The following is a 72,089-nucleotide window of genomic DNA, read 5'->3' as shown; positions in this document are numbered from 1 at the left end:
TTAATTTTTATAAAGAATTTTAACCTTTTGAATAAATATATGATCCAAATGTTAATTTTTTAAAATAAAGAATCAAAACGAGTAATCGGCCAAAATATAGTGTTCAACTAATCAATCTATCTATTCCTATTTTAACCTTTTGATAAAACTTGAGGTCCACAAGTTAATTTTTAAAAATAAAGGCTCCAACGGGTAATCAACTAAAATACAAGATTCAAAATGGTGTGAACCCTGACAGAAAACAAAAATTATATAAATATATAATTTAATTTTTATAAGAAGTTTGAACCTTTTAAATTAATACATTGTCCAAAGGTTCATTTAAAAAAAATAAAAGGTCAAAATGTGTAACGCCCTGGATAGCCAAGACCGCTACACTATGTACTTATAAAGGTGCAGGACTTGCTAATTAAGTCATTTAGTTAAAAACGTGTCACTAAGCCATAGATGTGCTAGGGTTAAAATGATTTTGGTCTCAAAAGTGCATTTCATATATTCAAACAGATTTACGTATGGGATCCCAAAAAGAACAGTGTTTAAAAGTTAGTTTACAAAATTTCCAAAATACAGACTACCATCAGCCACTCTAAGGCAAAACAGACATTTATAGCTCTTCTGTTCCTGTTATCCTCACAACTGTGGCGGCTGAGCAGCTGGTCATGTACATTCTGCTCATAGAGCTCTCCAAGTCAGGGCTGATCAAGTTTACCCTTGCCTTTACCTGCACCACGTAGCACCCGTGAGCCAAGGCCCAATAAGAAAACATAATATACATCACAACAATCATAACAAGAGAATAATCCTTTAAGCATGATCAAACACTTAACATTCCACATTAATCACATAGCATGTAATCAGAATCAAAGATGCAACCAATCATTAATAACAGTCAAGTCACATAATAACTAGGGCTGACAACTTAGGCCGCACCCTCTGTTTACCCCACTGACTCCGGCCCGCTTAAACCGAGCTCATTGCATAATAAGCTGTCATCGGCTACTAGTGGCCGAGCCGCGCCCTGTTCGCTAGTGTAACCTTTGGCACTCTTAAGCCGTTTGTTTACTGTTTACATGGCATAATACCATCCTTTCCAAAGCATACATATTAGGGAACCCTTAGTCCCGTTACAAATACACAACCGGGTGCAGTTTTCTTACCTTTAATTTCCGAGTATACTAACTACGAGCGATGCTCCTTGAGTGCGATCCGATCCCCGAGCCCTAGCTTAGCACCTAGTCACAACCAAGATAAAGAGTACCATAAACAATCTTAAAAGGTCTTCTAGACAAAGTTCTAGTCTCCGGAACATTGAACTCCACCAAACGTGGTAAAATATTCAATCCCGAGCACCTTAGGTTAAATTCCCAAGCCTAGAATCTCAAAATCCCAAAATCTCTTAAGAGTTGCGGCATTAGCCACCCATGCCGCGGCATGGCCCCAACCAGAGGCTCCCCCATGCTCAAAAACAGACACGGGCCGCGGCCCTACCCAGACCATGCCGCAGCCCGCCCTCCTTCCTCAGCACACACTAGCTTCAAAGGGCCGCGACTCACCAAGAACTATGTCGCAGCCTGACCCCCTTCGAACCCAGAAAAAACCTCCATTTTTGACTCCCAAACCTCACTCAAACTCCTCCAAAACTACTCCAATTCCACAACTCAATTACCCAAAAACTTCCCACAAGATTCCAGCAACACAACCCAGCTGAAACCTAAACTAGAAACCCATCAAAAACCTATTTCAATCACTGAAACTTTCTAACTCAAGAACACAAAACCCAGCCATGGAAACACTAACTCAGCCATTAAACCTTAAATTCGAGCTTACCTCAACTGCAGAACCAATCCTCCAAGAGCTTTCTGAGCTGACTTCCAAGGTTCTAGCCTCAATTTAATCTTCAAATACAAAACCCAAAAACCACTTAGAACACACTCAAAATCACAGAATTTTATTAACAGAAAGTGGAAATCAATCCTTACCTTAGTCCTTGATTGAACCCTTAGTTAATCCTTGAGATAATCTTCTAAATCCCAGCTTCAATTCTCAGAATTCCAGCCAAAACATCTAAAATTTCTATGTTTTTCCTTTGAGAGAGAGAGAAAAAGAGGAAAGAGAGGGTCGGTCTATTTTTATGTTCTACTGTTTTCTAAAGCTTCCTAGGTCTATCCTTAGGCAATTAAGCTGATCCCAAAGCTCGGGGTATACTGGAAACGTCCCCGAGGGAAAAATGGTAAAATTTCCCCAATATTCCCACCTAGACTTCCTAACCTCAAATATATCTTCAATTATTTATTTTCATAATTCGGTAATCCAAATGACCATAAAATACCTAAAATACCCCTTGACTTGCCCAAAGTCAAATATTAAGCCAATTGTAGCTTTTCCGCTATCTAGCTCCCTAGGATCGCCCCAAGTCGCCTGCTGCAGATTTACCCACATAATAATGTGGTTCTCACAAATATAACATTTATATAATCATACAAGCATGATTATCATGTAATCATGCATGAAATCAATAAATTCACACATAAACTAATTATGCCCTCCCGGCACACTAATCAAGGCCCTTAAGCCATATTAGTGATTTTGGGTCGTTAAAAAATGGGTAATTGGCGAAAAAGACAGTGTTCAAATAATCAATCGATAAATTCCAATTTTGAACCTTTTGACAAAACATGTGATCTAAAAGTTATTTTTAAAAATAAAGGCTTTAAATAGGTAATCAACCAAAATAAGTCTTACACAAAACTAAGATTTTCTTATACATAATTTATACTTTTTATTAAAAGAAACTATGCAAAGCGTATAATAATAATATTAAATAAAAGCACATGTACAACAAGCTTTTTGAAGTTTGCTTTCGGTACTTTAATTAGTACGAATTTTTCAAAAACTTACAGGAGGTTCGATATATAATGAACAGTGTGAACACCATCATGAAATAAAAAATTATGGTCAAGATGCCTTCATGTGTCCAAATGAAGAGCATGTTGTACGAGTATGGTGAAAATGAATCACTACCCCAAAATCTCCCAAAAATCACTACTAAAAATATAGGCTATTACTTCGTTTTTTTTACACATAGAATAAAAAATAACTGAAGTAAAAGTCTTTCAATGGGTTTTTAATTCGCTTTTGGGAATGGTAGTACATTAAAATAGGCTACTACTTCAGTTTCTTAAAATAATGAAGTTAAAATAGAAAATAGACAATGGCCATGTTTGGTTTCAATACTATATTGGGACATTCTACTTCAGTTTTTATGAAAAAACCGAAGTGAAAAGTGGAGCAAAGCAAACGCGGCCCTGAAGGGTATTACAACCCTTTTACTTCGGTTCTTAGATAAAGACCGAAGTAGAAAGTAATATCTAGCTCCCACCTCATTCATCTCTCTGAAGCAAAAATCTCAAACCCAGAAAACCTCCATTGTTTTCGTACTCCCACGAGGGTTTCACTAAATATACCCATTTTTTTTGTTTTTATTTGCCATTTGAAACAATTTTTCTTACTTAAAAACATAAATATTAGTCCCATTTTTATTTTTGAGGGAGAAAATAAAGACTTTGGGTGTGGGTATTTTTAGGGTTCGAAAATTGGTATTGTTATTGGACTTTGACTGGGTTTCTTCCATTAAAATGTGTTCTTCAACTTCAAAAGAGGTATGAATCACTAAATCTTTGTTTGTATGATCTTTTTTATTTTCTATATTATTTATAGATTTTTTTCTTATAGATATAATGTGTTTATTATATATAGGTTTTAGAGTTGCTAATATTAATTTAGAGGTTATTTTGAGCATGAAAGAAGGTTTGTTACCTTAAAACTTTGTTTGTGTTAATTTTTTTTATATTATTCCGAATTTAATACTTATTTTTTAGTATATTTGTGTTATCTTTTTTTTTTTTTTTTTATTTTATATAATGTTATTAATTATATATATTAGTAAATTTTAAAAATTGTTGTGACTTGCTCTTTAAATCTTTAAACATAGCTTCAATAGGTAATGTTGTTACCAATGTTAGAACTTGAAATGTTTGGATTATTAGTGACATTTGTTTTTTATTTTCTATAACTAGCTAGCTTGATATGTTGTTTGATGATTATGCAACTAGTTTAATTAATTATGTAACTGATTTTTATTTGTTTTTGTTTAAGATTTTTAGTAGGGTTGTTAATTTAGTTGCCAATTTGGTATTGATTTTGGGTGACTTCAAGAGTAATATTGGAGGTGATGAGTAATCTTTAAATTTTATTTATTACTATTGCAATATTTATTTATAAAATTAGAATTAAATCTTGCATGTTTACTTTAGTCAAGTAGGTTCTGGGAATTTTGTTGTTGGCGGTGATATAATGATGAAATTATGTGTGTTGATTTTGTGTTTGTTTGTATTGAATTTATAGATAATTATAAAATTGAGATATGCTACAAAAACAAAGGAAATTCTCCCAATTTTTTTTTTTATAGATTTTATTAATTGTTTTCCTTTTTCAATTTGCACACTATGTGGATATATTCTGTGTGTTATTTACAGGTTTAAAATTTTGGGAGATGTTAAAATGCAGTTGTTATGCTGCTGAAATTTTGTTAGACTTATGAAAAATTAATAATTAAACTTCAATTGTGTTGGATGTCCTAGAAAAAAGAACTAGGGGTAGAAGAGTAGAGGGATGTGAAATTTGGATAAGAGCGCGAGAAACAAAGAAGACTCTTATCGAAGATAATTTGGACAAAAAAATTGAAGAAAGAGATGTAAGTGTTTTAAAGTAAAGTAAGAAATTTTTTTTAAGTGTCCTTATAAGTTACTAATTTAATCTATCATTGATTTGTTTCGTATAATGAACTAGATGACAAAGTTACTAGTAGCCAAATTTTCGACAAGGGTCGGGAGGATATCTTGCCAATCCAACAAGAATAGTTAAGTCGATTGATGACTTAAATTTATTAGTAAGACTATTTTGTTTATACATACATTTAGTTTTATGTGAATGTATAAATGAATGTTTAAGCTATCTTACTTAATTACAATTATGTGAATGTATATATGAATGATTAAGTTATTCTACTTAACAATTATGTGAATGTATAAATATTTAATTTTATAAGAATTTTAATTCTAAGTGTATAAATTTTGTGATTTTTATTTCTATTATAAATTAAATAAAAATAAATAAATAAATTTAAATGCAATTAAAAATAGAAATTTGTAAACAAAAAAAGAAATTATATATATAATTCAAATTTAATTTCAATTTTATCAAAATTTGGTAGATTTTTTTTAAAAAAATAAATAGACATTCTACTTCGGTTTTTATGTATAAACTGAAGTAGAAAGCCATTGAAGTGGAAACACCTCAATATGGAGGCGCCACCTCAATATGAAGACTTTCCACTTCAGTTTTTCACCACTTTTTACTTTGTTCCAAACTACTTTGGTTGCGAATTTATGCGAAACCCGAAGTAGTTCCGTCTTAAAAACTGAAGTAGTAGCCCATTTTTCTTGTAGTGGATATTTTAAAATATAATTTTTTAATAATTATAAAATACTGTGCAAAACGAGGTTATATTTCTAGTTTATATATATATGAAAGAATCTTAAATATATTGAAGAGATATTACAACAATTTTGACATTTAATTATAGTCCTTAATAAATGTTTAAAAAATAGTTAAGATTTCTATATATAAAAAAAGGAGCAAAAATATAGTTTAAGTCAAAGAAATTAACAAAAAAATCGTGTAAAATATTATTGATTTTCCAAAATGTTGATTACTTTTATTTAGAAAATGAGTAATTGATTTTCTTTTAGAAAACTTTATAATTTTTGTAATTTACTAAAATTTTTATTTATCATATATATAATGGGCAGGACACTCAATCCCAGTCTCGTCCCTGGCTTTGTCCCCTGCACCATTTAAAACAGTGAAAAACCATTCCATCAGGGTTGGGTTGGATTATGTAGAGAAATTGACATAGCCACAACTAAGAGACGTAAAAGGCTATTTGGCATCGGAATTAAAGTTTCATTAAAGTCACACGAGCTACAAGAGCCGAGGGCCTCTAATCAACCCCATAATTACCAAATGGAATCTGAACAGTTTTGACAATAATTAACTTGTTCATTTTCTATTGGAGTTTTATGGCTTGGTCTACCTCTTCCATATATTAATAGTTAATACCCATAAATGATTACTTTAATATTAATCGTTTGATTAAGATTAATGATCCATATTTATAGTTATTAATTAATATTTTTAAATTTTTTTTTTGGAAGGGTTACTTTTTTTTTTTTATCAAGAAAAAATAAAACTTCATTGAACAAACAAGTATATACAAACAAGGGCAAACCGCCCAAACAACAACCAAGAAACAGCCAGCCAAATTCCAAACCTCACTCTACATACATTGAAGCTTCCTTAAGAAAAGCTTGAGATGAGGTAAAACCTTCCTACTATGAACAATGTATAATCTGTATTTGACTAAAGTAATTACTTCTTTTGCTATACAGTTAGCTGTCAAGGAGAACTCATCAAAAATGCATCTATTCCTATTCCTTCATATATGATATATCACTGCTGCTAGAACCACATTCAGAATAATGCTCAAACTGTCATTTTGCCCAACACTGAGCCTAACAGTCCAATCCGAACACTTGGTGGCCCAAGCTTGAAACCCAAGCCAAGAAAAAAATACAAGATAAGACACTCTTGGAAAAACAGCAGTAAAAAAACAAATGGTGATGACTCTCTAGTTGGTCTTCACAAACTGGACAGTAATGGCTATTTAGCAGAATGTTAGACTTAGCCAAGTTATCTCTAGTTAGGAGGTAAGAGTTGACCACCATCCATAACAAGAAACGGTGCTTAGGGAGGATTGTTCGACACCAGACTGCGTTCTTATAAGCCACAAGTTGCTGGTTTATTGAGCTGTTATACAGCTTGGACAGCTTGAATTTCCCAGAAATACCAGCAGCAATCACCTCTCTTTCACTGAACTTGTTCCTTAAATGGCAGAGTTTCCCCCAATACCAGCTGCTATCCTGTTTCAGAACATAGTTCCAAAAGTTAACCCCCTTCAGGTAAACATGCTGAACCCATTTGACCCAAAGTGTGTCCTGTTTTGCAGAGACAGCCCAAAGGATTACTTGATGAAAAACTTATATTCTAAATATAGCTAGTGTGTCTCATTGGTTGGAAACACCATTAATTATAGCAAATAAAAAATAACTAAATTAGAAATTAGTGTAGAAAAAAAATATTTATTTGTTGGTGACTTGCTATACTAAGTTACTATGTTACCACATCATCATCATCATAATTGTTAGTACTCATCTATGGGTAGTAACCATTGAGAAGTCTTCCATATATATATATATATAATAATAATAACTTAGTAAATTTTTTTAATATGCCAACAAAAGTTACTATCCCAAATATATGACAATTTTAATTTTTTAGATAAAAATACCCCTAACATTCAAACACTCATTTTCTCTCTCAATCTGAACTCTCTTTCTCTAACATCTCTCATTCTTTCACTCTATCTATCATTCTAATTTTGTAGATCTCGAAAAAATACCAAAATTAAAAAAAAAAAAAAAATCTGAAACCGACATTTGAGTGAAAAAATATGAACCGCCAAAGTTTTCGTCAAATTTCAGTGCAGAGCATAGAAATTGCATCGAAAAAGAATCGTTTTGGACAAAAATCAAGTTTTCATGATTGCATCGCAACAACATCGAAACACTATTGATTTTGTATCAAACCACCATCAATTTGGCATCAAAACACCATTGGTTTCGCATCGAAAAAACATCGTTTTAGCAAAAAAAAAAAAAGTTTTCATGATTGCATCACAAGAGCATTGAAACACCATCGATTTTGCATCGAAACACCATAAAAAAGCATCTAAATTTCATCAAAATGATGCATTTTCGATGCAAAATCGATGTTTTTGCGATGCAATCATGAAACTTGATTTTTGACAAAAATGATGCTTTTTTCGATGCAGTTTCGATGGTGTTTCGATGTAATCATGAAAACTTATTTTTTGGCAAAATCGATATTTTTTTGATGCAAAATCGATGGTGTTTCGATGCAATCTTGAAAACTTGATTTTTGGCCAAAACTGTACCTTTTCAATGCAATTTCAGTGTAAAATCAATGGTGTTTCGATATTTTTGTGATACAATCATAAAAACTTGTTTTTTGGCCAAAACATACTTTTTCGATGCAAAATCGATGGTGTTTCGATACAATAATGAAAACTTGATTTTTGGCCAAAACGATGCTTTCTCGATTGTGTTTCGATGCAATTTCGATGGTGTTTCGATGCAAAATTGATGGTGTTTCGATGCTCTTGCAATGCAATAATGAAAACTTATTTTTTTTTGGCCAAAACGATGTTTTTTTCGATGCAAAATCAATGATTTTTCGATGCTATTGTGATGCAATCATGAAAACTTGATTTTTGGCCAAAACAATGCCAATGCAATTTCGATGCTCTGCACTGAAATTTGAGGAAAACTTTGGAGATTCATATTTTTCACTCAAATATTTGTTTCACATGATTTTTTTTAAAATTTTAGTATTTTTTCGAGATCTACAAAATTAGAATGAGAGAGAGATTGATAGATGTTAGAGAAAGAGAATTCGAATTGAGAGAGAAAAATAATATTTGAATGTTATAGGTATTTTTGTTTAAAATAATTAAAATTGTACAGTCTTATATTTTAAATAATAACTTAGACGGTTATATTAAAAAATTTCACTTATCATGCATATAACATGAAATTTCCCTATATAAATCGTCTTCGCTCAACTGTCCTTCCAAGCTGCCATTAATGGAGATTCTAAATACTCTTGTACGCACCTGTTACTTTTCGTTTGGATATGCTTACTGAAATTAGCTTAGATTTTGCCTACCGTACGTGCTCATGATCTCATTTTATGATGAATTAATAAAACTCCCTCTCTGGGATAAACTTAATTAAGATATTAATTTAGACTCTATTTACAGAAAAACAAAGGTTTCCCCAGTGAATAGACTAATTAGACTACTCTAATTACATATACATACTACTACTTAATTATATTATACCAAAAGAGTCAATATGTAGGTTAATTAATAACAATGGGCATGCATTCAACTATTTTGAATTAAATAAATAATTGAGACTAATTAAGGACTAAAGAAAACGTTTAATTAAGCGATACAAGCTACGGGTATACTGTACATATATGCATAAGCGCTTATGACACATCAAACAGGTCCACCACTGACTGATAAAAATAATATATATAATATTAATGTGTACACTACTACATTAATTGTTCAAATTCTACTCAAAATATCTCAAACATATACATAAATATATAAATAGTAAGGTGTTGTGTAAGAGCTATTTTCTTAATTACAGCTAACAAGGCTAGCTGTGATGACTTTGTGAAAAGTAGATTCATCGCAAGGCAAGACAATGGCGTTGTTGTAGTCAAAGCCAAACTCTTCTGCAGCCTTCTCCAACAGTTGCTGAAAATTGGAGTCCTTCAAGTATGAAATTGGAATCACAAATCTCTTCCTTTCTTTCCCAACATAAACCACAAAATGTCCCTTTGGAGCCCTTTTACACAAGTAGCAGTACCGCTTATCTTGATTCTGATGACGATCATGACAATCTTGTTTTGGCATTTTGGCAAGTATCAAAAACTAGCTAAAACAAAGGCAGAGTTATCTTATAAAGTACTAAGTGAGAGTATACAAAATAAGGAAAGGTAGTGATATATATGTGTGTGGATGTGTGCGAAGAGATAAGCTCTCTTTGTCTTCTTATATACTCGAGGTTTCTAATAAGAAGGTATCAATTTTTGGTGGTGAGCAAAACGTGCTTATTATATTTATATGTGATTAATTATTTTATCATGTATTGTCATTGTATTATGGTGTAGAAAAGGTGGAAAAAGAGTAGTTTGTGATATGGTTTTTGTGGCGTTGAGATATGGTGCGCACATGACTCTGTCTCCTGAAGAAGAACTAATAAACCGAGTTAAGTTTTTCATTCCTTCACGCCTTTCTATTATACGTTGTGTGGCATAAAATAGACATTTGAATATTATGACCATGTGTGTTCGTTCATTTAATTATTGACGAAATCCTTTGATATTTATAGTTTTTACCATATTTATGGTGATATATTTTATATGAGTGGTTTATATACAAGATTAATTATTGTAATGCAATGTCATCACAAAACACCTAAAATATTTAATTTTCCTTTAATATCTTGTAAAAAAAAAAGAACGAACGAGTCTTTTTTTAAAAGTATGTTATGTTAAAAATAGAAAAAAATAATTTATGTTGAATTAGTTTTTAGAAAAATAATCTTCCCGACAATACTAAAACAAATTATCAACAGGGGTAGTTGAGTGTTTCAATAAGTATGTTTTTCAAGGGAAATGTTTTCATGTCTCTATTTGCGAGAAAAAAACACATATGTAAACTTTTTTACCAAAATAATATTTTAGAAGATTTATTATCATATATAAAAAATATTACTTTAAGAAATAAATTAATAAAGAATTTGGAATTTAAGTGTTTTTTTTTTCAATTGCTGAATGACATTCAAGTTGTTTGGTTGCAGGTTTAAAAGGAATCCAGTTGTTTGTTCACGTACGGCAACACTTTAGCCATTTGCAAATAAAAAATTTACAAAAGTTTGTAAGTTATGGTATTTAGATATTTTTATTAATTTACCAAAATATCAACAAATACTATAAAAGAAAAACTATTATTTATTGATATTTTTTAAGTCATAACATAAATTTTTAGTGGCAATAAAAAATTATTTGTGACAATAATTTTTTTGTGATTAATATTATTAACGATAGAATTTTTAATGATGACATAACTATAAAGATGTCTTTTTTAATCATAAATTTTTTCTTTTTAGTCACAAATTTTATTGTGATTATAAGTAAGATTTTTTGGCTTCATAAAACATTCTATTTGCATGGTTAAGTTATGTTGATCAGGATTAATGACCGTGGTCGAAAAAAGTAATTTATATGTATACATTTATTTTGTAAAGAATTTTAAAAACTTTAGTACCTTCTACACAGAAACATATCAAGGATATGTACATATTCCCAAAAAAAGAAAAAAAAAACACTGGTTGAAAACCAAGTGGTGGAAAATTTTATTTAGTAGTACATATACATAGAGATATAAGGGCCCCTATCCTAGCTATCAAGCGGTCAAATACTTGAAATTTTTCTTCAGTTATTACAAGGTAGTAATTAATTAAGCTCATCAGGTCTCTTCATTTATCTTAATTAAACACGTAAAATTAAAGAAACAACAACTAGCTATTCAATATCTGAATTAATTGCTACTCTAGTCAAAATTGATACAGTCACTACTTTCTGATCAGAAAAATAATTATATATATTGAGGTAGCTCTAGTAGTTCTTTGACGACAAGGCAGTGACCTTATGAAAAGTAGATTCATCACAAGGCAAGACAATGGCGTTGTTGTAGTCAAAGCCAAACTCTTCTGCAGCCTTGTCCAGCAGTTTCTGAAAGGTAGAGTTCTTCAAGTATGAAATGGGGATCACAAATCTCTTCATTTCTTTCCCAACATAAACCACGAAGTGTCCCTTTGGAGCTCTTTTATTACAGTAGTATCGCTCCTCCTCTTGCTTTCTTGGCATTTTGGCAAGTACTACACTACTACAAGTATATAAATGGAATTTGAAATGGATTAATAATACTGAAGTGAAGTGATGATGATGATGATAATATTATGAATGTGTAGTTGTGGCGGAGAAATATATATATATATATGAGCTATATTGAGATATGTATTATATGTCTTGTGGTTATCTAATGAGAAATATGGTACCAATGTGCTCTTTATATATGGTAAGTGAGCAAAACGTGCCAGTTATACGTTTCGTGCATGTTCTATGGTGGAAAAATACAGGACATAGATAGCTTGATGTTTTATTTATTTAATTAATTAATTTTTTGGTTGTATTGAGATGGTACTGCACATGAATCTGTCCCCGGAAAAAGATGAAGTAAAACCTAATTAAAAAGACTTTTCATTATAGACTAATTATATAGTGGAGATATAAAATAGGCATGAATTTCAACACGTACGTTTGTTCATCAAGTTAATAACGATTTACAATCACTAAATTAATCAAATGATATATTAGTGAGTAATTACATAGGAATAATATTAAGAACTCGCTTCTAAATATGTGGTGTCAATTTTTTTCATGACCACTCTAGTTTTGATTTAAAATACATTGATACGGATAAGACCGTTTATGTCAGTTTATTACCGCGGTGAAAAAGAAAAATCACATCAACTGGGGAATATAAGGGAAGTGATATTGTACGTGGTATCGATAATTTAGACTGCACGGGTACCATGTATATAATATGTGGCTAAAAATGATACCATTATTAACACAACTGTAAATCTTAGTTCACCATTATATATATTGATCGAATATATATTGACTACGTTCTGAACTATAAATGTATATACATGCACCAATATGTATATTTCTAACTAATAATTAAAATTATGTTCACTGGTATATCTACTCATCTTTTGTACTTAAGAACCCAAAAAAGAAATGACACTTTTCACCATTACGTACATGATTTTTTTTTTTTTTTTGGTAAATACCATTTTGGTACGATGCGCAAAAGTTATAGATTTGATTATCTGTATTTTATTAAATGGTAATTTGGACATTGAGTTTTACAAAATAGAACATAATAATACCATGAGTTCGATTTTGGTCAATTTTTTTTAAATATGACCAAAATACCTTCATATTTTAATTTAATATTTAAAAATATTTCATGAATTTTCTATATTTAAGATAAAGGAAATAATTAATAAATACAAAACGTAATATTTATATTAAAAAAAAAGAACAAAAATTTAAACAACATTAAAGTAGATAATTAAAACTTTAACAAAATAAAAATTAAAATCAATCTCTATCCTAAATAATAATAATAATAAATTTTCTTTTCTTCATCTTTCTCTGCTCATGTTCTTTATCACCATCAAAACCAGACCACCAATACAAAAAATGTTTTTTAAAGCGAGCCCTAAAAAAGTTTTTAGGACTCATGAGGCACGAGTCTTCTATTTGAGAGCCTTAAAAACTGAGATTTTTTAAGACTCGCAATGTTTTTAGGGCTCGCATTAAGTAAGTGTTTAGGGCTCTCTTCGCGAGTCGTAAAATAATGTTTTTAGGACTCGCAATACGTGTCCTAAAAGATCCCGTTGAGTGTCTATAAATTTAGTTTTAAGTGCTCTATTTGCATGCCCTTAAAAGTTAATTTATTTTAAGAAAATTGCAGCTACAATTCATTTTGATTTAAAAAATATATCCATTTGAGTGTCCAAAATGTATTAAAAGAAATTTGAAAAGAAAACACTAAAAAAACGCCCATAAAAAATATTTAAAAGAAATTTAAAATTCTCAACATGTATTGTAAGCTAGCTTATAACATGTTTCATTTTGCTCTAACCAGTTGTAAAATGACATTGCCCATTCTTCTCGAACTTCGTCAATTTCTTGAGTAATATATGGTTTGTCAGAGGTGAACTGAAAAAATAAAGAAAGAAAACTTTAATTATAATTATATTAGTGGTAATAAATTCAAAGCATATACAAAAATTATACTATATTAATATTATGTAGTTGTATATTCATTGTTACTTGTTTTGGCAATAAATGTTTGATATGAGGAGCATTGATAAATACATTCTTCATCATCCTCATAACGTAATATCTGCAGTTGATATTGTTTGGTTGTTTACGACACTATATAAAGATTGGTAATACATGTACAAATCTTAGTATTAAATATCTTAAACATCTTTATATATACATAAATTCATATACAAATAGAAACATACAATAGGTTGGAAATACATTACTCTTGCTGGGCGCTTGTTGATCTTTTTACGTGCTTTTATTTTTTTCGTGAAATACATCTCAAATGCATCATTGATGGTCTCCTTGATGGATGTCCTGTTATCTAATGGTGCGTTGAGAGGATCGAGAAAACACCCATAATGCCAATTGGGATATAATAAAAATAACATACAATGCTCCCTGTTGAAAGAACAAGTATTACATAGTTTTAACTTTGGATTCTATTTTTTTGTATCAATGAAAAATATATTAATTAAACTTACGCATGGTTATAAGGCAGAACTATCCAATCATTCTTTTTAGACATGCAGTATAACATCCTATCACATAAAGCTTAAGCATGACTATCTACACGAGTCACGGAAGTACAAACCTTATTAGGATTCATAAACAACAACGAACTTCTCTTTTCCTCGTCTAATAATAGTGTCTGGTACAAAATCCTACCAACAAATATTATTAATTAAAAAGAAAACTAAATAGTTGATGAAAGAAAATCCTTACAATAAATATTATTATCTTCATATAGAGCATACCTCATGTAGAAGACAATGCATGATTGTCCAATCATCTCCTTTCTACAAAATTCAAGTATTTCATCCCGAAGCAGAGCAAAGTATTCACAAGCTAGCATGGTCAAACACATCAAAGTTAATGGACACTTCAACGTCATAATCATGTTTAGGCCAATCATTGACGATTTCATAAACTTTGTCTCAACTTAGGCGACAACGAAGATGGTTGTTGCACCTCTTGTGACAATGACGCCTTAGGTGCTTGTTTTGGAACTAGTTATTGTGTTTGTGGTGCTAATGGTAGAGAAGTTTTTTTCCCAGCTTGCTTTCCTGTTTTTTTTAACGACCTCCTAATATGCCCTTAACAAATAATTAATAATGGAATAAGTAAATAAAAATTTAATAGTCCTAAAAAAATACATGTGTTGCTCCATTGAAGATTACTAGCGACTTGGGCCAACGTATCAAAGTCCCAATAACTTGTTTGACTGCATAAATCTCACTGGTAGGGATCGGATGAATAAGTAGAGCATCAGGTTGGTCAACAAACTCAAGTGCACCGCGGTAGTTTTCTCCATGGATGTCTGTGCTACTAGTAACTAGAATGTATCCCCTACCAAAGATGTTGGTGATAGACCCTAATGCAAATTTGCATTCAATCATTTTATCCTACACATATTTATAAATTTTTATGTATAAATATGTTATACAAGTTTATGAATTTAGATTTTAACAAGATAATGTTATACCTGATTTAAGCCAGAAGTGGGGATAAACACAGGTGCCTCCTTTGGTTGTGGGGGCGGTGATGCTAGAGGTTGATGCTGCGATTGCGGTGATACCTGATGAGATGGTGTCGCTTGATCTATGGGTGATCCATAGTTTGGCACTGACGCATGAAAAGATCCTCCAAAGCAACTATGTTGTCCTTTCATCTGTTCCATAAATTGTCGCATCATTTCCTCTTGTCATTTGATCATTTCCTGCTGTTGTTTCATTATTTCTTCTTGTTGATGGTATTTTTCTTCCATCATTACAAATCAAGCATCAACTGAGGAAGTCTCAAACTCTATTCCTTTCTTCTTACTGGATCGTGGGGTTTTCTAGGATTGGCCAGGCATTACACCGAGCCCAATACCCCTCAGTCGCCCTCTACTCTCAAGGGTGCCTAATGCCATAGTAAGCACAATCTTAGACCCATCATGTTCAAATTTTCCATAACTCATGAACTGACTATAGTGCTCCTACAAAGAAAATATAAAAATATAGTTATTCTCATTAAAACTAAGTAATCCGATCATATAAAAAGTAGTACACTTACTATGTTGCGAGCTACGATTGTTACCTCGGTACCAATCGACTCACCATTTTTGTTAGAATGTCCCACCAACCACAACTGTGACCTGTCGATTTCAAACACCTCGAGTCCAAAAAAATTTTGTTGCAGCTTTTCCACTGGCAACAAATACCCACCTCGTGACATATGGTGGTCATGTTTCTTTTTATTTTTATTTTTTATTTCGATGATGTATTTTTCTTTTTTTCTTCCAATCATCAGTCATACGGGAAACACAGAACTCATCCCATTATGTTTTAGTGATCAACTGTGAGTAACCTCTTGATGGTCGGATTTGCATCCAGCTTATCGTGGATGCATACTTTAGTAAGATAGGATTTGAATGATCTCCATTGTTTTGCCGCCCTTAACATAATTTTTCTTTTTACTTTATATTCTATGTCAAACGTAGCCAACAATTGAAGACAATACATATCATTAGTCAATATAAAAAATACAAACAACATATATTATAGTGATAATACCTTAATGATATCCCATAATTTTTCTTTGTCTGATTTTGGGACTTTATCCCAACTCGCGTGTGTGATTGAAGCACATCTCTTTATAGTTGATTCGATCATTGATCCTAATGTTGATCTTGTTGTACTGATCTCTTGTCCATGTTCGTTGAACTTTATTGGTACCTTAACACCTTCACTTCGCATCTTGGCTATGTCGGGCATGGTACATAGTCCTCTACTAGATCCCACCTCCTCTATACCATCATCATCATTCTCCTCTTGACCAACATCATCAAGTCCAGGAAGTAGACAATCATCATCAAGTCTAGGAAGTGGACAATCATCATCAAAACCTCCTGGATCAGGCATGGAAATATTTGACAAGGAAACGATTATTAACAATGTCAATAGGCAATCATCAACATAATAGGAAAATTAAACTTAGAATGAACACATCCAACCTTAAGAAGAAAAAAAAAATAAGTCAACATTTATCAACTTATATGATCAACCCATATACCGTCACCATCAAAACACAAAAAAATATCATCGTCATCTACACCATCATCAATAGGGTATTCGGTAAGCTGTGGTTCGGGAATTGTGACAGGTTGCTGAAGGAGTGGTAGGTTATGTACATCATTCTCTTTGTCTCTCCAATCTATCGGTTGAGTAGGAACCACAACTGACCATTGCTTGTCTGATGGATCATTCACATAATAAAAATAGTTTGGCTTGTGTTGCCATTATGAAATGATCATTTTTGTACCCAATTCGATTTAAATCAACTGATGTAAAACCTAAATCATCAACATTTACTCCCTTGTCACTTTTCACCCAATCACACAAGAAGACTGGCACTCTAGTTGTAATATAATCTAATTCTCAAATTTCATGGATTACTCCATAACATGTCATATCACACTCTACATGATTTTTGTCCCTTGAACTAGAGATTTGCACAGTTTTTGCTACAATACAAACTCCAATATTTTTTGTGCTTCTTACATTATCTCGTTCTAAAGTATTGAATTGAGTACCAATGATGATGTATGATGGGTACTTAAATACATTCAGAGAATGACCACGGGAAATCTACTTAACTATGTCTGACACATGACTTGATGTTTGAGTCACTTCAATTGCAACCTTTGTTAAAAACCAAAAATGAAATAAAAATTAATGACATGTCATGCAATCAAAATAAAAGATATAAAATTATTTACTCAAATCAATACCTTGTTCTCTAACTAAGTACTAAATGTACGATAGTGTTCATCTTGGATCCATTTTTGGTTCTTTGACTTAGATGGATTTTTTTTTTAATCCAAACGAAATGATCCCTTCATAAATGTATACAAAATTAGTATGAGTCAATACAAATATCACAACAATGTGTTATCATATCGTACTGTCAAAGATAATTTACTCGATGTAAGGTTGAATCTCATCAATGTTTTGCAATACAAGACAGTGTGCTTCGTGTCTTTCATCTTGACTTATTGAGGATACAACACCACCTTTTCCACCATAACCACCATTACTTTTATCTAATGTAGATTGATCACCCACGCTTGTCACACCATGCAAGTATTTTGAAAAAATTCAATGGCTTCTTTTGCAATATAGCATTCAACAATACATCATTTGGGTCTACTTCTATTTCTAACATAACTCTTAATAATCTTCACGTATCACTCAAAGGGATACATCCATCTTAGGTAAACAGGTCAGCATATTTTAATATCTCTAACCAAATGGAGTGTAAGATGCACCATTATGTCAAAAAAAGAAGGTGCGAAGAATCACTCCAAGTAACACAGGATTATAGCAATCTCCACTTGTAAATTGTCCAACGTTGATATATTAATCGTCTTACAACACAAATACTTGAAAAACAAACACATCTGTGTGATTATCTCTCGAACCTTTTTAGGTAGCACACCACGAATAACCATAACTAGAATGTGTTGGAATAGGACACAATAATCATAAGATTTCATGCCGACCAAATTCAAATTCTTCATATCCACCAACGTTCTTATGTTTGAAGAATACCCTTTTGGAACTTTAATATTGTATACACAACCACAGAGTTCTATTTTCTCATCCTTAGTTAGTGTGTAACAAGCTGCCGGTAAAAATGTTCTCTTAGGACCAACTTTTGGATGTAGCTTTTTTCGCAAGCCCATTGCAGCCAAGTCTTTCCGAGCTTTAATGCCATCCTTACTTTTATTAGGAATATTTAACAAAGTTCCTATTAGTTTATCACACACATTTTTCTCAATGTGCATAACATCTAAATTATGTCGCAAAATGAAAGTTTTCCTAATATTCAAGCTCAAACAAAATTGATTTTTTTTCTTCCAAGGACTTTTAGAGTAATCTAGACTAGTCATACTAAATTCATTCTTATCCTTGCCAACACTCTTTCCGTAACCTTTCCTCTTCTTAATTTGACAAACAATAGGCTTTCCTACCTTAAACTGAATTGCAGATACTTTATTAAGTACTTGATTCCCAGTCAAAGGAACTGGAGCCAAACCAAACTCTTGTTCACCATTGAATGCATTTTTTCAAGTTCTAAAATAATGTCTCCGGGGCAAGAATTTTCTATGTCCCATATAGTACCTTGCGGGAATGTTTCAGATATTGAGAAAAAGTCTTCTCGTCACAAATAGGACAAGCTTTGTATCCTTTTACACTGTAATAAGATTAATTTCCATAAGCAGGGAAGTCGTTGATTGTCCATAACAACACCGCTCGAATGGTAAACTCTTCTTTTCAGTATGTGTCATAAGCCCTAACCCCTCCATTCAATAAAGTTTTCAAGTCATCAACTAGGGGAGCTAAGTAGACATCAATATCGTTACCAGGTTGTTTAGGTCCTGATATCAACAAGGTTAATAAGGTAAACTTCCTCTTCATACAAAGCCATAGCAGTAAATTATATATGACTAGCATAATAGGCCAACAACTATACTTACTACTGAGAGAAGTATGAGAATTAATTCCGTCCATAGAAAGAGCTTGACGAATATTTCTAGGTTCATTGACAAATGAAGGCCATTCAAAATCCACTGTCTTCCACGCTGGTGAGTTAGCAGGATGTTTAAGTCTACCATCCTTTATTCTCTCATTCACATGCCAAGTCAAATTCTTAGCATGATCAACATTTTGATAAAACCCAATCAAACGAGGAATTGGAGGAATATACCACAAAATTTTTGCTAGTACTCCTTCCTTAACTTCCTCTGAATTTATTTTCTTTCGCCATCTGGACACACCACTAGTAGGACACGAATTCGCATCTACAAGGCTATTATGATATAATACACAATCATTAGGACAAGCATGTACTTTTTTCATATTGCAATCCTAATGAGCACATAGTTTTCTTAGCCTCATAAAATGACGCGGGCATCTCATTTTCTTCAGGCAATAAATGTAACACCCTGGTTACTCCAGAACAGTTACGGTGAACCGGAAATTTAACTCGCTACCCGAGTCCTTTGGTTAAAAATGTGCTTCTAAGTGTTATTAACAGGCTAAGGTGGAAAAGCAATCAAAAGGGAAGGATATATTTTATTTAGAACATAAAAATGTTAATGGGCCCATCAAAACATTTACAAGTTATTTACAACTCAAAATGGTCATTATAGTTTCAAGTTTACAAACCCGCTGACCTAAGCGGCAAAAATAGGGTAAACCCTCTAGTTCCTCTGAGAACTCCTTGGCCGTGGTGGTCAAGCGGCCGCATATGTACACATCACCACCTAAGCTCTTCACTCAAGGCTGGGTGAGCTTTTCTTTCCCTTTACCTGCACCACATAGCACCCATGAGCCAAGGTCTAGCAAGAAAACACAATATATCATGAATACAGTATCAACAATGATCATAATCATTATTCAGGACTCTCAGTCCAAAACAGATGAGTGACAGTCACAAAAGTCACTAAGGTGAGTTCCGTTCCCTCTAGCCATGTGACGTTAGGGTCACCGGGGCTTTACAAATAAGTGAACCTTTCACTAGCTTAAACAGGATAGGTGCATGATGACTAGTCACCAACATAACCTACCTCATGACCATAGAGTCATAACCATGGGATTCCGCTCCCTAGCCATGTGACAAGCAGTCACCTAGGCCTTCGGCCCTGGCTCTGAGTAACTAGTCTTAGACTAGTCAAGCGCTTATAAGTTCCATCGACCTTAGGGTCGGTCCAACATTAATGCTCCTAGAGTCATTCAACGGTGATATCGATTAGATCTAATCTTCAATCGACCCTGCGTTCAGGACACTTATGCCATTTCTAGCTCTCAGGTCAGTAATATGCGACCAGTACCGTCCCTGACTAATCAGTGCCATACACAAGTAAGCAAGCTCTGCTAAGCATTTAATATGCAATCAATGTCCAAATTTATTAACCAACATGCCTTAAGAACAATCATGCATGTCACATATGGGGTGCAGTTTTCTTACCTCTGATTTAAGCGAGAATGACTAAAAGAACGACCCTTGAGAATGATCTGACTTTTAGACCTTTAGCGGTCACCTAGTCATAACCAAATATGGAACACCATCAATAAAATGAATAACAAAGCTTCCCAAACCAAGATCTAGCCTCCGGGACATCAATCCCCACTAATCCGGGTAGTAGGAACAATCCCGAGGCCTAAAACCAAGTTCCCGAGGTCAAAACACTCAAACAGGCTCAAAACTACCCAAGAACCGCGACCCTAGCACTTTGAGTTGCGGCCCCCAGCCACACCAGAAGCAAGGGCCACGGCGCCCCTCATTCAGGGCCACGGCGCCCAGTAAGGCCAAAATACCTCCACTTGCTTCTTCGAGCTAGGGCCGCGATGCCCAAAAACAGGGTCAAGGCCCCCCACCCAGAACCAGCCATAAACTCGATTTCCTTCATCCCAAACCCTCTAAAAACATACCTAAACACTTCCAAATCCAAAAATCAAAGTTCCCAAGCTTCCCAATGATCCAAAACCATCAAATCCCGAGGCTCAAACGAACCAAAAACTCAACGATTCACAAAATCCAATTCGAAGCTTAGAAACTCTAAAAACTCAAAACTTAGATTACCTTTGATTGGGTTGTTTCTCATCAAATCCTTCGATCAAGAAGCTTCTAATCTTTCCTAGAATTGCTATGCCTCGATCCTCGCTTAATTTCGACTCCTAGAACTCGAGATTTCTTCGAAAATGCCTCGAATGGTAAAATGAACTAACGGGAAGAGAGAAAGAGGTTTTCTAACGTACAGTTCTATCTGACTAGCTACTTCAAGCTTAAGTAACCTCAAATAAAACCTAGTGCTCGGGGTCCCGAAAACACTCTTGGGGGCATTATAGTCAAAACTTCCAGCATTTCCTCCTTATCTCAATAACTCCCAATTTATCATCAAATAACATTCTCATTACTCAATATCCCAATAAAAGACCATGTTATGACAAAACCGCTAATTCACAATATAAGACTGTCTCATGCCGAATAGCTCGAATATATCTCCATAATAAAGGAATCTCATCCATAGCTCATAATATGCACCAAAATACACAAATATGCCATCAACGGGCCAAATTACCAAAATGCTCTAATAATCAAATGTGGACCCACATGCATGCATATAACATCATATTACAATATAATTCACATAAACATGCATATAATCATTTAATGGCATAATTAAATAGTTATGGCCCTCCCCGCCTACTAATCCAGTCATTAAACCGCATTAGGGATTTCGGGGCATTACAATAAATCTTTAAAAAAAAACTAACAATTCTGTGAAACTCTTATCACTCATCCAATTTTGGCTTTCATATTGTACAATCTAAGAATGGACGACAACTTTGTAAATTTAGTGCAACCAGGGTAAATCGACTTTTCAGTTTCATTAAGAAGATTTTCAAACTTAACAGGATCTACTTCGGATTCATAATATGCATCGTCAATCATTTCATCTAAATTATCTTTATGATGAAATTGCCTATAATTCTGAACTTCATTCATCCGAGGAGGGTCCGAAGTAACATGAAGCTCTTCACCATGCCAATACCATATTTTATAACTTTTGTCTATCCCGTGGAAATATAAATGCTCTTTTATCATTGTGGTAGTCATCTTTTTCATATTTCCACACTTACTACAAGGACAACAAATATAGTTTGTATCTTTGCCATGATCCAAACTAAATTTAAGAAACTCATCGACCCTTTTTATATATTCTACTGACAACCTATCATCTGACATTCATTCATTTTCCATATTGCGCCTATTTTTTTTAATAAAAAATTAAAACTTAAGAAAATAAAATAAACATACAAAACAAAAACTAAGTATAAAAAAATCTACAGAAAATCGGACAACATGTCCCCTAATTTTCTAGCCTAGCCATCTCTCACAATCAACACCAACATGTCAAACAAATTAAACAACACACATGTTTTCATCCATATATCACCGCAGCATACAAATTTTTTAGAACCTACTTCACTAAGGCATGCAAATTCTCAATCTTCCGTTATCACCGCAACACAAAGAATTCTCAAAACCTACTTCACTACGGATGAATATCTAAGATATTCAAACTCCACTAAAGTAATACAATTATTATTCAAAATTTTAAAAGATTGATTTTTAAAAAAAAAAAAAATCAAATACAACATACCTCTTACGATTAGCTACCAATCCAATGCTTTAAGACCAACCAAAATATTAACCTAAACATCATTATCAACATTATATAAAAAAGAAAAGAAAAAGGTTAGATGTTGACATTTAATTTTAAATAGTTCACATAAGTATAATTTAAATAGTAAATCATGTTGATTCCTAGAGAGCATATACCATGTGTTTCAAACCACTAAATCTTTTATTTTTAAAAGGAATCACTAAAATATTTTATAAATCATAAACACATTATTTTATAATTCTTAAATAATTAGCAATAAATAGAATAATGTTCATGAATGTTTTCCTCTAATCTTTTCCATATACCATGGATCCTATTTACTTTTTCTCTAGTATTTACTCTTGGACCCTTTTTCATCAACCCAATAATGAAAGTTCTAGTTAGAAATTTTTAAAAGTATGTGTTTTGATGACAACTTTTCAAAAGCTAGCTAGCACTTTAAATTTTTTGTTAACTAGTGCCATATTTCAATGAGAAAACAAAACTAAAATCAAACATTTTTTTTAGAATAAAAAGATATTCTTCAATGCTAAACAAAACTAAAATCAAACACTTTTTTTAGAATAAAAAAAATATTCTTAATTTTTTTGTTAACTAGTGCCATATTTCAATGAGAAAACAAAACTAAAATCATATCATATAGTATTATAATTAAATCAACCACAAAAAAATAACTCAAAATATACTCATTCTCAACCCCATTCTTATAAGTAAATTGAAAAGGTAATCAAGAAAGTACCTATAAGTAAACTCACAAGCTCATGCCACAAAAATTAAATATCATTTAATTTAATCAAGCTTCAATTATACCAAATGAATCCAATAACCATCTCATTATATTTAGAGCATTATACAATTATATATATATATACTAACACTATCAAATAAACTCAAGCATACCTCATATTCAATACAAAAAAGAAAAAAAAAAGCTATTCTGCCATATTAAATACAGAATTAAAAAAAAGAATAGTATAGGTAAATAGCATACATATATATTTATATAAGATAAGTATTTATTTATCAAAGAAATGAAAAAAAAACTAGTTCTCTACTGTGAACCCACAAAGTCGCCGAGAATCCATGCCGCCGCCGAGAATGCATCTTGCTGCCACCGCGAGCTAGGGTTTTGGAGCAGAGAACCCACGCCGCCGCCGGAAAAGAGTTCCATGGGTGCCGAGAGCCCACGGTTGCTAGAGCCGAGAACCCACGTCTCCTCCATCACCACCCACAAATCCCAGCAGTCAGCGTCAACCTCACATCCACCTCCGATCAGCCGCCCCAAGCCCTAAGAATACCAAACCCTAAATCCCCAAATGATAGAGTTAATTTTCCTTGCTCTTGTGTTTGTGCTGAAAAATTTACTAACCCCTATAATTTTTGAAAAAGTGAAAGTTTTGAGTCTCTTTTACTTAACAATTTTAAGGGCTTGCTTGGAAAGCCCTTAATACTCTTTTAGGACTCGTAAAGCGAGCCCTTAAAAGTCACCATTCCTAATTTTTCAGCCCAAATTTTGTTAGGACACTCATTGTGAGTCCTAAATTGTGTTTTTTCAAGACTCTCAATGAGTGTCCTAAAAACTCTATAGACATTTTTAAGGACTTGCATTTATGTGCGTGTCCTAAAAAAGTGTCCCGCAAAGGGTATTTTGTAGTAGTAGCACATATACATACAAAACCCAGATTTGAAAAACACTATTAAAAATAAGGGTTCAGTATCAGTTATGTATTGACGCCTTTCCCAATTGTGTCAGTTTTGAAACTGATGCTGTTGAAGGCAACACAATTAAGATGATTAGAAGCGTCTGTTAATAACTGACGCTTCTGACTGACAAATGCGTTGGTTTGTAACCGACACCCAACGCCTCTGATGTGCAAATGCGTCGGTTACAGACCGACAACAACATTTGTGTCAGTACAAAACCGATGCTGATGAATTTAAAAATTGTGAAATGCAACTGTTTCTGCCATTTCCCCCTGCATCAAAACAGAAGAAGAAAGATAGAAACACGTATATATCAAAAATATATATTTATATGAAACTATATATATATAATGGTCGAGATGTGTGATTCAAAAAATAACAATCATATACTCGAGGGAAAACAATGACTAAGTTTCTAATCAAATTATATTAACTTAACTATTGTTTAGAGACAAAAAATAAGTTAGTAATGTTGGAGTTTTATGCCCTAATTAAAACTCAATTTCTTTGTAATCCTTTTTATTCTCAATAAAAGAATAGAAATCATTTTTTGACTTGGTCAATCACTTTGCTCACATGTTTATTTTCATGATTATTTGTTTAATCTAAACTTCTATTAAAATCCGAGCATATAGCTAATCGTATTTATAGTGACGTAATTACAGTGGAATATAAATATGATTATATGTTAAAAATAAGTTAGTCCTAAGATTGGTTAGTGCACAATATTTACACTTTCCAATCCACGATATGATCTACTTATACATTGTAGTGTTATGTTCTTTCAAGAACATTAGCAAAGTAGATAAGATTGGATGTATTTGTTACATCGGACATGACCAATATTGACAGTTGATAGGATAAGTAAACATACCATTATTATCTATTCTAGTCATATCATATAGTTGACCATAGGTCAATTAAATCTCAATTCTGAGTGGTTAGTATTCTAATTGATTGTATTATTTGAGTTCTTTGACTTGTTCGTTACCAGCTTACCCCACGGACTAGCCCATACTTACATCTTGGGAACTCGGTAGTATAATTGAGTGGGAGTGTTAATCATAGATATGAACATCTATAACTTCTGATGAAGAAGTGAAACGATGGTTTTCTTTTAGTTTGGTTCAAGGTGTTAAATGATAGAGATCTCATTTCAGTAATTAATATTAGTTTACTGAAATATCATTTACAAGGAATTAAATATTTTAAGGATAAAATACAATGAGGGGTGAAATGATATTTTAGTCTTATCTCATTGTAGACCGTCTATAGATGATTGAGTGACAATTATGGTTGTAACAATGGAAAATTAATAACGTACCTATATTTCTTATAGAGCATTCTATGAATTCGAGAGTGCAATTCCTAGTCTTTTGTGGAGTCACAGGGAATTAATAAGTTAGTAAATTTATTTGTTAGATTTATGATAACTTATTGGAGCTGGATTTCATAGGCCCATGGTCCCCACTGTACCTTGGATAAAATCATCTAGATAGTCTCAATTAATTGATTTAATTATCAATTAGAATTATCAAAGTTGACCAGGTCAATTTTGGATAGTTTCACATAGTGATGTTATTTAGAGAAGAAAAGATAAATTAGGGCAAATTTATTAATTAAGATAAATTGGTATCTAAATTAATGAATATGTTTAAATCAATGTTCAAATTATAAATAATTAATTTGATAAAGGATGTGAATAATTATTTAATTAGTTAAATCAATAGAATATAATACAGGCCTTGATTTTAAGTCCAATGAGCTTATAATCAAATGAGAAATTTCAAGGGCCTAAAGCCCATGATAATTTTGACCTAAGGCTATTAATTAACTATTATTTTATTGATTTTTTAATTAAATAAATGACCTAATTGAGTCTATAAAAGGAATGCTAAGAGAGAGTTGAAAACAAAAGTCAAAACACAAGTTTCTAATAGGGTTTAGATTCTCTCTAAACATAAGTCACTTTCTAAGCCTCATTGTCCTTTATCTCTTATTCTCTCTCTCCGTATCTATCTCATGTATTGAGAATTGCCCACTCTAGTCTAGGTGATTCTAAGGATACTTTGGAAGACTTTGAAGAAAATTGAAGATCGGTTCAGTTTCTTGGTAATACTCAGCGACAGAAAGGATACAAGGGTTAGAGAAACTGAAGGACGAACTCTATTATTCCACTGCATATAATGTAATTATTCTTGTCATTATTTCTCTTTGAATTCAATTTTAGAAACATATTCTAGGTTGTCTCATATTAACTTGTTTAATATTAGATCTACATGAAAATAAATAAAGATCATGTATAAGTTTTCCTAACAAGTAACTAATCTAAGTCCATTATTTAGAGACAAAAAATAAGTTAGCTAGTAAACTAATCTAAGTAAAGATCGACATATGACTCAAAAAATTATATTCATACTCGATCGATATATGGAGGTACGTACATACTAGATAGCACTAGTTCTCATCAGACACTAAGATGAGGTAACATTGACTCTGCCCATTTATCTCGACGTTATTGATTTCTTCTAGCAGGTACACCATTGTGCTTTTGAACTACACATGAATTCAAAAAATTAGTTATAGTAAAATTATATATGATTTTACAATAAAAGTTTAAATTATATAATAGCTAATAAATTAAACAATACTTACGTGACGCTTAAGTGGTTCTTTTGGTTGGGCTCTGAAACAAAGTCCCTTGTGAACTTCAATTCGAGGGGGGCACCGTCGCTGAAATTGCCTTTCAATTTAGAGAGAAAGGAGAGAATGAGAGGAGGAAAAGGACAAGGGTTAATATTTAGGCCTAGCGTCGGTGCAGAACCAACACATTTTTCACGTTGGTGTCGGTTCATAATCGACACTATACCCAAAACACACGTTTTGATTAATGCGCGGGCTTAGTATTTGGGCCCAGCGTTGGTTCAGAACCGATGCGTTTGCCACATTAGCATTGGTTATGAGTCGACTCTATAATCAATACAATAATGTCTATTTACATGTAAATGACAGATATCTAACAGTCGTTGTTGATTTACAATACTGTCCCTAATAAAGCTATTGTGTCAGTAAATTGCGTGGACCGACGCAAATAAGCAAAGTCGTAGCCCTCTTTTGGCGTAGTGAAACTTTCATATTAATTACAAAATCAATCTCAAAAACCAAATGGAAAAAACACGAGATTAGGGAAGTGAAATGCATAATCAATCTCAAGTTTACACTAACATTCAATCTCAAAATAAATAAATAAAAAAAGTCAAAACCATATATGTGGAAGTTACCGAAGACCTACAGTTGGACAGGGTTGCTGGCGATTTCTACTCTTTGGGATTGGTTTGAGAAGAGGTTGGTTCTTGTTTGTTACCATGGAGAGCTGAGAAAGATCCATCAAAGCTTTATGCCGTGAAGCACAACTGCTGGTGAAGCATTGAACTAGAAATCAATCAAATAAAAACCAAGAAAACCAAATCTAGTTCAAATGAAAATGGCCTCCCTTGTCGCACTAGCACACCAGATTTGTGCCTCCCTGTATCGCACAAGGCACCAACAAGCTCTGCAACTTCCTCGTTGCACCAAGCACACTAGATCTATGCTTCCCCATGTCGCACCATCAGCCGTGAGCTCTACGCCTCCCACTATCGACCAAGGTGTCATTTCATCCACGCCATTACAATTTCTAGAGAAGAAGAAGAACATGAGAGAAATGGAAGAGTAGGAAGGAAGGGGAAGATAAGATAGAGGAGAGAGGAAAGAAAAAGAAGTCAAATATATATTTTTATTTTTTAAATATTAACTTAAATTTTTATTAATTAAGTTAGTAATATTTATTTTAGATATTTTTAATTATTTAGTGGTGTATTTTAGGAGTATTGTGATCATATTTAATTTTTTTTTGGACCAAAATCGAACTCAGAGATATTATGTTCAAATTTGCAAAACACAAGGTCTAAATTGTTATTTAAGAAAACAGAGGGTTCGATCGGTAATTTTTGCATAACATATGAGCAAAAATGGTATTTGCCTTTTTTTTTTTACATAATAACTACATTTAGATTGTAAGAATTATAAATGGGGGCTTCTATGGTAGGAACATTGAAAATGTTCCTGTGGATATGAATTTTTTTTTTTTTTTTTTTATATATAGACAAGTTATAACTAAAATTATTTTTATCTAACTAGGAAACTTATTATAAATTTTTGAGAAATTTTACATATAATTTAAGGTGCCAAAATCAGGATTAAAAGAATATGTATCTATTTTCATTTTTATATACACCTAAAACAAATTGATTGAATCTTATTTCAGTGCTTGTAAAAAAAAAAAATCAAAAACTTATCAGAAGTATCTTTATAACTGCAATATATTTGTATAATAAAATTTATCAGAACAAATTTCCAACCGAAGGAACTTTTTGAGGGTTGAATAATACAAATAATGTGAACACAAGTGGTGTTTTTACATCCATATCAAAATAATATAGTTATAAAATAGGGTATTGGTATGGAAGGTATGCACGGTGCATACTTTTTGTGACTTTTTGTATTTTTGGTCTCGTGAATATTTTTTGACGTGATTTTTTTATGAATGTATATATTGTAGTTATTTCATCTTGCAAATTTTTACGAAATTTCGAATAATTTACAATGCCGGAAACTAGGTTCAAACAGGTTGTTGCACGTGTGCAGTGACGAAGCTAGAAATTATACTCAGTGATGGCTTGAACAAAACATTAATTCACCATTAATATATTTTAATACTAAATTTATCTTTTCAAATATTCATATATATTTTCATTTAAAGAAAAAAAACATCGCCATAAGAATAAACTAAAATTTGCATTTACGAATATTCATGTTTTAAAATCATTGGATGATTACTTTATTGCCAAGATATAAAAAAATGTATATTTCAATATACACAAGTAAATAATATATTAAACTTCTATTTTATTTTACAATCAATTATTCAAAATAATCATAGAAAAAAATATTCTTTCTATTATAATAGTATCAATTTTAAAATTCCTCTAACCAAACATTGTTTAATGCTCTTGATTGAATTCTACATTTTAACAATGGAAATACCTTGAGGTAAGGTTTATAAAGAACTTTCAGGATGTATGCTTGTTGAACTTCATCACAATTTTTTAGAATAATTTGAAATTAATGTTCTCAATTCTGATAATTTTCAAAATTTTGTGGATTTACGTTAAATCCACATAAATTAACTTTATAATTCATCATTCTTATAACTCAAAATTGATTAATCTTTTATATTCTTGCAATATGTTTTTACCATATTCTATATGTTTTTACAAATTTTAATAATATGACAATATATATAAATTTAATTATAATTTTAAAACACAATAATTTATATATATTTATATATACATTTGTCTTAATCTAATTAATGGACTACTAATATGTTCTTGAGATAAATTTGACAATTTAGGAAGTGAGGTCTCCTTATATTAAAAATAAAGCTAGTAAATATAGACTCAATAACTAAATATTATATACATATTTATGCTTATGCTTTTTTTTTAATATTTCAGTGTAGGCTTGAGCTACACTTAGCCAAGAGTGGCTCCGTCCCTGGACGTGTGATTAATTTTTTTTATAGCGTGGAAAACAGTTTGTTTGAACCTAATTTTTGGTATTGTAAATTATTCAGAATTTTTTGAGAATTTATAATATATTCTAAATAACTATAATAAACACAATTATAAAAAAAAAATACGCCGAAAACTGTTAACGACCTATGCATCCCTTTTAGAATTACCCAATATATATACAGTTGATAATAATTCCTATCTGTTTATGTGTTTCGGAGAGCGGTACGTACGTACCAAACATACATAAACATGACAATAATGTTATATGTAGATATAATAATACTCAGAGATATTAATTGTACCAGTACATGAGTGGGTATAATTGATTGATCAACAGTGGTTGCATCTTTTATATATTTGTATTTATACAAAATAATAATACACGAGTTTATTACGCGGTGGAAAAACAATGATATGACCTAACATGAATGCCTTCATCAAACCAAGACAAGACTCAACATGAATTCAGTTCAACTTTTTCCAAGAAATAATAACGCGCATGCAGTGGCACATAAATGTATATATGTTGTAACAGTAACAAACAAGTGGTCTAATAATTTAACGTGCTGGTACAGAAAGGACACTGTTCATATATAAATAATAAATATATATTTATATATATACTTTAGGGGAATTCATAATAAAGATTGATCGATCGCTAAAATAGATCTTCTAGTTCTAGGGGGTTATAATTAACAAGGTATACCTCACTTGTAGTAAGAAACGGAGTCAGTAGTTCAACTCAAGGGGCTAATCTTATTCATTTTATTTATCAAAAAGAATTGGCAGCGAAATCTCTCTGTTTTCTTATTAATTGTTGTTGCTGCAAAAAATAAAAAATTAACGAATTTACCGAATAAATTTTTTGGGATGAGTCGCGGAGTTTAGTCGCTTTCTTTAAGACGTTTCACGAATCTGCCCAAATTGTGCAAGACAGCCTATCAATCACGTCGTCCCCAGGATAAAATAGCTCAGATCGCAGACTTTCCTGGGTTGAGTTGCGGAGATTTAGTTGCTTTCTTTAAGACGTTTCATGATTCTGCCTAAATCGTGCAAGCCAGCCTATCAACCACGCCGTCTCCAAGATAAAATAGTCCAGATCGCGAACTTTAGTCGCAGACTTTTCTGGGTTGAGTCGCAAACATTTAGTCGCTTTCTTTAAGATGTTTCGCGACTCTGCTCAAAATGTGCAAGGCAACCTATCAACCACGCTGTCCCCAGGATAAAATAGCCCATATCGCCTCTGTCTCAGTATCCTCCTGCACTGAAGAACACTGTTCTATGTACACCCCATGATTGCTTGAAAAAACTCAAAAATAATGTTTGTTGTTTTTTGAAAAAGTACAAAATATCGTCATTTCCTTGATCTGTCTTTCAACAAAAATAGCAAGTGTCACACCACACCAACAAGCTTAGCTCAGCTTGTTCGGACACTACAGGAAAACTAGCTATTACCGGCGGAGAAAACCGCCGACAATAGTCAGGAAAGCTGCCGGTAATACTTTTACCGGCGGTCTCCACCGGCAAAAATCCGCCGGTAAAAACCGGTCAATAAAAGTCGTTATTACCGGCGGAACTAGCCTCCCGTCAGTAATAATATTATTACCGGCGGAGCCTGCCAGCAATAATTTGGTCAGAATTCACGTCTGACACATTATTACCGGCGGTTTCCGCCGGTAATAATCCGCCGGTAATTATAAAACATATTTAAAAAAATAATTATTTTTTATAAATTATATATAATTAATATTAAATAACTAAACTTATAATTAAAAAAAATTAGAAATAAAATCAATATTATTTAAATTAATATCTAAATTAAAAATACAACTTTAAAATACTAAAATTGTCTTTTCAAAATAAATAATAAAACCTAAACTAATTATTATTGTCTTCATCAAAAGTTTCATTTAAAAATCTTCAACATTCGTGCTTCGACTCAAACCTTCATGAGACTGTGGTGCTGGCGGCGAAGGATAATATGGCCGAGGCTGTGGGCGAATCAAAGGAGATTGCTGCTGTTGTTGATTCAGAGTAGTGTAGTACTGCTGATTATAAACGGGCTGCTGTGTCGATCCTCCATAATGAGGATATACCGGCTGCTGCTGCATGAACGACCTAAATTGACTGTACATAGGTTGTTGTTGCTGTTGCTGTTGCTGCGGCAATCCTCCAAACTGACTTCCCATAGGTTGTGTCTGAGGAAACTGGGAAGAAAGTCCAAACATATAATTAAAAAGTGGCGACTGAGAGGAACCACCAGATATGTTTAGAGAATTTTGTTGTGGTTGCTGTGGTATCGACGACATCCCCAGGCTTTGATTGGATGTACTACCTTGTTGTTGAGAAGGTAAGAACTGCTGCAATAAACTTTCATAGCCTGGGTCATGGAGGGAAGAATCAGTCTGAAAATTTCCTAACTCGACCTTATCACGCATCTTAACCCACATCTTAGCCAAAACTCCCATCATCTATGGAGTCACATTAGTAGGAACTTGTGACTGAGTTTGGCTTGAACTTCGACTTGTGGAGCTAGATGTTGATTTCTTCCCTTTGCCTCTAGGCCTGTATCCCACTCCTATTTGATAATCAGACCTCGAGCCAAGGACTTTATCCATAACCTGATACTGTATTGATTTAGCAGTAGAACCTTCACTAGAAGCAGATTCCGAACCTGACTGACTACTTTGAATATTTTGCCTCTCCATCTCTTGGGTCATTTGTTCCTGCCAAAAGAAAATGTTAAAAAACCAATATTACTATAATTTAAGATCAACAAAGAAAGAAAAAACTTTAACTTACATGTAGTTCTTTGCAAGTTTCGCTAACCCAAGTCTTCGTAGATTTTTTTATATGAGTATCTCTCCAAGCATCATTAGCATGCTCATCAGGTTCATCCTACAAAATAATAGTGTTAGTTTAATTAATAATATAATAATATCGAATAAAGTTAAGTATTTTACTTACATATTCGTTACGAATCGCTGCCATTGATTTAGAGCCTTGCATCGACAAATACTTCATTTCCTTTCTATTTTTCTTGTTCTGTGTGGATCGCGCTATAAACTTTGGGCTCAGAAACAAATCGACAATTTCTTTCCAGCTATCCTTCGAGCACAAGTCAGGAATAGCATTGAGAGCACTATCCAAATCATTCAGATTTCCAGAATAATATTTTTGGAAATGAGAATGCCTAATATTCTTTCTCTCTGAATATCTTTTGCGCATCTCCGTATACAGAGTTCCCATAACTCTTTCAGGTTCTGGATGCCCATCGATATTATAGTAATACTAAAAAAAAAATTGTTAGTTAAAATTTTTATAGACTAAAATGTATAATATAAAAAAATTATATATATTTTTTTACCTTCATCTTTTGAATGACCTGGTCTTTATATTGCTGAGGAACATCTTTAAAATCTAAATAATGTCTCGGCAATAGTAATGTAACTTCAGTACTCAATTGACGAACAAAAGCTTGGTGCTCAGTACCAACCACTTTGTCTGTCGCCGGATCAAGTTGCGATTCAAGTGGTTTGCCAGCATCCCGCCTTCGTTTTTCAATATTAATATTACTGGCAGGGCCACTCCCCTCCTTCTTGCAGGACGATCTATTAATTTGTTTAATACATAAAAATAAAAATATTAGTAAATCTTAAACATTTAAACAGATTACGATTAAAATATATCACATAACTAAAATTTAGATATTAACCTGACTCGCAAGTTGAGGGTATTCTGCTAGGATCTGTGGGGTCTTGACCACCGCCATCTCCACCGTGATATGATACTATATCAGCTGACATTTCTCTTGTATTCATAAATATTTAAGATTTAATAATAAGAATAGAAATCAAATTTAAGATTTAATACCATCAAATTTAATTAAGTAATGAAATAACATTAAACAAAATCAATATCAACATAAATTGGAAAATACAAATCAAATTCAAATTTTTGTGTTTGTTACAAAGGTAATCATTACATAAAACTAATAATCACTATCACTTTCATCATTAACTAAATTAGCATTAACATCATCTTCACAAAAATCAATTAATAAATCATCTTCTTCATCTAATTCTTCATCTGCTTCTTCATCGCCTAACTCGTGATCCTCTTGACTAACATTTAAATTTTGTACTGTACTAATGTCAACCGAATTTTGAGTAGGTAGCATAACCAACTCGCTGAGATCCACAGTCAACATAAAATTTAATGAGCTAATATCATGTACCACATCAACGTCTGAATTAGCTTCACAGTTCTCGACATCCCAAATTTGTCGATGGTTTACACCCTCAACAACTTTCCACTGATTTCCTCTAAGTAAATCATCGAGATAAAATACTTGCTTCGCTTGATTTGCAAGTATATATGGGTCATCCTTGTACCATTCCCCGCTAGTGTTTATACTAGTAATATTATTCTCTATAATTATTTTTTTCCTTCTTGGATCTGTATTAAACCACTTACACTTGAACAATGTCACAGAATATGAGCCAGTAAATGTTAACTTTAATACATCTTCAAGTATTCCATAATAGTTAAAATCTTCTGTTCCAGCAACAAATACTCCACTGTTTTGAGTGCTCCTCTTTAAATCTCGTTTGGTTGACATAAATCGAACACCATTCACTATACAACCTTCGTAATAAGCTCCTAAATGATATGATCCAGATGCTAAAGCTAGCAACTCGTCACCATTATCTAACGATCCAAGCTTTTGTAAGTCGTATATCTAAAAGAATAAATAAAATTATTAGAGAATTGAAAACAACACTTAAAAGGATGAAAGAATATAGGGTAGGTTTTTTTTTTCACCTTCTTATGAAACCATCGCTGAAAATATTTCTTATGTAAAATGTTATGATCTCCATCCTGATATTTCTGTTTGATTTCTTCTAATTGTTCACTATAAATAAGAACAAAAATTTTGAATCAGTTGAAAGCATTTTCAATGAAATAAAAGCAACTTTTGGGAAGAAACTTACTCCAAATATTTTTGAATATCAGGTGAATTGTTGTATATGTACCACTCTGCTTGTTCACGAGTCGCACGATCAAGAGGCTTTAGAGTTTCTTTTGTTATAGGTCGACATTGCGATTGAAATACAAAAAGATTTCTTGGTGTCACCTCATCTTCATTGCGATCAAGACGATTAAATCTTGTTTCAATACCTTTGAAATACATCGAACAAAATGTCAAAGCCTCATCTGCAACATAACCCTCGGCTATCGACCCTTTAGGACGAGCTTTATTTCGAACGTAATTCTTTAATTTTTTTCATGTATCTTTCAAAAGGATACATCCAACGCATAAATACCGGTCCACCCAGAATTGCTTCTTCAGGCAAATGTAAAATCAAATGCACCATTATATCAAAAAAGGCTGGAGGAAATATGAGTTCCATTTTACATAATATTAGAATAAGATCTTTTTGTGCTTCCTCCATATCGCTAACCTTTATAGTTCTTGCACAAATTTGCCTGAAAAAGTTACATAACTCAGAAATGGTAGTCGATATACTCTTTGAAAGAAACTTGCGATCACCCACTGATAGTAATCGTTGCATTATTACATGACTGTCGTGGGACTTTAAACCGCTGATATTTGTTAAATCAGCATTTACTTTCTTCTTTAAATTGGAACAAAAATTATCTGGAAATTTTACATCTCGAATAAATTTACAAAACTGCATTCTTTGATCAGATGTGAGAACATTAGGGGCATGAGGCTTCATTAACTTTCCACTGTCATCTTCATATATCCACAACGATTCCCTTACTCCAAACTTTTTCAAATCATGTCTTGCATTAGTGGTGTCCTTGGATTTATCATTATCCAAAATTGTGCCTAACAAACTATCACACACATTCTTCTCCACATGCATGACATCAATGTTGTGTTTTAAAGTGTTCGAAGACCAATAATCAAGCTCATAAAATATGCTTTTCTTCCTCCAATTTTGATCTTCTGCAATACGCCTACGTTTGACACCTCCAAACATCTCGTGTTTTCCAGGAACTTGTGGTACAAGTTTGTTTACTTGTTCTAATATTTCCTCACAAGTAAAACGTCTTGGTGGACGCCTTCTCTCGATTTGTCCGTCAAACTGATTGTCTCTTCTCATTCGATGGTTACTTGGAAGGAATCTTCTGTGACCAATGTAGGATGTCTTACCGATCACTCGAACAGAAGTTGTGTCTTCATTACACGTCGGACAAGCTTTGTATCCCTGACCACTCCATCCAGATAAATAGCTACAAGCAGGAAAATCGTTAACTGTCCACAATAAGGCTGCACGCAACTTGAACATAGTGTTGGTTATACTATCTCTTGTATCGACACCATTAACCCACAACTCCTTTAACTCATCCACCAATGGTCTCAAGAATATATCCGTGTCCTTTCCCGGTGATTTTGGTCCAGGAATAAGAATGGATAATATGAAATTATTATCTTTCATACACATCCAAGGTGGAAGATTGTAGTTAGCCAACACCACAGGCCACATACTATATGCTTGACTCATGTTGCCAAACGGATTGAAACCATCTGGAGCTAAACCTAAACGAACATTCCGAGGTTCACTAGCAAAATCAGGATGTTTGGCATCTAAATCCTTCCACGCTAACCCATCCACTGGGTGTCTCATTATCCCATCGTCTTTTGATTTCCCAGTATAGTGCCATAACATTTGCTTCGCTGTAAGTCTTGAACTGTACAGTCTTTTTAATCGAGGAGTTAACAAAAAGTAACGCATCACCTTATGTGGTACCTTTTTTCCATAAGTTTTTTCAGGAGAAATCCATCTACTACTTCCGCAAATTGGACAAGTCTCTTTAGTTGAATGCTCTTTGTAAAACAAACAACAATCATGTTCACATACATGAATTGACTCGTACCCTAACCCTAATTCTTATAATATTTTTTTAGCCTCGTAGTACGTTGATGGAATTTTATTTCCCTTCGGAAATGCAAGCTTTAGTAATTTCAGTAATTCATCGAAGATTTTATTGGGAATCTTGCCTCTAACTTTCAAATGCAATAATTTTGCTAAAAAGTTAAGAGAAGATATCCAATTACAACCAGGATATAACTCAGGCGCAATCTCGTCAAACAGATCGTCATAAAATTGTCCCGCCGCAGGATTATTTTCTACTTCTTGTTGGAAAAGCTTATACAGGATCTTTATTTATTTTCATGTATATCTAATATTAAACAAATTAATACGAGATATCCTAAAACATGTTTCTAAAATTGAATTCAAAGAGAAACAAAAATAATATAATACTCACAGTATACGCAGCGGAATTAAGAGTCCTTCCTTCAGTTTCTCTAACTCTTGAATCCTCTCTGTCGCAGAGTATTATCAAGAAACTGAACCGATCTTCTATTTTCTTCACGATCTTCTAATGTATCCTTAGAACCACCTAAACTAGTGTGGGCAATTCTCAACACATGAGATAGATATAGAGAGAAGAAGAGAAAATAACAAAGTGGCTTAGAAAAGGACTTGTGTTTAGAGAGAATCTAAAACTATCAGAAAATCTGACGTGTGACTTATCTGCCGTCTCCCTTGACTTCTCTCTAAGCACTCCTTTTATAGACTCAATTAGGCCATTTAATTTAATTAAAAAATCAATAAAATAATAGCCATTTTGATGCCCTAGGTCGAAATTATCATGGGCTATAGGCCTGTGAAATTTCCCATTTGATTATAAGCCCGTTGGACTTAAAATCAAGGTCTGTATTATTTTCTATTGATTTAATTAATTAAATAATTATTTAAATCCTTTATCAAATTAATTATTTATAATTTGAACCTTGATTTAAATTTATTTATTAATTTAGATACCAATTTATCTTAATTAATAAATCTGCCATAAATTATCTTTTCTTCTCAAAATTACACAACTCTGTAAAACTATCCAAAATTGACCTGGTCAACTTTGATAATTCTAATTGATAATTAAATCAATTAATTGAGACTATCTAGATGATTTTATCCAAGGTACAATGGGGACCATGGGCCTATGAAATCAAGCTCCAATAAGTTTTCATAAATCTAAAAAATAAATTTACTAACTTATTAATTCCTCGTGACTCCACTATAGACTTGGAATTGCACTCTTGAATTCATAGAACACTCTATAACAAATATAGATACGCTATTAATTATCCATTGTTACAACCATAATTGTCACTCAATCCACTATAGACGGTCTACAATGAGATAGGACTAAAATACCGTTTTACCCCTCATTGTATTTTATCCTTAAAACACTTAGTTCCTTGTAAATGATATTTCAGTAAACTAATTTAATTACTGAAATGAGATCTCTATCATTTAACACCTTGAACCAAACTAAAAGGAAACCATTGTTTCACTTCTTCATCAGAAGCTATAGATGTTCATATCTATGATTAACACTCCCACTCAATTATACTACCGAGTTCCCAAGATGTAAGTATAGGCTAGTCCGTAGGGTAAGCTGGTAACGAACAAGTCAAAGAACTCAAATAATACAATCAGTTAGAATACTAACCACTCAGAATTGAGATTGAATTGACCTATGGTCAACTATATGATATGACTAGAATAGATAATAACGGCATGTTTACTTATCTTATCAACTGTCAATATCGGTCCTGTCCGATGTAACATATACATCCGATTTTATCTACTTTGCCAATGTTCTGGAAAGAACATAACACTGTAATGTGTAAGTAGATCATATCGTAGATTGGCAAGTCACTGTAAATCCGGTGCACTGGCTAATCTTAGGACTAACTTATTTTGAACATATAATCATATTTATATTCCACTGTGATTACGTCACTATAAATAAGATTAGTTATATGCTCGGGATTTAATAGAAGTTTATATTAAATAAATAATCATGAAAATAAAACATGTGAGCAAAGTGATTGACCAAGTCAAAAAATGATTTCTATTCTTTTATTGATAATAAAATGAGATTACAAAGAATTTGAGTTTTAATTAGGGCATAAAATCCCAACACTTCTTCGGTTGTAGGTAGAAGGAAGTCTTCGACCATTGGAATCATCTCATCAACATCATCATCATTGGCGTCCACCACATTGGCAACATCTGCTTCCGCTTCACCGTGATATATCCACTTCTCATAACCTCGATGAAAACCCCAATCGAATACGTGTGCTTTCACCATAGGTAAAGTTTCAAGCCTATTATTTATGCATCTAACACACGGACACCTAATTCTACCAGAGGAATCCTTATATTCCGATGCCATCGTCAAAAAAGCTTGTAGACTGTTCCAATATTCTCGACAAGCATGATTTCTCAATGTCGTCCAAGTCTTGTCGATCGCCATCTAAAGTGTTATAAAAATATATAAGTTTACGATATGTGAATAGCCTTATATTTTAAAGTGTTATAAAATGTTTATAATAGTCTATTATAAACATTTAATAGTTTTAAACTACTTTAAAATGTTTTATAATATAAAAAATTATAATTTTTATATTATATTATAAAACATTTAATAGTTTTATGCTACTTTATAATGCTTTTATAATATAATTGTTATATTATATTATAAAACTTTAATAATTTTATATTATATTATAACACATTTAATAATTTTATGCTATTTTATGTTTTATCATAATATTTTATGCTATTTTATCCTAAAATTATTTATTTATTTATTTAATTAGTAAATAATTAATTATTTAATTAATTAGTTATCTATCATCTAATTTTTCCTTTACTAAAAAATTAATTATTTAATTAATACTTAATTGTTTATTTATTTATTTAATTATTAATCATATTATTAATTTAAATGTTTACTTATTATTTAATTAATTAGTTAATTATTATCTAATTTTTCCTTTATTTAAATAAATTATTATTATCTAATGTTTTCTAATTATTTAATTAATTATTTATTTAATTAGTTATCTATTATCTAATTTTTCCTTTACTAAAAAATTAATTATTTAATTAATACTTCATTATTTATTTATTTATCAATTTATTAATCATATTATTAATTTAAATGTTTACTTATTATTTAATTAATTAGTTAATTATTATCTAATTTTTCCTTTATTTAAATAAATTATTATTATCTAATGTTTACTAATTATTTAATTAATACTTAATTAATTAATTATTTATTTATTTATTTATTTATCAATTTATTAATCATATTATTAATTTAAATGTTTACTTATTATTTAATTAATTAATTAATTTTTATCTAATTTTTCCTTTATTTAAATAAATTATTATTATCTAATGTTTACTAATTATTTAATTAATTATTTAATTTATACTTAATTATTTATTTATATAATTATTTAATTAATTAATTATCTATTATCTAATTTTTCCTTTACTAAAAAATTAATTATTTAATTAATACTTAATTATTTATTTATTTAATATTCATTTAATTATTTATTTATCATATTATTAATTCAAATCTTTCCTAATTATTTAATTAATTATTAATTAATAATAAATAAATTAATTAATTACTTAATTAATTAATAAATTATTTATTTAGTTATTTAACATATTTAATTATAACTATTCTAAAAACTTAATAATTAATATGTAATTAATTGAAATTATTTTTATTTAATTAATCCTATAACTACTCTTTTATATAATTACTTAATAATTGTTTATATATATTATTTAATACTTACTTTTTAATAAATAAATTTTTAATTATTTAATTTTTGTTATTCTCATATCAATTACTATCTAAGTTATTAAAATAACTTTTTTCTATAATTTAATATTTATTAATATTTTATTTCTCTACCATTAAACTATTTTTTTAATAATTAATAACAAATTTATTAAAATCTAAACTTCACAATATTAAAATAATTTTAATTAAACTATAACAAAAATACATTACAACATTCTAACAATATAATAACAATTTAACAATAATAAAAAATTATCCATTAATAATATCTAACAATATTTTAATATTCTTTAAAACTAAATGAACAAAATAAAAATGTATGAAATAGAAAATTAATTACCTGCAGTACAACAATAGCAAGATGCAAGATGCAGTACTCCCAATGAAGCCCTGAAATATATACATATATATATATATATATTAGATATAAATTAATGGAATAATTAAATTCAATATATATAATTAAGAAAATAAATTTTACCTTGGCTAGCACCAGAAGTTTGGTCGAAATTATATAGATGCCAAAGTGAAAGGGATACTGTAAGTAACCTATACATAAAAAGACGATGCATAGAAGAACAAAGATTATAACTCAAATAACAATCCCATCAGATCAAACAACATTTTTGAGAATAAAATATATATATGTTATTAGTTATAATCAAATTAGTAATTAGATATTGTCTGTACTTAAGAGAAGCCACAAAGACAAGTATTTGAGAATAAAATCACAGATGTAGCAACAGATTCATATATAGATACCACTTCAAATTCCACAAACCGCTACAAACTGTAAATATACTGAGAAAATTAAAGTTCAAGACCCATAAACTATTAAAGAGTTCAACTACAGAACATTAAGTTCCACATACAAACACATTCTTAAAGTAAATGAAAACAAAACATAACAGACCAACATATATTACCAATACAAACGGGTTACCAGGCATACCTAGACAGAAGGGAAGGCAGAAGAAATAAACTTCTCGTCCAAGAAAATATGCAAATTCTTAAGAAAATCGTCTGGTTTTTTGTTGGGAGATTTGGGCGAACGGTCGCGGAGAAGACGAATGGTCCGCATATATAGATTATTATTGCCGGCGGAGGTCCGCCGGCAATAATAACTCCGCCAGTAATAGTAAAATAACAGTTATATTTTTTTTATTATTACCGGCGGAACCCGCCAGTAATAATCGAAATATTTATTATCGGCGGAGCCCGCCGGTAATAATCCGCCGGTAATAATGAAATAATTTAAAAAAAAATAAAAATAAGATTAATACCGGTGGAATTCGTTTTCTGCCGGTAAAGATCGTATTATTATCGGCGGACTATCTCCGCCGGTAATATTTCCGCCGGTAAACAACATTTTTGTTGTAGTGGGATGACGACGGCGGCGTGCATGTGATGGTCAAGTGTGTGTCTCCTCACCCATGCTCACAAAACTGGGTACCGCTTGTGGCACATCCTCAAGGGTAGAGCTCCCACTAAATATACACCCTTAAGAGAGTTGCTAAGTGCCGAATTTGTCTATTTTTAATTCATTATTCTTCTATGATTATGCACTTGATTATTTATTTACATATGTTTAATTAATTTATTTTTTATTTTTAGGATTTTCAAGATATTTGGATGAAAACGAATGAATTTGAGATTTTTACGAGAAATGATTAAGCTCATAATTACAAGTCTGGAACTTTACACTTGATTTTGATAATTTTTCAATACTCTTTTGGAAATATACATAGAAATACAAGTTTTAGATATTTTTCTTAGATTTCCATATCTTTTTTAATCGTCCAATTTCGAGTTATACCGAGGAAGTAATGCTTAAAATACTTTTAGTTAGTGTAGCAGAATAAAACCAAAAAATGGGAAAAATTGCTACGGTCGGCTAGCCTTATTACAGGTCACAGCCTGGTGGACAGAACGTAGTGGCCGCAATCAAAAGTGTCCCAGGTCACGGCCGGAGCCCGATTTTATGGAAAATACATTTTCTAGTGGGCGCGGCCGCCAAAAATTTTTAAATGTAATTTTTGGTGGGCTATAAAAGGGATAAGGATAAACTTTACATACAACTTTGGATTGCGAATTAGAGGCTAGAGCAACAGAGAAGGAGAAAAGATATCATCATCTATATTGTTCAATCTAATTTTTCTTTCTTCTCAAAACTCTTTTATTTCCATTGAATATTTATGTTTATGAATATGAATATGATTATGGAGTTGTTTTCTTTATAGTTGAGAGTTATTTCAAAACGCTAGACATGAGATCTTGAATGCATTGATGAATTTTATTCCTTTTATTCCCTTATATTAAATTGCTTCTATTTTTCTAATTGAATGTTATGAATCTTGTTAGATCTTGTTAGGTGGCCAACTAATTAGAGTTTTTCATTATTCTACTATCATCTTAGAATTTCTATTAACCTAATAGTTTAGGATTCTAAGTAGAGTGATAAATTGCAATTAGAGTATTGTGACAAGTATTTTGATAGTGATGACAAATAGAACCTAGGTTAAATGAATTGCATGCTTAATGAATTTGTTGCCTAGATTAACCTATTTCCATAAAGTGTAATGCTTTTACTAGGTTATATAGATCACATGCTTAATGGGTTTATTGTTGGGTAAAAAGGGTTAATTAAGAGAGCTTAGATTTAATTAAGTATAATAGGGAAATTGTGATAATTGACTGGTTAAGTGTTATCTGCGGGGTTAATAGTTTAATTGGGAATAAGGAATATTATTCGTCATTGTTGATAGATTGATTGTTGAAGGTGGAGAGTAATTCTTGACTATTTCTTTAACATCGTTATATTCTTAGTTATTCAATCTTTGATATTTATTTTATTTTGTGTTTTCAGCTGTTAAAACTAAAACCCCTTTCTAATTTTAGTTTAGTTATTATTTTGAATAATAATTTGATCATAATCCTCGTGGATTCGACCCATATTTACCGCTATACTAAAGTAGCTGGTGTAAATTTGATACAGGGATTATTGTAAGTCGTTTTTATTATTCAATTTAATTGACTACATACTCACTAGTTAAATTTTTTTATTATAGGTGTATATGTCTAGTGATGATACTCAAGAAAGACTACAAGCCATAAAGCAATATCTTGAGACATCGTCGTCCCGCTCTTCAAGGACTATCACTGACAATCCACTCTTTCAACCTTCAAAGAGAGTCTATCTAGTATAAATACCATTACCATCTGATGACGATTCTGACTCTGAAACATCAGTTAAGTCTCATATGGCGTACGAATGGACGTTGAAAGAGTTGGCAGTGCCGAATCTAGACCATCAACGTCTGTGTATTCAATATCTGGCGTTGCACATTAACTTTAAACTCAAGTCGGGCCTCATACATTTACTACCATCTTTCCATGGGTTACCAGGAGAGGACCCGAATAAGCATCTGATAGAATGTCTCATAGTCTGCTCTAGTATGAAACTAGCTTTATTAATGGAAGAGCAGAATAAATTGAGAGCATTTCCATTTTCTTTGAAGGATGGTGCAAAGGAATGACTCTATTACCTTCCTCCTGGAACTATTAATACCTGGAATGAAATGAAGACATTGTTCTTGGAGCGTTACTTCCCAGCATCTAAGGTGTGTAGTATAAGGAAGGAAATTTTGGCATTCGCCAACAGACTGGGGAGTCATTATATGAGTATTGGGAGAGATTTAAGAGGCTATGTGCTAGCTGCCCCTACCACCAAATAAGTGAACAAATCCTGATCCAATACTTTTATGAAGGACTATTTCCATTGGATTGGAGCATGATTGATGCAGCAAGTGGGCGGAGCACTGGTGGAGAAGACTCCTACTGCAGCCAGGACCTTAATTTCTAATATGGAAGCTAATTCTCAACAGTTTGGAGTTCATTAAGAAGTTTCAGTTAAGGGATTAAATGAGACAAACTCTGAAGTAGAACAGCAGCTGGTGCAATTAACTAGTATGGTTCAACAGATGGCTTTAGGTCAGCAAGTGAGACCTTGTGGCATATGTCAGTTGGTGGGGCACCCTACTGATGCATGTCCCACACTTCAAGAGGATACCAATGAGCATGTAAATGCAATGGGGGGATTTCCAGGGCAACCTAGGCAAAGGTGTGACACTTATGCTATAACTTATAATGAAGGATGGAAGGAACATCCTAATCTTCGATATGGGAATCAACAACAAACTGTTACTAGACCACCAGGGTTTCCTTATCAACAAAGGCAACAACAAACCTATACAACTCAGCCTCAACAACCTATTACCTTACAAGCTCAAGAACCATCAATGGAGGGTACACCAAAACAGTTAGTAGCCTCCAATATGCAAACTCAAGTACTTCTTCAAGGCGCTCATGCATCCCTAAAAAATTTAGAGAATATTATGGGTCAAATTGCCACTTCATTAAGTCAAAGCGAGCTACAGAATCAAGGAAAATTTTCTTCAAATCTTGTTCTAAACCCAAGGGAAAATGCTAATGCCATCACATTAAGAGATGGCAAGACTTACGATCCACCCACTATTCCATCAAGTTCAAATGATGCACCATTACCTCCTACTCAATCCACCCAACAAGACAAAGAAGAAACCCCAACCACATCACCCAAACCTAAACCCATTATTTCCAATTATGTTATTACTCCTCTATTTCGTAGTCGTTTGAGAAAGACCAAGAAAGATGAAGTTGAACATGAAATATTGGAGAATTTTCGCAAGGTTTAGGTAAACATTTATTTACTTGATGCCATTAAGCAAGTACCTCGATATGCTAAGTTTTTAAAGAAGTTATGCACCAATAAGAGGAAGTTAAAAGGGAATGAAAAGGTGAGTGTGGGGGAAAATATCTCAGCGGTTCTTCAAAAGAAACTTCCACCAAAGTGTAAGGATCCTGATACCTTAACTATTCCTTGCACTATTGGCAATAAAAGGTTTGAAAGATGTATGTTAGATTTGGGTACCTCAATCAATGCAATGTCATACTCTATTTATACCTCTTTGAATTTGGGACCACTAGAAGAAACGGGGGTGATCATATAATTAGCGGATTGTTCTAATGCCTATCCATGGGGAGTCGTAGAGGATGTATTGATTAAAGTCAATGAATTGGTTTTTTCGGTAGACTTTTACATTCTTGATATGGAAGATGACTCAATTCCATGTTCTACACCAGTATTATTGGGAAGACCATTCTTAAAGACAACAAGAACTAAGATAGATGTTCATGAGGGAACTTTGACCATGGAGTTTGATGGTGAGGTGATTCGCTTTAATATTTTTGAGGTTATGCAATATCCAAGTGATGTTCATTCAATTGATATTCTGGACTCATTGTGACAAAGAGTGATGGATTTACATGGAGATGATGGGTTAGATGTTTTTTTATAGGGAACTTGAAGGAAGATGATGTCACTACTGAAGTAAAGGAGACAGTGGTTGCACTTAATAGTGGTGGAGAGCTTGCTAAAGCGGTGTCGTTCTTAGAGTTGCCTGTTTCTCATGAGCAACTTCAACCATCTATTAAATCATCACCCAAGCTTGAATTAAAACCACTATCGTAGCATCTCAAATATGTCTACTTGGGTGAGAAATAGACATTACCGGCTATTATCATCGCAAAACTTAACCAAGTATAAGAGAATCGTTTGATAAGGGTACTTCAGGAATACAAAACAGCCATAGGGTGGACCATAGCAGATATCAAGGGAATAAGCCCACCTGTGTGTATGCACCATATTCTCCTTGAAGATGGATCCAAGCCTTCTAGAGAAGCTTAAAGAAGGTTAAATCTACCTATGATGGAGGTAGTTAAGAAGGAGATATTGAAGCTTTTAAGTGTGGGTGTGATTTACCCTATTTCAGATAGCAAGTGGGTGAGTCCAGTTCAAGTAGTTCCTAAGAAATCATGCATCACTGTGGTAAAGAATGATGAGGATGGGTTAGTGCCCACACAAGAGTCCAAATAGGGTGGCAAGTTTGTATTGATTATAGAAAGATGAACAGTGCAACTAGAAAAGACCACTTCCCTTTGCCATCGATCGATCAAATGCTTGAAAGATTAGTGAGACATACTTATTAATGCTTTTTTGATGTTATAATCAGATTTTTATTGCTCCTGAAGACCAAGAGAATACCACATTTACATGCCCATTTGGCACATTTGCTTTTCTTAGAATGCCATTTGGGTTGTGCAATGCTCCTACCATTTTTCAACGATGTATGGTTAGTATTTTCTCAGATTACATAGAAATCATCATAGAAGTGTTTATGGATGATTTCAGTGTCCATGGCGATTCTTTTGATAAGTGCCTCCACAATTTAACTCTAGTTCTTAAACGATGTATTGATACTAATCTTGTATTGAATTGGGAGAAGTGTCACTTTATGGTGCAACAAGGTATTGTTTTGGGGCATGTTATTTTAGAAAAAAGGATTGGAGTGAACAAGGAAAAAATTGATCTCTTTCGTTCTCTTCCACCACCATCAAGTGTGAAAGAAATAAGATCCTTTCTTGGTCATGTAGGATTTTATAGGTAGTTTATAAACGATTTCTCAAAGATTGCTTCTCCTTTATGCAATCTTCTTCAAAAGGATGTGGCATTTGAATTTAATGATAAATGTTTGTTTGCATTCAACAAATTAAAGGAATCCTTGACATTAACACCTATTATTCAGCCACCGAACTGGGAGTTACCATTTGAAATAATGTGTGATGCTAGTGACTATGCGGTAGGAGCGGTCCTTGGGCAAAGAGTTGGTAAAGTTCCTCATGTTATATACTATGCCTCTCGAACTCTTAATGATGCTCAGTTGAATTACTATACTACAGAGAGAGAACTTTTAGCGGTCATTTTTGCTCTAGAAAAGATTCGGTCTTACTTGATTGGAACTAAAGTTATTATTTATACTGACCATGCAGCTCTTAAATATTTACTAGCTAAGAAAGAGGCGAAGCCCAGACTTATTCGGTGGATTTTACGTTTGGAAGAATTTGATCTTGAAATAAAAGATAAGAGAGGATCAGAGAAATTTAATGGCTGATCATTTAAGTACACTTATTCGGGATGAAGATAACTTGCAATTAAATGAAAATTTTCCTGACGAACAACTCTTGATTCTTAAAGAATTTATTCCATGGTTTGCTGATATTGTTAATTATTTAGCCACTAAAGAGTTACCATGAGACCTTACACTAGCTCAGAAGAAGAAGATTAAGCATGATGCTAAGTTTTATATTTGGGATGAGCCTTATTTATGGAAACATTGTGCTGATCAAGTCATTCGAAGGTGTGCTCCCGATTCTAAATTTCAATCTATCTTTGCTTTCTCGCCTTCTCATGCTTGTGGAGGTAATTTTGGACCAAAAAGAACAGCCCATAAAGTACTTGACAGTGGATTTTATTGGCCTACAGTCTTTAAAGATTCATATGCATATTGTAAGGCATGTGACCGTTGTCAACGAGTTGGTAATATTACTGCTAGGGATCAAATGCCCCAAACTCCCATACTTATTATTGAGATTTTTTTATGTATGTGGCATTGATTTTATGGGACCATTTCCATCGTCATTTAGTTTTGAGTATATTATTTTAGCGGTGGATTATGTGTCTAAGTGGCTTGAAGCAAAAGCAACTAAAGCAGATAATTCTAAAATAGTGGTTGAGTTCATTTAATCGCATATTTTGTGAGGTTTGGTACTCCAAGGGAAATAATTAGTGACCGAGGTACTCACTTCTGCAATAAAACGATTGAAGCTTTATTTCGACGCTATCAAGTGACTCATAAAGTAACCATTGCCTACCATCCACAAGCAAATGGCCAATCCGAGGTACCGAATAGGAAAGTCAAGTCTATTCTTGAAAAGACGATAAATCCAAATAAAAAGGATTGGAGTATAAGATTAGATGATGCTCTATGGGCGTATCGCACGGCTTATAAGACACCTCTTGGTATGTCTCTGTATCGGTTGGTGTATGGAAAGCCTTGTCATTTACCAGTTGAATTAGAGCATAATGCTTGGTGGGCTATGAAAAAGTGTAACATGGAGATGGATAATGCAGGCCAACAAAGAATGCTGCAATTACAAGAGCTGGAGGAAATTCGTAATGATGCTTACGAAAGCTCTAAGATTTACAAAGAAAAGACCACAACCTTTCATGATCGAAATAGAATTGTTCGAAAAACATTTGATGCGGGACAAAAATTATTATTGTATCATTCTTGTCTCAAACTATTTCTGGGTAAGTTGAAGTCCCGATGGGTTGGACCATTCATAGTGGTACATCACTATCCTTATGAAGCAGTAGAAATTTCAAGTCCATCAACGGGAAAAATACTCAAGGTAAATGGCCAGAGATTGAAGCCTTATTATGAGTCTTTCGAGGAGGAACAAGTTACTGTGATTCACCTCTTCAATCCGGAATATGTTGATGAGGTATGAAAAGGTTTTACATCGAGCTAGCGACGTTAAACTTAGCTAAAGTTTATGAATTTTATTTTTTCTTCTTATTTTTGAACTTAGTTTTAATTTAATTTAATTTATTTATTTATTTTGGACATTTTGATTCCTTCTAAAAAAATATAAATATAAATATATATTTTTAAATTTGATACTGTATACGACATGCATCAAATTTTTGGCACCGTTGTCGGGGACTATTTTATTTAATTTATTATTCATATTTTTTTCCTTTTTACTAACTTGGTGTATTAGTTGTGGTTGATGTTTTCAAGGCTTGCGTAGAACTTGGTTTTAGATATGGAAATGTTTTATCAACACTATTATGATCCTCAAATGAATAGATATGACCCTTATTCTAACAATTACAATTCACAATGGGAGGAATATTTTAATACTTTCTATGGTAGAAATCAATATGTTGAGCCAAATTACTACTCTCAATCAGAATATAATGAGTTCACGCCGCAATATTTAGATCCATCAATTGGAGATCTCATCAATGCACTGAATGCCAGCAATCACCAACTTCAACAGATGTCAGAGCAGGCTTATGGGCCTTTTCCTCAACAACCTCCTACAAGAATGTCACAAGATTAGGAACCATCAATTTCAGATATGCTAAAAACCTTGGTGGCTTCAACTTTGCAGACCCAAGTTATTCTTCAGAGTACAGAAGCGTCCCTTAAGAATTTGGAGAGTACTACGGGACAAATTGCTACATCATTGTATAATCTTGAGGTTGAGAGTATTGGAGAATTACCCACAAAATTAGAGAGTAATCCAATAGAGAATGATGGTACCCTAACTCTTCAAAGTGGTCCACAACTTGACACGCCACCTTATCCAGACATAACATTTGATCTAATTCCAACTCAAGAAGTCAACAATTCAACCCCAGAAGCATCTTCTCCACGAGAGATTGAAACTTTCACGTCAGTTGGTCCATCATCACAGAACATGCTACACAAACCAACTATTACATTGTATGTCCATATTCTTCCTTTTCCGAGTAGATTGACAAAATTTAAGAATGAGGAGGAAAATAAGGTGATCCTTAAAATCAATATTTTGCTCCTTAAAACCATTAAGTATGTACCACCATATGCTAAGCTTCCTATGGATCTGTCCACAAATAAAAGCAATCAGAAGGATGATAAAAAGATAAGTGTGAGGGAGAATGTTTCTGTTATTCTCCAAAGGAAGTTGCCACCCAAGTGTCAAGACTTTGGGATGTTTATAAATCAATACACTATCAGTAAAAGCAGATTTGATCATTGTATGATAGATTTAGGAGCATCTATTAATGTTATATTTTATTCTATTTTTGCTTCTTTAAATCTAGGGTTATTAAAAGAAACTAATGTTATTATTCGATTGGCTAATCACACTAATGCTTATCCCCTAAGGGTAGTTGAAGATGTTTTGGTGCAGGTTCAATTTGTTAGGCCATTCCTACTGATTACAAGTACAAAGATGGATGTCAAAGTATGGGTACTTACAATAGAATTTGATGGTGAAGTTATACAGTTTGATATGTTGAATTCTATTGATAAGTACAAGAGAAAGAAATTTCTGTTAAATGACCCACCATAACAGTTATGACCACATCATTCAGTCGAGCTAAAGACGTTAAACAAAGTAAACTTGTGGGAGTTTTTCTTACATTTATCTTTTTATTTTTCATTAATTTTTTTATTATTATTTAGTATATGCCTTGAGGACAATGTTTAAATTAAGTTTGGGGGAAGGAAAAACTACCTGTTTTATTTGTATTTGTCATTTCTTTAGTTGTTATTTGTGTTTGTGTTGTTTAGTTGTTTCTAGTGTCACTTTTTTTTTTTTAGTTTTTGTTTTTAGGTTGTTATAAGCACGTTTATGTTGAAAGTTGTGATCTGTCAATGATAAAACTTCTTATTGAGATAAGAATATGTCTAGGAACTTGATGAATTCTGCATGAATTGTGTGCTTAACTCTTATGTGGTTGTTACTTAAGCTTGATCTTAGATTTTTAAACATAATATGTGTACAATTAGATTTACCTTTCACTAGTATTTGGAGATATTTATGCATGTTATTACTTATATATAGTCTCGACCACTCTAGAAATTATTGATTAATTGTTTGAGGTGAAATTCTAAGTACACATGATTAGGAAGATGATTAAGGCATGTTCTTTGGATCGTTTGAGCCTTTAAAGCTTAGCTATGAAATTGAATATCCTAGTTTCCCATTTTTGAGCCATAATGACTAATCTTTTTCTTTTATAAGCCAATATCTAAACCATTGTAGCTTGAAAATTTTATCTTTTTTGTGACCCATTACACCATAGTTTTATATGATTGTTTGATTTGGTGGGTTGGGTTATGGATTGTAAGAAGGGGAAGTTGTATTAGTTTGTTGGATTATAATGTGAAAGTATATGATCTACTATTTCTTCCAATGAGTTGAATTGAAAAGAATAAAAAAAAAATAGAAAAAAATCTACACTCAGAAATATGAAAAAAAAAGTATTGCAAAAGTATAAGTGTGGGGGAAATAGTATGATCGACGTGGAAAGAAAAAAAATGGAAAGATTATGTATTTTCTTGAATTGTATGAGAAATTTGTGGGAAGATATGGAGAATAGAAAAAAAATATAGGCTATGGTGTGATTTAAGCTTAAATATTCATTTTTCATCTACCTTTAACCTTAGCCTTACATTACAAGCTTTTAAAGACCTTTTGATTCTTGATTATGTGTGTTTACATTAGTGGAGAATAATTGGTTAATCTATGGAGAATGATTGGTTAATGTCTATGGAGTGAATGTTTTTCTTGAAAATATTTACTATACAAGAGACTTTAAAACATACTTTGGCATGTATAAATTGATTCAAATGTTTTTGTTTTGGTAAGTTTGATTTTCTATAATCATAAGAGATCAAGTTTAAGTGGTAACTAGCATTGAGTTGAAATTATGAGGAATGTGGAATTCAAAATTTTCTTATGAAGTATTTGTTTGATCAATTTTTGAGACAACTAACGCTTTCTACAAAACCATTACTTATGTGTTTAGTTTTTATTTTGTTTGCCCGAGGACAAACAAATGTCAAGTGTGGGGGAATTTGATAAGTACCGAATTTTTCTATTTTAAATTCATTATCTTTCTATGATTATGCACTTGATTATTTATTTATATATGTTTAATTATTTTATTTTGTATTTTTAGGATTTTCAAGACATTTGGATGAAAACGAATGAATTTGGGATGTTTTACAAGCAATGGTTAAGCTCAGAATTATAAGTTTGAAACTTTAGACTTGATTTTGATAATTTTTCAATACTCTTTTGGAAATATACCTATAAATACAAGATTTAGATATTCTTCTTATCTTTCTATATCTTTTTGAATCATCCAATTCAGAGTTATATCGAGGAAGTTATGCTTAAAATACTTTCACTTAGTGCAAGAAAATAAAATCGAAAAACGGGAAAAATTGCTACGGTTGTGGCCAGCCTTATTCCAGGTCGTGGCCTAGTGGAAAGAATGTAGTGGTCGCAGCCAAAAATGTCCCAGGCCATGATCGGAGCCTGATTTTATGGAACATACATTTTCTCGAGGTCGTGGCCACCAAGAAACACTGGCCGCGACCGGCGGATCGATTTTTCCTTAAATTTCAATTTTTAAATGTAATTTTTGGTGGGATATAAAAGGGATTAGGGTTAACTTCAAATACAACTTTGGATTGCGAATTTTAGAGGCTAGAGCAGCAGAGAAGGAGAAAATACATTATCATCTATATTGTTCAATCTAGTCTTTCTTTCTTCTCAAAACTTTTTTAATTTCATTGAATATTTATGTTTATGAATATGAATATGATTATGGAGTTGTTTTCTTTATAGTTGAGGGTTATTTCAAAACCCAAGACATGAGATCTTGAATGCATTGATGAATTTTATTCCTTTTATTCTCTTATATTAATTTGCTTCTATTTTTCTAATTTTTTTTTTTTGATGAATCAGCAGATAGTTTCATTACTCCAAAATCAATTTGTACAAACTAGACGCATCCTCCAAAAGGAAGACCTGAAAAACTATACAAAAACTTTGTTTACAAAGTATTAAACCACTCTATATCTCTTTTAGTTACAAGCCTAGGCCACATACAAGTAACTCTTTTTTTAATTGCATCCTTAGTTTTGAAAACTACCACATCAGTACTGTCCAAAGAAGACAGCCACAGATTGCAATTTCTGGTGCGCCAAAGTTGATACACAAGAGCGGCAATGGCAGCCGAGAACAAACTCTTCTTAAACTTGCTAAGCTTGGACTTTCCAATCCACCGAATTATTCTTGGCAATGATGTTGAACACACACCCCAATTCAGCCACTCTTTAACCTTTTTCAAACAATCAAAAGAGAAAAGACATTCGAAAAACAGGTGGTCCACCGATTCTTCACTCCTGCTGCAGAGAATACAAGCTGCATTATCTGTTATATTGAATCTATGCATTCGGTCCTTAGTCTTAAGCCTCTTTAGGACAGCCATCCACAGCATAAAACTGTGTTTGGGGATGTTAAGTCTGCTCCAAACAACCTTGCTCCAGTATTCTCTATCTGTTATAGGACACAAAAGCTGGTACCCTTGAGAAATTTTAAATCTAGCAAGTGTGAACTGAGTTGTATCAACTAAACTCTTCACCTTATCCTTAATTGTCACAAGTTTCCTCCAATACCAACTCCCTTGAATCGGGGCACTATAGTTCCACCATTCTTCATCTTTTACATACACACTATATACCCATTTAACCCACAAATTGTCCTCCTTAGTAGCTATGGCCCCAACGTACTTAAACATGGCTGCAACATTCCAATCTAAAATACTTTTAAAGCCAATTCCACCCGAGGTTTTGGACTGACACAGAGCAGCCCAAGCTACTGCAGCAGGGCCTGTTAAACTATGATGGCCTTTCCACAAAAAGGCTCGGCACATAGCTTCTATTTCACTTACAATTTTCTTGGGCAGCACCATCACTTGACACGAGTAAGAATGGATAGACATCAGCACTGAGTTGATTAGAACTACTCGGCCAGCAAATGATAAGTTTCGAGAGCTCCACGTCCTGACTCGAGCAATCATTTTCTCAACAAGAATGCTGCACTCCTTTGCTGAAATTCGTTTAGCACATATAGGAACACCCAAATACTTGAATGGTACCTTATTCCTCTTAAAACCCGAGGCATCTAGAACCCTTTGAACATCTCTGTCATGCATATTGCTGCAATAAAATGCAGATTTTGTAGGATTAGGCATCAAACCCGATGTATACGAAAATAGCTTAAGGCCCTGCAACATGTAATAGATGCTCTTGAAGTCCCCATTACAAAAAAAAAGGACATCATCCGCAAAGTTAAGGTGATTTAGCTTCAATTCTCCACACCTCTCATGGAATTTGAAGTCCTGTTTCTGTCCAATTTTTTGCATGATTCTGGAAAGATATTCCATTCCTAAGACAAAGAGAAGAGGAGACATTGGATCACCTTGTCTCAAACCTCTCTTTGCCTCAAAGAAACCATGCAACGAGCCATTGAACATTAGTGAGAATCTTGGAGTTCGAACACAGTTCATAATCAACTTAATGAACTTATCTGGAAACTAGAATGCATAAAGCATTTCTTCAATGAAGTCCCACTCGATAGTGTCATATGCTTTTTGTAGATCAAGTTTGAAAATACAATTAGCCTAGATTGACTTCCTCCCATAATGTCGAATAAGATCCTGACATATCATGATGTTATGACCAATGAATCTCCCTTTAACAAACCCTCCTTGGTTTTGAGCCACCAAGTTTGGAAGAATAACTTTGAGCCTCGAACAGATTAGCTTTGTAGCAGCTTTATAAAGGACATTGCAACATGCTATAGGACGATAATCACTAACTGCATTTGGGCACTTACTTTTAGGAATAAGTGTCAAAACAGTTGAGTTGATTTCCTTTAAAATTTTCCCTGTATGAAGGAAAGAAGTTAGAGCTTCAAAAACATCATTACCTACAAGATCCCAATTTTCCTGGAAGAAATAGCTGCTATAGCCATCCGGACCAGGGGCTTTAAGCCCAGGAATGTCAAAGATGGCTTTCTTAACTTCTTCAAATGAAAAATCAGCTAAAAGCATATCTGCTTGATGACTCGAAACCACTGGCCCTTGATTAATAACAGCAGCCAGGACATACTTCCTTCTTTCTAATTTACAGCCCAGTAAACTCTTGTAAAACTCCAAGAAAGCTTCAGTAATCTGTTGTGGATCATCTACCCGAATTCCATTGGCATTAGTGATAGACAACACTCTTTTTTGGGCCCTTCTTTCACGAATGCTACTATGGAATAATGCTGAATTTTCATCACCATCTTTTACCCAACTCAATTTAGCCTTTTGTTGGAGAAAAGAATGGTATGCATTATGAACTTTAGCATAGGAATTCCTTGCTTCCAGCTCCTGTTGCTGCATTACCTGGTTCATAGGATCTCAGTGCAATGCATCTTGACAAATATTCAGGTGTTCTCTAGCTTTAATTGCAGCAGAGTGCAAGTCTGAAAAACCCTGTTGATTAATATCTTTAAAAATCGGTTTGAGGCTCTTAAGCTTAGTCACAACCTGATACATTTTAGTCCCTTTAACCTGCTTCTGCCATGTTTTGGTAACCATTTCAGAGTTTTTAGGATGAGAAGACCACATCCTATAATATCTAAAAGGTTTCTTCCCACTCAAAACCACATCATACACAGTAAGAATGGCAGGTGTGTGATCGAAAAGTCCCTCATTCTGAAAAATTACTTCAGCATTAGGAAACGAATCCAACCATTTCTGATTTGCCAATACTCTATCTATCTTTGAGTATATCCTCTCTTCACCTTGTTGCTTATTGCTCCAAGTGAAAAAGTTTCCACTATACTTAAAATCTTCAAGTTGACAAGTTCCAACACAATTGATAAAATCCAAAGAGGATTTGAATCTTACCCGATTGCCAATTCTCTCTTCTTTACTGAGAATGTCATTGAAATCGCCAAGGACAAGCCAAGAATCCGTGACAGAAAGCTCCTGAAGATCTCTCCAAAGGCCTCTCATACCTTCCTCATCATTGAATCCATAGATAAAAGTAACAAAGAAACTTGCCTTGTTATCCACTGTTTCAACAAAGAGGTGAATCAACTGACTTGAGCATTTCAAAATATTCATAGTAAAGCTTAGAGGATTCCAGCATACAATAATTCTTCCTCCATCATGCCACGCACTATTAGAGGTAAAACACCACCCCGAAAACATTCGAACATATAAGGTCCCAAGATTCCGAGCCTTAACTCTCGTCTCGAGAAGACTAACTAGCCCAATTTTTTGATTAACAATAAATTGCTTGACTGTGCTTTGCTTTTGTTGGCTATTGATCCCTCAGACGTTCCAACTCATTATTTTATCCATTGACAAGAGGGGGTTCTCCCCCCCTCCTGTTATTTCCCCATCTAAACTCTGTTTTTGGTGATTCTCAGCCTGCTCTCCTTCTTCATTTGCTGTGTTTGATAGGTCTGTTAAGACCTGAAATGAGTTGTCCATTGTTGCAGCCACTGCCAGGGCCTTTTCTTTTGGTTTCCAACCCTTAGCTACTGGTTGAAAGCCATCAGAACCGACCTTACTTTCTTTGTTAGACACAGCTACATCCTTCTTCTTCCCATCATCTTTAATTACCCATTCTTGTTTCCTTCCACCTTTTTTCCTACAATCAGCCGTAGAATGACCCATTCCAAAGCAATGATCACACACAATGGGCTTCCATTCGTATGTGATCGAAACAGAGGTGTTAAAGCCATACTCATCTTCAAAGTATATAAGGTTCGAGAATTCTTGTTTCAAAGATACCTCAATTAAAACTCTAGGAAAACTGAGTTTATCCCTAAGCTTGGTCACAGCATCAACCATTATAGGATTCCCTACCTGTCCAATGATCTTGAACAAGGATTTCTCACCCCAATATTTCAGGTCGAGATCATCTAGATGAACCCAAATTGGAACCACCCTGATATCCTCCTTTTTAAAATTGATCACAGGGTCCCATGCTTTCATAACAACCGGTCTTTTGTTAAAGAAAACATATCCACCTTTAAGCACCTCATCTCGATCTTCAATGGAGTCAAATCGGATCAAGAATACACCACAAGACAGCATCCCTACCCTGTCAATCTTGTCTTTCCACATTCTTCGTGCAAATCCTTCCAGTATTGAGAGAGGAGGATTTCCCCCCAACACATAACACACAATAGAAGACTTCCAAAAAGCAACTTCATCTTGTATATCATCCATAATGATCTTAACCTTGTTCTTCGAACCAGAGCTCGAAAACAATTTTTCAAGACTTCGCACCACATTTCCAGATCTTAAAACAGGGGGATTAGTGGAGTTACCTTGAGAAATATCTCTGGAGCAACGATTCGTAGCCTCCAGGAAGTTAGCAAAGTCATCCCTTATTTCCTCCTGCTGTTTGATAAATCGAAGGGACGATCTGGGTGAAAGAGGTTCGGGAAACATGTCACGAAGTTCAGGAGGTTGTTTCACCTTAGCAGAGTCTTCGCCAGGTTCCTCTTCAGCATCAGAAAAATCAATTGGATCTATTCCAAGGACAGCATCCATGGATTTTGTTTTTTGAACATCAGAGATTGAATTAGGGCCTTTCTTCTTCTTTTTCTTGTTCGAATTCAGCTTCCCTTGCACTCTAGCTCTTGTTTTCGCCATGGCTCCTTCTATTTTTCTAATTGAATGTTATGAATCTTGTTAGATCCTGTTAGGTGGCCAACTAATTAGGGTTTTTCATTATTCTACTATCATCTTAGAATTTCTATTCACTTAATAGTTTAGGATTCTAAGTAGAGTGATAAATTGCAATTAGAGTATTGTGATAGGTATTTTAATTGTGATGAAAAATAGAACCCAGGTTAAATGAATTGCATGATTAATGAATTTTTTTGCCTAGATTAACTTGTTTCCAAAGAGTATAATGTTTTTACTAGGTATCTTTTGACATGAACATTTGCATAGTGAGAAAAATTCAGATTACACTAGAGTAACATGAAGTCTTGAACTCTATCTCTGACACCAAACCACACACAACCTTTCCAGGGTGTAGTCAAAAGCCCGTGCATTAAATGGTTATGCACTTCTATCCTAGTAGAGTGAATGCTCTAGAAATTTTTCCCGAAATTCCATAGGAAGCGGCCCCACATCCACATTGACATAGGTGAGTCTATCAAGAGTATTCTTGTAGCTCGATACTCCACTCCGTATAGAGTATAGATCTAATTAAGAGTTTCTATTAATTCATCCTCTCATTGCTTGAGGAATTCATGATTCTATATACTTTAAAGTAAGTAGCATGATACAATTCATTTCACTTCACAACTTGTTATTACCCATTGTGTAACGCCGTACTACCCTAGAACCGTTACCATGTGATTTTAAAATGTGCCTTTAGCTCGCTAATCAAGGTATTAGAATGAAAAGTGTGATTAAATCAAATTAAAGACTTGTTTAATGAAAATTAAGTATAAAAGGTTTGGACATTCATTAAAACTATGAAAGTGTTACATTAGGATCCCAAAATATTGTTTAAAACGTATTTACAATCCAAAATTTATTTACAGTCGACCTAGGAAACAAAATCAAACATTTATAACATGTCCCTCGAAACAACCCCGACCATGGCGGCGAGGTAGGCCTAGCAAGAAAACTCACGCATATAGCATATAACAATTCATTCCAGTAAATGCATAACTTTAAATAGATAATAGACTAGTCACCTAACAACCTATGCTGGGCAATGTACTTTACCAGGCACTAGGTTCATGGTCTTCACCGAACGGATGAGTATAACACCCTAGATGGCCATGCCATGGAGGCCTGCATTCAGCATGCTTGTTGCCATTCGACCTGCATTCACCACGCTTATCGTCGTTCCCGGCCTTTGACGATTCCGACCTTTGCCGAACTCGGCCTTCGCCAATCCCGGCCTTCATCGATTAGTCATAATCACACAAACATGGAATAACAATTACAAATACTCATACATAGCATTAAACATAGATAATCTTGCCATGCCCTACTCTACGAGCACAAACAGGTTTCTTACCTGTGTCTCGAGCTGATCGTTTTGTGCGATCCCCAGCCTTAATGGTAAAAACCTAGTCACAACGCCATGATAATTAACATCCATCAAGCCCTAAACCAATTAAAAACTTCAAAAGAATATTCTAGCCTCTGGGACCTCAAATTCTACTAAACCGGGTAGTAGAACCTTTCCTGAGTCCTTAAATTTGAGTTCCTGAGCTTAAAACCCTATATTGGCCATTTCCGCTAATTTGAGCCGCGACCCAACCCACTAGGGTCGTGACGCGCTACAAGTCAGAGATCCCCAAGGCTCTCTCCTGGTGGACACGGGCTGCAACACATGGATGATTTCAGAGGCTCCTAAGCCTCTTGGGTTCATGCTGGCCACGACGCCTGAAGAACAGGGCCGCGACTCGATCTCCAAAACTCAAAAATCCCCCTGATTTTTCTCAAGCAAAAAACAACAATTCACACCCAAATTAACACATAAACAAAAAATTTAGTCTATAACTCATATCAAGGCAGCACCATCAACATAACTACCCCAATCACTACTCCATAGATTCACCAAAACACAAAATCAAACCAACGTTTGAACCTAAACTAAACCTTTATCCTACAGTTGAGAATTAACAAGAAATATGAATAGAACCTTACCTTAATAAGGAAATTCAACCCTTAGCTAAACCCCAAGCACATCAAGCTTCAAGTTTCTTCAAATCGTCAGCCAATCTCCCCAAGAATTCACCAAAATTTCCAAGAATAGTGAGAGAGAGTGAGCATCGAGAAAGAGAGAGAGAAAAGGCTGAGAGAGTGTTGTGTTTTTCCTTCCTTCCTAAGTATTTTGCTGATATCTAGAGCCTACCCCAAGTCTATCCTTAGCTTCCAAAATGACTAAAATATCCTTAGGTTAGCCCTTAGTCACTTGATGACTCTAAGGGAAATCCCATCATTTTCCACATTCTCTCTAATTCCTCGAGTAGTCCTATAAATCCCCAACTAATTCCAACATTTCAAAATAATCGCTAAATAGCTACCCGTTACTTGGTAACCTTGAACACGTACACTACAAGAAAAAATGCTTTTAATAACACCAAAAATGTGTTATCAAAACCTACAATAACACTTTCTGATGTGTTAAGACAGACTATGTTATCGTAGGTCAGGGTACTTTACATAACACTTTATCAGTGTTATACAGATGTGTTATTGTACTGTCAACGATAACACAATTTCTGTGTTATTTTAATATATAGATAAGTGTTGAATTATGTTATTTATAGTCGATACTATAACACTTTTTTTGTGTTATACTACACTTTAGTATAACACTTTTTTTGTGTTATCCTACACTTTAGTATAACACTTTTTTTGTGTTATACTACACTTTAGTATAACACATTTTTTGTGTTATACTACACTTTAGTATAACACATGTGTTATATTAGCTTAGAGAAACATAATCTTTTTTTACTTACACAAAACTAGGAAAACAAATATGAAAGTTGAAGCCAAATAAGGTAACATAAATAGATTTTTATTAATTACTCAAATGTAATTACAATATTTAGTCTACTAGTCTAGGCTTAAGAAATCATATTACAACATAATTGATGCCCAATTCAGATTCCTTTATCACTAAATACAAAACAAGAAATGTATACAAAAATTAGTGAAATACATTCTTCCATTCTAAAGGCCTTAACTACAAATGTTGTCAAAAATTGCTCCAAAGAAATCATCTCAATATACCTGCACATTGTTAAAAAAAAGTCATTTTATTATTAAGAACATAAGACTTAAGCTAGTTTCCACCTGTAAACATAGAAAGTTTAAATAAGCAACTCAACTCAACTCAAGCAAACATCTCTTTTATCATACATAGAATAAGCATAACAGGTCAGTGAAAATAAAAGTTTATATATACATAGAATAAGCATAACAGGCATTTGTGTTGATAGTCACACCCTAATAAAAAAGAAAAAGAAAATTCTTCTGTGTCACTATGTTGTAAGTTGGTTATGTACTATATATGGTCCGAAATTAAATTAGCTTTTGAGGAGAGAGATTTTTTAATGAGAATTAAGAGAGCTCAAAAAATTGGAGACTTTGGGAGCTAAAGTCAGAAAAAGCAAAGCAAGAAGCTTTTAAAAGTAAAAGATGTTATTATAGTAATTGGTAAAACACTAGGACCAAGTTAATTGCCAGCATTGAATTATTTGATCCGACATTATGGTCCTAAGGCCAAGAGTTCTTTTATCCTTTGACCATATATACATAAATATTAGTACGACCAAATATTTGAGAGATTAAGGTCCAGAAAAAAGCAGGGTTTTTTATTTTACTACTTATCATCATCAATACCAGAAGAAAAGAAAAAGAAAACGAAAACAGGGCTTATAAACTGGAGCAACTGGATCCAAGGCTTTTTTACTTGCCTGAGAAACAAAAACAGGGCAGTACTCATATATTTCAGTTGAGGAAACAAAACTAAGTAGACCAGCAAAAACAGAGGACAAATATCATCATTAGGCCAAAAAAAAAAAAAGTTCATAATCTAAGAAGCAAAGATGGGCAAAAATAGATATCGACAAAATCAAATCCAATGTAAACAAGAATGCACTGCAAACAGGTTCAAGTTACTTGATACAAAAGCATCAAAGGCATTGTCAAGTAGTGTTCAAAAACATGCATTATAAAACAGATTAATAATAAAGGTAATCTTTAAATAATTCTTCCTCTAATCTATTAACAGGTGATAAAGCAAATAAAGCATTATAAAATAGAGAATAACAAACTTAGATATTCAAAAGCCCTCAGATCTCATAAGCTAATATGGTCATTAACAGTGTACATGAGAATTTTCATTATAAGCCTTAAGAGCACTCACAATAGATTCTGTAAAATAGACTTTTTCTGGTGAAAAAGTAGAGAGAGAGAGAGAAATATGTATGTATGTATAGAGAGAGAGAGAGAGAGAGACAAGCTTATAATGCAAAACCATGAAACTGCTTCTGAAAATTAGATTTTCCATCACAGGGAAAATAAGCATGCAAAGAAAGTGAAAACTAACAAAAAAAATGACAATATCTTCATATTATTACATAAGGCAATAAAATATATATTTTGTAGCTGTAAAAAGAGACCATTTTAATATATAAATGCCTTCAAAGATTAATGCTAGAAATTTCATGAACATTGAAAATTCATTAAGAACCAATCACATCTTCAAGGTTTAAACACCACCACTTCAACCATCACCTTTGGCATTCACCACCACCAACAGCAAACACATATCATCATCACCACAGACAACATGAGAAAATAGTAATAAATAAATAAAATAAAATAATGGATCATGGTGAGTACCAAAGATGGTGAGAGCAGAAAAGATGGAGGCTCAAAATGAAATCAATGCACATATCAATACAAAAATAAAAGTTTTCATCATCAGGCACAAAGTAATCTAGAAACAAACTAAAGAACCGTGGAAAAAAAAGGAAAGTAATCATCAGGCCAAGGCATTGTTTCCAACATTGAGTTTTTCCATCACAGGGCAAAGGATACTACCATTTGTAAAACCCACTAACATTAAAAAGGAAAATACAGTAAAATCAACTTTACAGCTTACAAATAAAAAATCAAAGAGGAATTATCACCTTTTCTAATGCTATTCTTCTTACTATGCTTTATGTCTTCCCTTTCTTTTATTATGCAAAAAACACAGACCAGCTGAAAAAAACAATTTGAAAACAATACTTTTGTGTAAAGTTTCAAGAGAAACATGTACATAAAGGTAAACAAAACGAGACAACTTCCTTGCTCAATGGAATTTAGAAAAGCAGATAGAATCAAACTTAGTGACTGAATTAATAGAATCAATTCTTATTAAAGAAGTAATGATACAAACGAGTATATATACAGAAAAGACAAAAACAAATTACACCAACTATTAAAGCAGAAACTACATAAATAGGTAAACAAAAATAACAAATAAGAGCCTACCTTTTAACTGATGTAACAACATCTCCAGATGCACTGCCTTCTGGATCCAAGACCCCACTTACCCAACTGGTAAATGCATCAAGAAAAAAAAAAGCAAAAACAACCTCTTAGTACTTGGTGAGAATGATCAAGAAACAAAAATACTGTATCATTATTTTGCAACTTCAGAAAGTTCAATCTTCCAACTTCTAGATAGCCATAAGTTATCCACCACCCAGTAAAATCCAGTAATAAAAAAGATAGAAGCAACTAGCATGAGTATCACATAAACAACCAAGTAAAGTGAACAGCAAACTAAACTAAACCAAAGACAGGAATAAGCAAAGGCATTTGACATATAAAAGTACTGAAATTAAAAATTGATAAATAAATAAAACGATACCTTAGCTATCGCTTCCAAAGCTTAAAAGGCTGCATCCCTCACATCTGGAGTCCCATCATTGAGGCACTGTGAAAAAGTAAGAAACGATTATATAGATAAGAGAGTCTATGAAACATCATGAACAGGATAATCCATGGTCAAAAATAGGTTGCACCATTATTTTTTTATTTCCCTTTGTCTTCTAGATTACAAATTAGAAAGTAAGAGCACCAAACAATGAATTAGTGCTCTAAACTCATCAAAACCAGTATTGAAGCTGTCTTCTAAACTCACCCCTTTCTCTTAATATCTGCAATAGACAACATCCATTACAGTTTGGGCAAAATCAAAATTACCACCTATCAAAGCGATTACAAACACTCAAATGCAAAGAATTTATGTCATCTAATCTCTAATAAAAAAAAAAACTTAAACCAAAAACATAGTAAGGAATCCTATGACAATACTATATTCTGAATTAAAGAACTACAATGTAGGATAAAGATATACTTGCCTTCCATAATGTCAGCTAGACTTAAGCACCTAGCTGTATGCATTGCCTGAAGACTTTGATTTAGTGCCTCAATAGAGGCAGGTTTTTTCTCTTTCAATTTTTCCTTTATAAAAAAAAGAGAGAGAGAGAGAGAGAGATAAATCAAAGGAGTTAGATAAATGCAATAAACCAATATCCCTTCTTCAATCTTTTTAATGTCTAAACCAGTATTTTTCTATTTCATAATTGTTAACCAAACTTTTTTAATGTCTTCTGTGGACGCCCAAATTCCACCAAGGCAAAATATGAGGGTTATGTGAGGTCCTCGGGCCACCACCGTCTCGGGAAGTCATCACGCTATCACGCCACGAATCTAGACCCGTGTCTTATGGGATCATTGCAATATAGCCCCCATTTGCAAGACATAGACGCGAAGCCGCCCTGGCCTCGTTCAGACGTGCGCGACGCCCCCTGGCCTTGCTCGGCCACCGTGCGCGACGCCCCCTGGCCTCGCTGGGCCACTGTCCGCGACGCCCCCTGGCCTCGCTGGGCCACCGTGCGTGACACCCCTTGTCATGGCCCAGCTGCGAAGCCCGTACCGCCATCTCGTACCAGCTGCCCCGCATCTGAGGGCCTCGCCCCAGACGTCTCGCGTCCGGGCGCCCAAGCCTCGCACCAGCCGCCTCGCATCCGAGGGCCTCGCCCATGCCCACGGAGTGGCCTCGCCATCTAGGCCCCGGGGTGGCCTCGCCCATGGCCTCATGGGGGTCACATCCGCAGCACACTCGGCCTCGTGAACAGCCAAGAGAGCCGCGCCATCAATAAGTCTTCCAACGGGGTCTCGCGAAGGAATGAGAACTACGTCACCTAGTGGCCACGTGAGTAGAGCCATGCACCAAGGGTCCCATTCCTTACACCTTGAAAACCCTATGCCTAGAGGCTCCAGTACGAGTCGAATGGGACATACTTGTACGACCTAGTACTGAGTACGGACACCAGTATCAGTGGGATTGCTGGGATAAGGGTTATGGTCCGTACGTCTACGGCCAAGGGTCAGATTTGACACCACTACCACCTGCGCCACTATGCCTGCCACCACTCATCAAACATGGGTACAAACAAGTAGCGGAGACATCCTCCTGACACCTGCTCATGTACTGGATGTACGACCACAACCTCTGAAGCCACTCCCCTGACATAGTGCTTATGTACTACTTGGTCTCCTGGACCACCATGTACCTAAGGCCATTAGAGCCTACTATAAAATAAACTGGAACACCACCTGAAAGGGGGTTGGAAATTTTACTGTAGCAAAGGCTTGTGTGTGAATAAAAGACTGAATTCTCCATTATTGTTTTATCATTGTTCTTGAGTGATTGTTTAAGTTTCTACAGCTTTTCCATTAGAGATCTTGATTTGATAATTTTTCCAACTCAACTTAGTTGACGAGTTCTCACCGTCAACAGTTTGGCGCCATCTGTGGGAATGTTAGTTTCAAGCTACTGTTCCACCATTGTTTCTGGCAAGAAGAAGATGCCAAGACGTTCAAAGCGACTGAGGGAGCCACGGGAGGTAGAGGTTCACCTGAACGGAGTTCAGCTGAAGGCCTCCATGAAGGACGCTCCTCCACCCAGAGACGTGGAGCCCCCGAAAGACCTTGAGGTTCACGGAGGTGATAGAGTGGCCTCGTCACCGGCTGCTCCACCTGGAGAAAGTCCTCCAAGAGCACCACCGGGAAATGCTAATGAGTTCCCTCCTCCAAAACCACCGCAGGCACCGAACTCCGGCCGGCAGGACCCGGGCCCCTCGGCCCGTAGGCATGATAAGCATCCCCGGGTCCACTCTGTGAGCTCAAGTTCGAAGTCTCGATTCTATGAAGAGGAAATACGGGAGCTCCACCGTAAGAACCAAAGGTTGGAAACCACCTTGGAGAACATGCAAGAGGTACTGAACGGCCTGTTGCAGGGTAAGTCGAGCGTGACCTTGCCTAAGAGGAAGGAGAAGGGCAAGGATGGGGTGGAGACCACTGTACCGGTAGATGATGGAAGAACCCGACACTCAACCAGTAACACCCCCCAAGCAAAGCAACGTGAGCACCCTGAACCGCATAAGCAGGCCCAGAAACCCGCGTCGAGGACCAACGCTGCCCCTCGCAATGAGGACGAGGTCACCTCAAAAAGAGCACCCTCAGACTTATGGGAGGAGCTCAATAAAAGGAGGGCGGGCAAAGGGACCACGCCCCCTATGGCGCCTCGAGAGGGCAAGGGAAAGGCGGATCTTAGCTCGTCCTCTTTGAGGGACACTCTAAGCAAGAGGAGGCAGGACCTAGACATGGAGATGAGAAGCCTGCGGAGCAAGATCGTCACCGCATCAGGCGGCCAGGCCTTTGAGGAGGACTTCGACCACGAGTCGCCCTTTGTGAGGGAGATACAAACCATCCGGCTCCCTGCCAACTTCAAGGAACCCAATATGACCCCCTACGAAGGGAACACGGATCCAAAGTACCACCTGGATGCGTTTAATGATCTGATGAAATTGAGAGGGATTGGAAGCGGTGCCAGATGCCACTGCTTCGCTGTCACTTTGAAGGGACCCGCCTACAAATGGTTCAAAAGGTTAAGGCCGGGGTCAATCAGATCCTGGCAGCAGTTCTCTGATGAATTCCTCCAACAGCACCATGCCGTGCGGGACTACACAATGCCTGACACCAGCCTGGCCAACGTGAAGCAAGGGGAAAATGAGAGCCTAAAGAGCTACATTCACCGGTTCAATATGGAGGCCGCGAAAGTGGGTAGCTTAACTCGCCAAGAGTTGAAAATGGCCATTACAGCAGGAGTGCTCCGAGGAAGCAAGTTGTGGGACAACATGTTGAAGAGGGAAGTCACCGATCTGGATGACTTCTACGAGAGAGCGCAGAAGTACATCCGTGTGGAGGATGGCCACGCCAACTTAAAGGCAGGAAAGGAGGAGCCCCACACGAAGCCCCCAGCTAACGACGAGCCGAATGTAACGAAAAAGAAAAGAGCGTACGATGGACTAAGAGACGACCAACAGAGGAAAAAAAATCGAGGGAATGATCATAGGAAAGCGGCTTATACTTACTATATGAACCTCACGGACACCAGGGAGCATATTTACCTCACCAACGAAGATAGAGTTCCCTTCAAAAAGCCCCCACCAATGAGAAAGGATCGGTCCAAAAGGGACCCCAGTAGATACTGCCAGTACCACAAGGACATCAGTCACACCACGACAGAGTGTATCCATTTGAAGGAAGAAATTGAGGAGCTCATCCGCTGGGGGCATCTGGCCCACTATGTCAGGAGAGAAAGGCAAAGGCCAGAGGACGCGCCTACGGCACCCCAGACACAAGAGTGAGCCCCAGAAATACAGGGGGAGGTCCGAACCATTTTCGGAGGTCTAGGATTTGGGGGGGACTCTCGAAAGGGGCGAGATAGATATGCAATAGAGGCTCGGCGGAGTCCACCCCCCTGCGTCATGAGTTTAGAACAGCGACCCCCGAAAAGTTTCAAAGGGGAAAACGACTCGATAACATTCACCGAGGAAGATGCGCGGGGGGTACACTTTCCCCACAATGATCTGCTGGTGTTGATAGTTCAATTGGCAAATATGCGTGTGCATCGAGTCCTAGTTGACAACGGGAGCTCGGTGGACATCTTATATCGCCCCGCCTTGGAAAAGATGGGGCTGGGCATACGTCATCTGAAGCCCTGCCAATCATCCCTATACGGATTCACAGGGGACTCAGTGCAACCCCTGGGAATGATCGAATTGACACTTACCATGGGGGAGAAACCCTGGCAGACTACAGTCATGTCTAACTTTGTTGTAGTAGATTGTGCATCAGCTTTCAATGCGGTATTAGGGAGACCATCCCTAAGAGAATTGAAAGCCATAACTTCAATATATCAGTTGGTTGTCAAGTTCCCGACTCCAGGAGGGGTCGCTTGTATGAAGGGAGAGCAAAGAGAGGCAAGGGAGTGCTACAATACCTCACTCCGTGTGCCTATGAAGCCGCGGGAACCAATGACTATGGTGATACATGAAGACCGGCGTGTGCTCACAAGGGGTCCGCAGGAGCTGGACCCCTGAGTCGTGGAGGAGTCAAGAGCAGAACCAGTGGAGGAAGTAGAAGAGGTTACAGTGATGGAGGAACTATTAAGAAAGTTGAAGATAGGGAGAAGCCTGCAAAATGAAGTGAAGGAGGAGTTGGTCAGGTTTCTGAAGAATAATCTAGACGTATTTGCTTGGAGTCACGAGGATATGGAGGGGATAGACCCCGGAGTGATGTGACACCATTTGAATATCTCCCCAGAAGCGAGGCCCGTTAGGCAGAAGAGGCGGGTGTTAGACCCAGAAAGGTATCCAGCATTAAAGGAGGAGGTTGACAAGCTGAAGGGCAACGGGTTCATCCGTGAGTCTTTCTACCCTGTGTGGGTGTCGAACCCAGTGCTCGTGCCAAAGTCAAATGGGAAATGGAGGACCTGCGTCGATTTCACGAACCTGAATAAAGCTTGTCCCAAGGACAACTTCCCACTTCCAAGGATAGATCAGCTAGTGGATGCGACGGCGGGGCATGAATTACTAAGTTTCATGGACGCTTACTCAGGGTGCAACCAGATCCCAATGAACCCAGCAGATGAAGAGCACACGTCATTCATTACAGATAAAGGGCTTTACTGTTACAAGGTAATGCCCTTCGGGTTGAAGAACGCGGGAGCCACTTATCAGAGGTTGGTGAATAAGATGTTCGCTAACCAGATAGGGAGGAATATGGAGGTGTACGTGGATGATATGTTAGTAAAGACCAAGGAAGCGACAGAGCTCAACAAGGACCACGGTGAGATGTTCGACACACTTAGGAAATACCGGATGAAGTTGAATCCCGTCAAATTCACCTTCGATGTATCCTCGGGAAAATTCTTGGGCTTCATGGTCAATTCCAGAGGCATCGAGGCCAATCCTGACAAGATAAAGGCACTAATAGAGATGAGCCCGCCAAAGAATAAGAAGGAAGTGCAATGCCTAACGGGAAGGGTGGCGGCCCTTAATAGGTTTATCTCAAGGTCCACCGACAAGTGCCTCCCATTCTTTGACATCCTCAAAGGGAGCAAAAAGTTTTCTTGGGATGAAAAATGTGAGGAACCATTTGTCAAGCTGAAAGAGCACCTGGGGAAGCCACCCCTGTTAGCAAATCCAGAGAAGGGCGAGAAGCTGTATTTGTACTTGGCAGTGTCTGAGCATGCCATCAGCGCAACCTTGGTTAAAGGAGAGAAGAAGCAGCAACAACCCGTATATTATATCAGCAAGTGTTTGGTGGACGTGGAGAACCGGTATCCAGAGATCGAAAAATTGGCCTATGCGTTAGTAGTGGCTTCGAGGAAGTTGAGGCCTTACTTCCATGCACATACAATTGAAGTCTTGACAGATAGTCCTTTGAGACAGGTCTTACATAAACCTGAGACCTCGGGGAGACTGATGAAATGGTCGATCGAGTTAAGTCAGTTTGACATTGTATACACCCCAAGAGCTTCCATCAATGGATAGGTGCTGGCAGATTTTATAGTAGAGCTCACCCATCAGCCGAATGAAGGAAGGAATGAAGAAGGGGAGCAGCCTGTTATGGAGGAAGAGCTAGGAGGTTTAGAGGAGTGGAGTTTGCATGTTGATGGGGCGTCTAATGAAGGAGGATCCGGAGCGGGCATCATGATGACCGGGCCCGAGGGACACAGAATGTATTGCGCAATCCGATTTGGGTTTGAGGCCTCCAATAATGAGGCAGAGTACGAGGCGCTCCTGGCTGGCCTGCGTTTAGCCCAGGAACTAAGAGTGACGCGCCTTCATATCTTCAGTGACTCTCAATTGGTAGTATACCAAGTAAAGGGGGAATACCAGGCGAGGGGACCCAAGATGGCAGCCTACTTGGAGAAGGTGAAGGGCTATTTGGGACGGTTGGTGGCATATAATATAGAGAAAATCCCCAGAGAAAAGAATACCTATGCCGATGCACTCGCAAAGCTGGCGTCTACCAAGGATGGTGATATCTTGGAGTCGATACCCATGGAGTACTTACCCAAGCCCAGCATCGAAGGCGCGGACGTGCATATGATTAGTGTCCCAAGGGAGTCATGGACCGAGCCAATCAAGAGGTACCTGGAAGAAGGAACCTTGCCTGCAGACAAAAACGAGTCCCGGAGGTTGGTGTACAGGGCCGCAAGATACACCCTGGTAGATGGGGTCCTTTACAAAAGAGGATTCTCAATGCCACTCCTGCGATGTGTAGAAGAAGAGGAGGCGCTGAAAGTGTTACATGAGATACATGAGGGAGAGTGCGGCAACCACGAGAGCGGACCCTCCACAGCCAGGAAGGCCATGAGATAAGGATACTACTGGCCCTCCATGGAGAGAGATGCGCATGACTTTGCCACGAAATGCGACAAATGCCAGAGGCACGCCAACTACCCTCGGAAACCCCCAAGTGAACTGACCAGCATGACCAGCCCCTGACCCTTCGCTATCTGGGGGATAGACTTGATCGGCGCTCTTCCTACGGGCAGGGGTGGAGCGAAATATGCGGTAGTGGCAGTGGACTACTTCACTAAGTGGGTAGAAGCAGAACCCCTTGTGAAGATAACTGCCAAACACATCACCTCTTTCGTCAACAAATTCATTGTTTGTAGATATGGAGTACCCTACAAAGTTATTTCTGACAATGGTACCCAATTCGAGGGAGGAGCTTTCGAGGAGTATTGTAGGGAAAGGGGCATAAGGAGGAGTTTCTCCGCGGTCGTGCACCCACAGGCCAATGGACAGGTGGAGGCCATAAACAGGGTCCTTAAGAAGAACTTGAAGACAAAGCTAGAGAAGATGAAGGGAGCCTGGGTAGATGAGCTACCAAATGTGCTGTGGGCTTACAGAACCACCCCACGCACGACTACTGGGGAGTCCCCATTCTCCTTGGCATACGGATGCGAGGCCGTGCTCCCGGTCGAGATGCAAGTTGAGTCCCACAGAGTACAGGCATATGGAGACGAGGCCAATCGCATAGCCTTGGCCGAAAGCTTAGACATGCTTGAAGAGAAGAGACAAAAAGCGCAAATGAGGGTGGCAGTATACCAGCAGCGCACCGCAAGGTACTACAATTCGAGGGTGCGAGAAAGAACTTTCAGAGTTGGCGACTTGGTGCTAAGGAAGGTACTCCCTAACACACGAGACCCAGGAGCAGGAGTGCTGGGGGCGAACTGGGAAGGGCCCTATCAGGTTGCTCAGTGCATACCCCCAAACACTTACAAGCTGGCGCGCATGGACGACACCATCATACCCCGAGCATGGAACGGAAAGCACCTAAAGAAGTACTACCATTAAGGCGCACACGTCCGATGATAAAAGGGCAAGTGTTGCACGCTATTTTAATATGATAGGGAGAAATCAAAGAGGTTATTTAGATAGCCTCCTGAGTAGGTGTGAGTCTTTTTATTTTATTTTCTATGAAATTCTCCTATGTACCGTTACAACTGTTTGTATGAGACTGTTTGTTACGAATGTGATGAATGAAATTGCATGTTATGGGTGAAACTGTTTGC

At 34.9% G+C, this 72,089-nt stretch overlaps 5 protein-coding genes across 5 annotated transcripts; 3 read left to right on the top strand and 2 right to left on the bottom strand.

Moving 5' to 3' along the window:
* Nucleotides 1–31,760: 31,760 nt before the first annotated feature.
* On the bottom strand, nucleotides 31,761–32,777 carry LOC133799505 (uncharacterized). Its single transcript, XM_062237519.1, has 2 exons — nucleotides 32,255–32,777; nucleotides 31,761–31,924 (listed from the first exon to the last, which is right to left on the bottom strand). Exons 1-2 carry the CDS (start codon nucleotides 32,775–32,777, stop codon nucleotides 31,761–31,763), a joined length of 687 nt encoding a protein of 228 aa, XP_062093503.1.
* Nucleotides 32,778–44,996: 12,219 nt separating this feature from the next.
* Nucleotides 44,997–46,597, top strand: LOC133799504 (uncharacterized). Its single transcript, XM_062237518.1, has 4 exons — nucleotides 44,997–45,755; nucleotides 45,840–45,978; nucleotides 46,159–46,335; nucleotides 46,425–46,597. The coding sequence occupies exons 1-4, from the start codon at nucleotides 44,997–44,999 to the stop codon at nucleotides 46,595–46,597; spliced, it is 1,248 nt and encodes a 415-aa protein (XP_062093502.1).
* A 237-nt stretch (nucleotides 46,598–46,834) lies between these two features.
* Nucleotides 46,835–50,094, top strand: LOC133799503 (uncharacterized). Its single transcript, XM_062237517.1, has 6 exons — nucleotides 46,835–46,954; nucleotides 47,139–47,555; nucleotides 47,682–47,930; nucleotides 48,046–48,173; nucleotides 48,741–49,470; nucleotides 49,780–50,094. Exons 1-6 carry the CDS (start codon nucleotides 46,835–46,837, stop codon nucleotides 50,092–50,094), a joined length of 1,959 nt encoding a protein of 652 aa, XP_062093501.1.
* Nucleotides 50,095–50,112: 18 nt separating this feature from the next.
* On the top strand, nucleotides 50,113–51,090 carry LOC133799502 (uncharacterized). Its single transcript, XM_062237516.1, has one exon. It carries the CDS (start codon nucleotides 50,113–50,115, stop codon nucleotides 51,088–51,090), a length of 978 nt encoding a protein of 325 aa, XP_062093500.1.
* A 4,912-nt stretch (nucleotides 51,091–56,002) lies between these two features.
* Nucleotides 56,003–56,713, bottom strand: LOC133799501 (uncharacterized). The gene has a single exon (XM_062237515.1). The coding sequence runs from the start codon at nucleotides 56,711–56,713 to the stop codon at nucleotides 56,003–56,005; it is 711 nt and encodes a 236-aa protein (XP_062093499.1).
* Between the last annotated feature and the right edge of the window lie 15,376 nt (nucleotides 56,714–72,089).

Source organism: Humulus lupulus, chromosome 9 (assembly GCF_963169125.1).
Source record: "Humulus lupulus chromosome 9, drHumLupu1.1, whole genome shotgun sequence".
In the NCBI taxonomy this organism is placed as follows: Eukaryota; Viridiplantae; Streptophyta; class Magnoliopsida; order Rosales; family Cannabaceae; genus Humulus; species Humulus lupulus.
This window is presented reverse-complemented; position numbering and strand designations above follow the sequence as displayed.

What these genes read in the sequence shown, in the direction of transcription:
- LOC133799505 (XM_062237519.1), bottom strand. Translation starts at nt 32,777, where the DNA reads ATGGGAGTTTTGGCTAAGATGTGGGTTAAGATGCGTGATAAGGTCGAG. An exon ending in AGCACCACAGTCTCATGAAG is followed by an intron (nt 31,925 to 32,254) that starts GTTTGAGTCGAA and finishes TATTGCTGGCAG; the next exon opens with GCTCCGCCGGTAATAATATT.
- LOC133799504 (XM_062237518.1), top strand. Translation starts at nt 44,997, where the DNA reads ATGGTTCAACAGATGGCTTTAGGTCAGCAAGTGAGACCTTGTGGCATA. An exon ending in CAATAAAAGGTTTGAAAGAT is followed by an intron (nt 45,979 to 46,158) that starts GTATGTTAGATT and finishes TTTTTTCGGTAG; the next exon opens with ACTTTTACATTCTTGATATG. An exon ending in TGAGGTTATGCAATATCCAA is followed by an intron (nt 46,336 to 46,424) that starts GTGATGTTCATT and finishes GTTTTTTTATAG; the next exon opens with GGAACTTGAAGGAAGATGAT.
- LOC133799503 (XM_062237517.1), top strand. Translation starts at nt 46,835, where the DNA reads ATGGAGGTAGTTAAGAAGGAGATATTGAAGCTTTTAAGTGTGGGTGTG. An exon ending in CTTACTTGATTGGAACTAAA is followed by an intron (nt 47,931 to 48,045) that starts GTTATTATTTAT and finishes TTGAAATAAAAG; the next exon opens with ATAAGAGAGGATCAGAGAAA. An exon ending in CTTAAAGAATTTATTCCATG is followed by an intron (nt 48,174 to 48,740) that starts GTTTGCTGATAT and finishes TGGTACTCCAAG; the next exon opens with GGAAATAATTAGTGACCGAG.
- LOC133799502 (XM_062237516.1), top strand. Translation starts at nt 50,113, where the DNA reads ATGCTAAAAACCTTGGTGGCTTCAACTTTGCAGACCCAAGTTATTCTT.
- LOC133799501 (XM_062237515.1), bottom strand. Translation starts at nt 56,713, where the DNA reads ATGAATATTTTGAAATGCTCAAGTCAGTTGATTCACCTCTTTGTTGAA.